At 40.6% G+C, this 72,089-nt stretch overlaps 1 long non-coding RNA gene across 1 annotated transcript; it reads left to right on the top strand.

The window, feature by feature from the left end:
* The first annotated feature begins 39,096 nt into the window (after nucleotides 1–39,096).
* On the top strand, nucleotides 39,097–62,863 carry LOC122464692. The gene is made up of 3 exons (XR_006288966.1): nucleotides 39,097–39,199; nucleotides 55,488–55,567; nucleotides 62,627–62,863. It is a non-coding gene; the product is annotated as an uncharacterized LOC122464692 (long non-coding RNA).
* The last annotated feature ends 9,226 nt before the right edge of the window (nucleotides 62,864–72,089 follow it).

Below are 72,089 nucleotides of genomic sequence, written 5' to 3'. Positions count from 1 at the left end.
TAAAGTCATTGTTGCTTCACATTCATGCATTCTTTATTAATTCATCACACAAATAAGGAGAAAACTGCCAAGGTAGCCCGGGAGGGGTGGTGGAGGAGAGAAGCACCGGCAGGGGTGGTGGAGGAGGGAAGGACAAGGCCACACAGCACTTTAAAAGTTTAAAAGTTTAAAACTTATTGAATGCCAGCCTTCTGTTGCTTGGGCAATCCTCTGGGGTGGAGTGGCTGGGTGGCTGGAGGCCCCCCCCACCGTGTTCTTGGGCGTCTGGGTGAGGAGGCTATGGAACTTGGGGAGGAGGGCGGTTGGTTACACAGGGGCTGTAGTGGCGGTCTGTGCTCCAGCTGCCTTTCCTGCAGCTCAATCAAACGCTGGAGTGTATTAGTTTGATCCTCCAGCAGCCTCAGCATTGAATCCTGCCTCCTCTCATCACGCTGCCGCCACATTTGAGCTTCAGCCCCCTCTTCAGCCCGCCACTTACTCTCCTCAGCCCACCACCCCTCCTCCCGGTCATTTTGTGCTTTCCTGCACTCTGACATTGTCTGCCTCCACACATTCGTCTGTGCTCTGTCAGTGTGGGAGGACAGCATGAGTTCAGAGAACATTTCATCACAAGTGCGTTTTTTTCACCTTCTAATCTTCACTAGCCTCTGGGAAGGAGAAGATCCTATGATCCTTGAAACACATGCAGCTGGTGGAGAAAAAAAAGGGACAGTGGTATTTAAAACGACACATTTTCTAGAACAATGGCTACATTCTTTCACGGTAAACCTTGCTGTTAACATTACATACATAGCACATGTGCTTTCGTTCCAAGGTCACATTTTGCCTCCCCCCACCACGTGGCTAGCCCCTCCCCGCTCTCCATGGCTAACAGCGGGGAACATTTCTGTTCAGCCATAGGCAAACAGCCCAGCAGGAACGGGCACCTCTGAATGTCCCCTTAAGGAAAGTACCCTATTTCAACCAGGTGACCATGAATGATATCACTCTCCTGAGGATAACACAGAGAGATAAAGAACGGATGTTGTTTGAATGCCAGCAAACATACACTGCAATGCTTTGTTCTACAGTGATTCCCGAGTATGTGCTACTGGCCTGGTGTGGTAAAGTGTCCTACCATGGTGGGTGGAATAAGGCTGCCCTCCCCAGAAACCTTTTGCAAAGGCTTTGGGAGTACATCCAGGAGAGCCACAAATGCCAGGGCAAATGAATCATTAAACATGCTTGCTTTTAAACCATGTATAGTATTTTAAAAGGTACACTCACCAGAGGTCCCTTCTCCGCCTGGCGGGTCTGGGAGGCAGCCTTGGGTGGGTTTGGGGGGTACTGGCTCCAGGTCCAGGGTGAGAAACAATTCCTGGCTGTCGGGAAAACCAGTTTCTCCGCTTGCTTGCTGTGAGCTATCTACAACTTCTTCATCATCATCTTCCTCATCCCCAAAACCTGATTCCGTGTTGCCTCCATCTCCATTGAAGGAGTCAAACAACACGGCTGGGGTAGTGGTGGCTGAACCCCCTAGAATGGCATGCAGCTCATCATAGAAGCGACATGTTTGGGGCTCTGACTCGGAGCAGCCGTTTGCCTCTCTGGTTTTCTGATAGGCCTGCCTCAGCTCCTTAAGTTTCACGCGGCACTGCTTTGGGTCCCTGTTATAGCCTGTGTCCTTCATGCCCTGGGAGATTTTGACAAATGTTTTGGCATTTCAAAAACTGGAACGGAGTTCTGATAGCATGGATTCCTCTCCCCATACAGTGATCAGATCCCGTACCTCCCGTTTGGTCCATTCTGGAGCTCTTTTGTGATTCTGGGACTCCATCATGGTCACCTCTGCTGATGAGCTCTGCATGGTCACCTCTGCTGATGAGCTCTGCACTCACCTGCAGCTTGCCACGCTGACCAAACAGGAAATTGAAATTCAAAAGTTCGCGGGCCTTTTCCTGTCTACCTGGCCTGTGCATCTGAGTTGAGAGTGCTGTCCAGAGCGGTCACAATGGAGCACTCTGGGATAGCTCCCGGAGGCCAATACAGTCTAACTGCATCCACAGTACCCCAAATTCGACCCAGCAAGGCCGATTTCAGCGCTATTCCCCTTGTCGGGGGTGGAGTAAGGAAATCGATTTTAAGAGCCCTTTAAGTTGAAAAAAAGGGCTTCGTCGTGTGGACAGGTGCAGGGTTAAATCGATTTAATGCTGCTAAATTCGACCTCAACTCCTAGTGTAGACCAGGGCTATGTTTACATACTCAGGAGGCTCTTGGATACTAGAATGATGAAGGCTATATGGACAGATAGCAAATGATGGACATGGAATCAAAGTGGGGCAGGTTGTAATAAAAATCTGAATGAATCTAATAAAAGAAAGGAAAAGCAAGGTGACTGTTAAAAAAAGTAACTATAAATAGCACTAAAGTACCCAATCAACACATAACTACAGTATCAATACTCAACTCCACCAGCCCTTACCAACTGGATACTGTTGCTACTTAGAATGAAAAATAATCATCTTGAGAGACAGCTCCACTGGTTCATGTGGTGAACTAACTTGGACTGGGACCCTTGGAATGAAAATGTTACTTTATGTCAAGAGAAATGCTAACTCCCCATTGCAGCACAGAGGGGATTAGAGGTCAGTAACAGAAAGTAGATGGAAAGGTATGGCTCGGAATCTATTGTACCTCACTCTTCTTCGCTCTTCCCAATTTTCATGCACCTGGTTGCTCCTCCACTGCAGTGAGGAGCTAAGTAGTGCTGTTGCTACAGCAGATGCATACTCTCTCCATGGCTAGTATGGCAGCTGGTTTGAGCAACCAACCTCTGTCTTCCTCTTCTCTCCACTACACTCCTGAATCTGTTGTGGCTATTCAGTTCCTAGAAGTAGGGCAGGGTGGTGGAGTTCTGATTTTTATCATTTCTCAATATAGTGATCCCCAAAAATGATAGGTGATTTACATAACAGTATGGATCCCTGCCCCAAGGACTCCCCTCAGCATCCAAGAGACATGTCTTCCCCTTACAGCCCCAAGTCCAGGTGATCAAAGTCAACAAAGTGCGTTAAAATACTTTGGTTATAATGGCTACCTAAGTAGATAGATAAAAAGAGAGACAGAAGACAAACACTGGGTCTTTGCTGGGGGTGCCCCGCCCACACTTTCCCTTGCCCCTTGGTAGCCCCTTTAGCCCTATCTCCTGCAAATTTTTTGTTCTCTTGCAGCCAGCACTTAGACAAGTCATCAGAGGAAGTAGGTGGAGTTCTATTTCCATGTAAATGTGGTAAAGAGTCCTGTGGCACCTGAGAGACTAACAGACATATTGGAGCATAAGCTTTCATGGGTGAATACCCGCTTCGTCAGATGCATGTAGTGGAAATTTCCAGAGGCAGGTATAAATATGCAAGCAAGAATGTTGTTCCAGGTGAGCCTCAGATCTTGTCCACTCATGCCCCTTCTCTACCTGCTCTACATTGATGACATCTTCATCATCTGGACCCATCGGAAGGAAACCCTGGAAGAATTCCACCATGATTTCAACAGCTTCCACTCCACCATCAACCTCAGCCTGGACCAATCTACACTGGAGGTCCACTTCCTAGACACCACAGTGCAAATAAGTGATGGTCACGTTAACACCACCCTATACCGAAAACCCACCGACCGCTATGCCTACCTTCATGCCTCCAGCTTCCATCCTGGACACACCACACGATCCATTGTCTACAGCCAAGCACTGAGGTACAACCGCATTTGCTCCAATCCCTCAGACAGAGACCAACATCTACAAGATCTTCACCAAACATTCTCAAAACTACGATACCTGCATGAGGAAATAAGGAAACAGATCAACAGAGCCAGACATGTACCCAGAAGCCTCCTTCTGCGAGACAAGCCCAAGAAAGAAACCAACAGAATTCCACTGGCCATCACATGCAGTCCTCAGCTAAAACCTCTCCAATGCATCATCAGTGATCTATAATCCATCCTGGACAACGATCCCTCACTTTCACTGGCCTTGGGAGGCAGGCCAGTCCTCGCCCACAGACAACCCCCCAACCTGAAGCATATTCTCACCAGCAACTACACACCGCACCATAGTAACTCTAACTCAGGAACCAATCCATGCAACAAACCTCGATGCCAACTCTGCCCACATATCTACACCAGACACACCATGACAGGACCTAACCAGATCAGCACCACCATCACTGGTTCATTCACCTGCACGTCCACGAATGTAATATATGCCATCATATGCCAGCAATGCCCCTCTGCTATGTACATCGGCCAAACTGGACAGTCCCTACGTAAAAGGATAAATGGACAGAAATCAGATATTAGGAATGGCAATATACAAAAACCTATAGGAGAACACTTCAATCTCCCTGGACACACAATAGCAGATTTAAAGGTAGCCATCCTGCAACAAAAAAACTTCAGGACAAGACTTCAAAGAGAAACTGCTGAGCTTCAGTTCATTTGGGAATTTGACACCATCAGCTCAGGATTAAACAAAGACTGTGAATGGCTAGCCAACTACAAAAGCAGTTTCTCCTCCCTTAGTGTTCACACCTCAACTGCTAGAAGAGGGCCTCATCGTCCCTGATTGAACTAACCTCGTTATCGCTAGCCTGATTCTTGCTTGCATATTTATACCTGCCTCTGGAAATTTCCACTACATGCATCTGACGAAGTGGGTATTCACCCACAAAAGCTTATGCTCCAATACGTCTGTTAGTCTATAAGGTGCCACAGGACTCTTTACCGCTTTTACAGATCCAGACTAACACTGCTACCCCTCTGATACTGTTTCCATGTAGTGAGAGTTAGGGAATCATTCCAGTCCTGCTGCTCCCCATGGCTGAGTTCCTGTCCAGCTAGGGGCTGTGGCATACCCAGACTTTCCTTTGCCCCCGGTAGCTCCTGCTTCTGACTGAGGTGCCTATCAGTCAGTGAACTGGGACAATCAGTCATTTCAGGGGCGAAAGTGCTTTCATTCTACATTCCAGCCAGGCAGAGGTCCCATTGTTGCTGAATACTGGACAGGAGTTCTAACAGCTCAATATCTGAGAAAGGCTACTCATATACATAGTATACGTTCAGTCTGCATCATACTTGCTTTTTATATAGTTTTAAGAGCATTATTGTCTGCCAAAATATAAACAGAAAATGCAAGGCAATTCTCTATGTACAAACTAATACAATAGGACAGCTGAATCCTCTAAAAGAGGTTATTATTGAAATACTAACTAGTCCATTGTACAAATATCAGACATAGTTATGATAACCTTTCAGCAGTTTTCTTCTGGGATTCTTTTAAAAGATAAAAGTGTTTTTGATTGTTTTGTAATGAATTGCTATCATAACAAAATTGGCAGGGGGAGGGGAAACAACCAATCTACCAAAAAAAAAAAAAAGTTAAATCCCTTGCTCCGTTTAACTTATTAAAGTCTGAGCCTCAATAACAAGTTAGAACTGGAACCACTTGACCAGTCAAATAGAGAGCTCAGACAGAATTTATTTTTCTTCCTTCAAAGAGATATTAATATTCCAAAGTGGTTAAGAATCGGGCAGAAGTAGACTCTGAATGAGAGATTCAAGCTCAGGTGAAGAAAACAAAATTATGAAGTTTAAAATACCTGGTTTGGTAAGGGGGTCACCATTAATGTCCTTGCAGTTTTGTCATTTGCTTAATTTATGCTACCACAGTACACTTAATATTGGAAGTGTATATTTATTATGGGGAACACCATAGCAACATTAATTTGTGCAAATATTAATGATGACCACCTATGTTTCATCTTGTTTACTACAGTCAGGCCTGCAATCTAATCCTTGCTGTGCAAACTAGCCAAACTATCTTATTTTTCTTGACTAGAACTAAGTGCCTTAATTATGAGTTTTTGTGCATTGTATTTTTATGTAGGAGCAGAGCCCCACTGTGTTTGACATTGTACAAAGTTGAAAGCCACATTCCCCTGCTCCTGTCTAGGGAGCTCACATTCTAAGGTCACTCAAAATCTGGAATCAGTGACATCATGAGATGTAATGTCATTAAGGGAAGTGCACTACTGTGGGAATACAGTGTTGCAAACTCCTGCACTATGAGTAAAGTGATTGTAACCCCTGCTGAAGCCAGTCTACTGGTGGTGGGAGAACCTCCAGTCCTCAGCCTGGGAGAGGGGGTTAATTCCTACAGCAGCAGGAGAAAAGGTGCACTGAGGGGCAAGGGGAAGATGTGTAGCTGGGAGCGGGATAAAGTTGAAGTGTAACTTGGGGGGAAGGCAAAACTGATATGGGGGCTGAGTGGGTGCATAACTAATTGCTGGTTCGGGTGGTGAATAGGTAGTTGTTGGTGGGGATGACACACAAGTAATTTGAATTTTAAGTTTCAGAGATAAGCTAGAAGCTCCATGCCATCTGGCAGAACTTTGTAATTAGATTTTAGTTGGGTCTTCCAGTGAGAATTCCTGTACCAGGAGCCATGATCACCTTACTCTGTGAATCTGGGAGAGACTGTAATAGCTACACATATTGGATATGGGCAGGGGGAGCTAAAAATCACAGAACAGGCCAAAAATCAAGAGATACTTTTAAAAGAAATACCATGGGTTTTGCATTACTCTCATGATTTTTGCAGTCTGATTCATGATATTTGAATATTTGGTGTTGGCAATACTGAGAATGTGATGAGCAAGAACAGTTAGGTGATGATGTCAAAAGTAATTAGGATTTTTAAAAAGTTTATAATGCCTAATAAAATCATAGGAGAGAAAAACAGGCATAAATAACCCCAAAACATACAACAGCAGGCTTTAGTTATAAAAATTCAGGATTTCTTACAACCAGATCTTTGGCCCTCACCGATTTATGTTTAGCTTTTCTTGCTATAAGTAACCAGAAGTGCTATCTCTTTATCTACCTCATCCCAGTTTGAGCTGAACTTTTTTTAAAGGAATCAATCTTTTTCACTACGTTCTATTGGTAGCTAGCCCTTTAAATCTGGGGAAGACACTCAGCTGTAACTGTAAGGTAGCCATTTTGCATCTGATTGCTGTAGGTTGCATCACCTTCCTTTTCAGCTAGTTAGACTTGCTGGTTTCTGTTTTGGTTTTGTTTGACTTTTCCTTCTCTTCTTTCTGAGGAGATGGCATATATTCACAAGCACCATAATGTTGCATCATCTTTGTGCTAATATCCCATGCTCTTAATTAGTGTAGGGACAACTAAAGGGATTGGAGGGAAAGCATGCTCAGATCTCATTATTTTCAGAGGAAAAATTTGGTAAAGGTTTTTGTTTGAGATGGATTTTTCAGTGAGTTCTATAAATGGTCAAGGAGAAAGAAGTTAAATATCTTTCCTTTTAGGTGCCCTGTTGTAATCATAATGGAAATTTTGTTTTCAGAGTACATGCTTCATATTTTATTTATAGTAAATCCTAATAACAGCAGAATGATGTCCCTTAGGGAGAGCCCCTGGTTTTACCATTACAGCTGAGCCAACTATGTTGTCTGTTGAAAATCAGGTTATTTATCTGGGTTTTATAGAGGCTCTCTCTTTATGTTAGGCATGTGAATGACAATGATTTCTATTTATAGAGGTAGTTCTTTGAAATAAGTGTTGGGCTGTGATATTAAATTAATTTAATTGAAATAATAATCCAAAGGGAAAGCCTATTTTTGGATCTCCTGTCAGAAAGGAAAACAAAAGGGAAAGTTTTTCTCCATAGTTTGAAAAGTCAACCCTAGCAGGGAAAGCCTAACCTTTTTGATTTGTACTCTCACTCTCACTAGATAGATTTCTGGTTATAAGTATCTTGAATTTGATAAAAGTGATCAGGTTTGATACTGAAGGGTTAAATGGGCACTGTGCAGTTTGGTAGGCTCAAAATATGACCTACCTACCATACAGAAAATATCATTGCAAAGTTTATAGTCAGAGAACACATGTGTGTGTATATATAATGTTTCTATAACTGTATTGTATATTTTATTACTGGCAAGAAGAAAACATATGTTGAAGTATTGGAATGTCACAGGGGATGGAAGTTCCATTTTTTTCAACCAGTTCTACTCTGAATTAATTGAATTGACCCTCAGAACATGCCCATGATGGAGGTAAATATTATTATCCTGTTTTTACTGATTGGGAAATTAAGCAGATTGACATTAAGAGGCTGTCAAAGGTCACACAGGAAATCCTAGCAGAGTTGCAAGTATAATGCAGGGGTGAAACCAACGCCTCATTGAAGTCAATGGCAAAGCTTACAATGATTTCAGTGGGGTCAGAGTTTCACCCCAGGTATCTTGTCTCCCAGGTCTGTGTTTTAGCTAAGAGACCTACAGAGTAAAGGAATGTGGAAGAAAAAACAGATTTCATTTTCAAGCTTTGTAGGCTATTATCAACAACAGTGAGTAAAAGTGATTACAAAAAATGAAGAAAAATACTTTGACTGTGTCATTTTAAAACATCTGCTAAGTGGCTTTGTACACATCTCACACATTGTGGATATCCAAGGTGGGTTTTTAGACGGTAATAAAAGAATTATTTTTCAAGATCTGAAAAGCATAAAAAGCAAGAATGAAAAGACAAGGAGCTGATTCTGATCTCCCACTACTTTTTATAGAATCATCAAATCATAGGACTGGAAGGGACCTCAAGAGGTCTTCTAGTCCAGTCCCCTGCACTCACGGAAGGACTAAGTATTATCTAGACCAGGTCTTAACCTTTACTGCGGCCTGCAACCCTTTTGTTCTCAAAATATCTTCTCGCACCCCTTACCAAAAATCAAAATATCTTCTCGCATCCCTTATCAAAAATCGTTGAAGGAGGTCAGTTCTTTAAACCTAGATATATTTTTTGTTTGTATATTACAGTAATCATTAAAAAAATGTATAATGTTAATGAACACATAGGTTTGATGAAACAAAGTAGTTGTACTTAAGTGCCTGTGCCTAATTTTTGTTTTCAATGATTTACCTTCTAAAAAAATCTGGCATGTCTCGCACCCCCAGAAAGGGAATCTCGCACCCCCAGGGGGTGCATGCGCCCCAGGTTAAGAACCACTGATCTAGACCATCCCTGACAGGTGTTTGTCTAACCTGCTCTTAAAAATCTCCAATGATGGAGATTCCACAACCTCCCTAGGCAATTTATTTCAGTGCTTAACTATCCTGACAGTTAGGCAGTTGTTCCTAATGTCCAACCTAAAGCTCCCTTGCTGCAATTTAAGCTCATTGCTTCTTTTCCGAGCTTCAGAGGTTAAGAAGAACAATTTTTCTCCATAACTAGAGTGCTACAGCTATCACCTCCATGCTGAAGACTCACAAATATCTTTCTCTCTTCAATCTCTTGTTCTCTGTCTGGTATCTCAGATATCTCCATTTAGGATGATGGACTATCATCACAAATTCAATCTGTCCAAAAATTAGTGTAACTTTTCTTCTAATCCTGCTTTACCAGCACCCATCTGAATAACAGCTGAGAACTCCACTATTCTTCCTCTGTCTTAAGCTTGTAACCTCTGCCATTTTTGATGGTAGTCTTATTTCCCAATATCCAGTCTTTAAGTCTTGGGGTATCTATCACTTTTGGTTCTACTCTATTTGTTAGAACTGCTTAAAAATTTTTCATTAAAACATTTCAATGAAAACGGACTTTCTGACACACAATTTTCATTTTTCAACAAAAAATGTTCAGTTTTTGACAACTGAAAAAAATATTAAAATTGTCTTACTCCTTTTTTAGCTGTGGAAGGGCAGGGAAGAAGGGAGAGAAAATGGAAAAACATAAAATGAAAATAATTTTTTTCATTTTATCTCATTGAAAAATTCTGTGAACATTTTTGAATGAAATGAAATTTTGAATGCAACAGCCATTAAGAGGTTGACAGACACTTATTACTGGCTCATTTTCTCCAGAGTATAGTATTTATGCATCACCTATATATGCTTGTAGTTGTACTGATATTTTATCAGAAGTTTATTTATGTCTATAAGATTACTATCTGTGTCTCTTCATGCACTGTAGATCATTTGACCCTCTCAGTGCTCTGGGTGTCCCTCACCAATCAATCTATGGTGCCATTTTTAAAAGGACTAGTCGTTGAAGTTCTGATGCTCTGTACACAGAGTCACCTTCTGGCATACAGGCTGAGCACACCTGGTTCTCCTTTCTACAAGGTGAAAATCCAGTTTCCTTTGAATTGCCTTAAACCATGAGTGAAGAAACCATAAGTGAAACACTAAGTAAGAATACAAGGATCTGCCCCTGTATATGTTAAATTGTGTGTAGTTGAGACAGCTTCCTTTTTATTTATGTAGCTTAGGTGATACTTGTTCATTGTTTGGCCCAACGAAGGGAGTTGTGTGACTGAGGGACTTGCATGGCTCTAAATGAAGATAATACTACGTGCCTTTATCATAAGTTTAAAACAAATAATTAATGTCTAGTATATTTTTAAAACAGTGTTTTGTATTGATCACTGCATAGAAATTATATTACCCATCTCTGTATAGTACTTTGAAATCTTTGGACAAAAGGTGCAATAGGTGCTGTTTATTATATTGATTTTATTTATTATTTACAGCTCACCTGCCTGCCTCAAAATGGAGGCTTTATTGTCCAAATCTTCCTTTGTGAAGCATTGCCTATGGAATCTCTCTTCACAAAACAATCTAAGCCGAGTGTGGCTTACTATTTCCATAACATCTGTCTTTTTCCACTATGGAACAGATTAACAATTATGCTTAAAAAAAAAAAAAGAAACAAAAATGTGCAGTTTAGACTGTAATAGCTTGCTGTGCTACATGTATGTCAGAGGAAAAGGTCTCTCCCACAGTGCAGCTGGTAGGGTTCACACTTTCCCATCTTATTGTACAAGAGAATACTATATTATTTCTATTACGAAATGATTGTCTGGAAAAAAAGACAGCAGATCAGCCCCCCTTCCCCCCAGCTTTCCACGCATGCAAAGCTTTTTTCAATTGTGTTAAGCAGTATAGCAGAAGGATTTTTTAAATTAGTGTTTTGTTTTGGCAATGGTTGCTGATGTGTACATGTAATACAGTTTTAATCAAATCCCAAATGCTGAAGACCTTTCAGCAGTATCTTAGGCAGAGCTGTGCAATGCTTACTCCACTTGAAGTGGCCACTAGGGAGGCACAATTAGCTGTTCCCATGGAGAAGTTTGTTATAGTAATAAATAATAAGTACTGTAGGTAGAGATGGAATCAATTAAAGATATTTTTGACCATCTAATGGTTTATGGGAATGCTGAATAATTGACAACAAGAAGTTTTTGACTGTGTTCAGAAGTATATTTTATTGTAACTAAACTGCGACCATAGAACTGGGGAGCCCTCTGTGTTTACAGAGTTATAAAGGTCAGCTTGTACTGTTTTCTTAAAACATCACTGCTCATAATATTACCGCTAAGAATGTATTGAAAATGGAAGCAGCCCTTCTATTAGCCTGTTTTAAACGGATTTAAAATATGGCCATGAATAAATATTTGCTTCAGACCGACAAAGCTCAAGAGCAATTTTATTAACATTTTCCAAACCGTCTATGTGCTATCAGTAATCCTAGCAATGTAAAGAACAATAGAAGTTTACTAGTGCATAGGGCTTTTTGTGTGCGTTTGCTTATGTAACTCAGAAACCATTTTGATATTTATATCTGTTTTGGCAAACGTATCTATAACATTGTCAAATCACTTTTATTTTTCGGAGAGGATAAATATTGACATAGGCTCAGACCAGAACCCCAGATCCCACAATCCCATAGGAAGAAGAACTGGTTGAATAGTATTTCCTGAAAGCAACATTAAGCAAATTTAAGGCCAGGTTCACCAGTCCTTTAAGTGTCACTCCAGTGGCACAAAGCAAAATTAAAGCTGGTAGCCAGCTACCTGAACTTCTCCCAGCATAAGGGAATTTCTCGGTGTCACTGTGCCACTCCCCTCCTCTCCTTCAGAGTAGTGGCTGTGGCTTGGGGAAAAAAGGTTATGGATGTGGAAGTTCAAAATCCCAAACCAGATCTAACTCCAGTTCTGAATTTTGCTGCTGCCTTATCCCCTTGAATTGTGTAGAGCTCAAAATCTGAATTGATATTTTGCAGTTTGGCTCCATCTGTACTAACAACAGACAAAATATTATGGTTTAGCAATAGCTGTCATGTATTCACATTAAAATTCAGGAAAAAAATCAGTTTTACATGATAGACCATAATGGCTCTTTCAGAAATGATTGAACGAATAATATGTGACTTCTGTGTTATCTGGGGTACCACATATCTGATGCCTGATGAATTGACACATCTACTAGCTAAAAACATTTTAAATCATAATAAATATTTTATTAGAAGGTTTTGCACACTATAATAGTGCTAAGAAAGGTTCAGTGTAATACAGTTAGAAGTAACAAAGGGAAATATTTTTAAATTTAAAAATTGTATTTATCTGATATGAAATAAATACCATAAATGTGTGCTACAACCTCAGACAGATAATATGCCCTTTTATAAAAATTTTCATATTCTTATCTTCATCAACCCACTGTTAATTGATGTGCTGATACTTTGCACATCACTTTCTAAGAGAGAAAGTTGAATATGAGGAGCAAAAAACTCAAAAAATTTCACAAATGCTAGTGCTTGAGTTTGATTTTTCCATATTCATACACTTCATTATTAATGAATTCGAGAAGCTTTAAAACTGGCCTGTCTTATTCTGTTAAAGATGCACACATTCTATATCAAATATATGTATTTGATTGTGAATATGCATTCAACATGGAATATGTGTGTTCAACCTGCTAATGATTTGGGTGACCACTTTTGAAGCTCCAGAACTGAATACTAACATCTGATACTTTGTGAATAATCCATGAATTGTTCTTTTTACTTATTTGTAATATTTACCAAAAACAGGGCTGGTGCTCAAAAACTGAAATTTGCTGAATTTTGTATTCAGTAAATACCATGTGACCGATTGTACTTCTTAAAGAAGGATGATTCTATGCCTTGTCATTGCCATTTGTTTTCATTATTAAAAAGAGAATGCTGTAAGGATATGAAATGTAAAAAAGGCCAAGGACATACACCTGTGGTAGCTGTCTTTTGTTTGTCTGCATGTCATCTACTTTGGCTGGCTGTCATCTAAATCATCTTTGGATATGGTCCATCACATTATTTTACTTCAGAGGCTATCCAAAGATTTTTCCTTTTTGATTATCCTGTCATGAGTTATAAGACAGCAGAGGCTGGGATAGCCCTTATTTATGTTCCATTGTTGATGTTATGGTACCTCAAAGAGACATTTATCCAGGTCAGAGAGAAAGAAAGTGAATCCATCTCTTGTATTTTCAGAAGTTTTTAGATATTCTGGAGAAGCTGTCAACTCCCACAATGAGGTTCTGTCCAAAATAATGTTCTGTTGGTCACTACAGAAATTTACTACATGAATCTCTGATGCTTTTGGATGTATGGTTACAACTGACATCCAAAGGTAGGTTATTACTGGGCTTTACTGCTATGCAGCATTAACTGAAACAGCTAAACCTTGATCCTTAAAACTTGGCATGCAAATAGTCTTCATTGAGTAGATCTCAGCCTCACTAGATTTGAAATAAATTAGCCGGCTATTAATGAAAAAATAGCTGGACAATTAGTATTGTGGGTATTGTGCCCATGTACTGCATTTTTGGGGGTTAAATCTGAATGTTTGCTCTCACAGCGAGGTGCACTGTGCCTGAATGCATTCTATCAAAAATGTGCACTACGGGCCTGATTCACTACTGCATTACTACAGCTTTAATTCCATTATTAAACAGAAAACTACAGTAAAAGAACATTATTAAGGTTGCAAAGTCAAGCACTCAAAAGTTAGGACATGCCAGAATTAAGATTGCCTATGCAACCTTAATTTGCCCCCCAGGCATATGCATTATGAGGCAGTCCTTAATTATGTGATCACATACTATTTGTTCCAGAGAACCGCTCCCTCATTCAGTGCCCAGGATGGGCCTGGCTTAGGGGATGAATAAGAGCTGTGCAGTGAAGGAGGCTGTTGTCTGTAGGACTCTTGCTTCATTTGTTGTAGAAGTTGGAATGCGTGTAGTGAATGATGCAGGGTATTGCAGGAAGAGAAAGGACAGTGTCATGGTTAAGGTAGTTGAATGCTCCTCTAAGGAACTGGATTGTATCCCTGTCTCTGCCACTGAGAGCCTGTGCAGTACTAGGCAAGTCACTTAAATCAAACTTTTCTCATGTGGTCACTAATTTTGTTGCTTATTTTCTGGGTACCTGACTTGAGATCCTGATGTCTTTGCAGAAGTCCTGAGCAGTCACAGCTGCAATGAATCATCACTCTGGCATGCTGCAATGTCTCAGCAGCTCTGACTTAGCCTTCCTACAGAGCCTGCAGTGACTCAGCTTTCAGGCATGTGGGAGCAACCTATCCCTGAGCAGAGTCTGGGTCAGATGACTCCCAGGCTCAGGTATTTTCCCAACCACAGCAGAACTGCAAATCTGTGTGTGCAAGAGCACTACCTGCCCAAGAACACTCCTGCTGCCTCACAGTGTATCAGACTGTACCCTCCCAGCCTGCTCCTGATCCAGTTCTTGTTCTTGCCTCAGCCCTGTCAAAGCCCTGTTCCCGTCTTGTCCTTGTCTTACACACCTTGCTGCAGCCCTGTGACTGACCCTCTCCAGTCTTGCCTCTGCCTCCTGACCTCCCTGGATCCTTGGACTCTGGCCACCTGGCTTTGACTTTTTGGCCTGTATCTGGACTCTGGCTATAGTACTGGTTTGGTTTGTCCATGCACGCTGACTGCCTGGCTTCAACTTTTGGCCTACACCTGGACTTTGGCTACAGTACTGATTTTGGCTTTTCTGTGAACTCTGATCTCAGTTCTGATCTCAACCCAGACCTTGATTCTAGCATTACCCTCACTCCAGTTCCATCCTTACATCTGGCTTTGATCTCTGCTCCAACCACTAACCCTGACTACCAGGCGGCAATGCCTGAGAGCTGTGCTGGAACATATAAAATGCTATATAATACTAAGTACTCAAAAAATCTGTTCCTAGATGCCTCAAATTAAGCATCCTAAATTAGTGAATACTTTTGACCTTAATTTCCCTGTGCCTCAGATCTTCATCTGTAAAATGGGGATAATACCACCATCCCACCGCACAAAGGGTGCTGTGAAAATTAATGTGAAGCACTCAGACACCATAGCAGTGAGCACCATGGAAAAACCAATGAAGGAATTATTAATTCTATCTTCAAAGCAGGATTTGAACAGTCTGGTATGTAAGGCATGAGGCCATACATAGAACAATGGGGGGAAAAAACAATACTGCATAGCTGCTCATTAAATGAGCACTGAACATTTTGTGCGCTTAATGATTCAGGGGTCTTGTGAGGGAAAAATATGATAATGCATTGCCACAAGGGGGGCTAATTATTGTTACCCAAACAACCCTTAATTCTGGCATTTCTTAACATCTGAGTGCTTGACTTTCAACCTTGATGATGTTCCTTTAATGTCGTTTTTTGTTTGTAATTTTCTAGGTTTTTAAAAAAATCAAACTGAAAATTTTTTTTATCATATGGCATCATGTTAACATCCACATGGTTCATCAAGTTAGAACATTTAAATCCATCACACAGACATCTGCTACTTGAGTTAACAGAGTAACTGAAAACAATAGTAGATTGTCATCCTCTATTTGGACCACAGTATTAAAAGATGGGACAAATATTTTGCCAGTGGGTTTCATAGATATTTGCTGACAGCAGAGGAATGGTGAAGTTCTGGAATCTTGGGTACCATTCTAGGCTCTTAGGGGGAATGTGCTGAAGTGGGCACAGACCCTTCAAACCTGCCCCTGTCCCAGTCCTGTCTCCTCTGCTCCCCTAGCTCTTTGTCCCACTCCCTGTCTCCACTCCTCAGGCTTCTTATCTCATTCCTAGTTTCCTTACTCCCAGCTTCAGTGCCCATCCCCATTTCTCTTCCTGTTTCACAATCTGTCTCCTTGCGCAGCTAGTCTTAGTTTCCCTAAATCCCCAACTCTCAACAAGTCCTAGTCTCCCCCTCCACACTCCCTGTCCCAGTACCAGTCATCCCACCACCACTCTCAGTCCACTCTCATTGACCACCTAGTCCCAGTTTCTGCTTCTTCCAGCTCCTCATCCGATCTGTCTCTCTTTCTCCACTCATCCCCCATTCCCATGTTTCCTGTCCCCACTGGCTCCCAGTGCCAGTTTCTCTCCCTGGTCTCCTCATCCTTCACAGGAGAAGCTCCCTGCTCTCAGTTCTAGTGGTTGAACCCAGCATGACTTGGAGCAGTTGGAAACTGCAATTGTAGGAAAAGTCCTGCTCAGCTCTCCCTGGAGCATGCTCAGTGCGGATGCAGTCTTTGGGGGAATTAAGCTGTGAAGCGCTACAAGACTGTACTGAGGATGTGCACATTGAGATTTTTCAATGGTTTATAATTTGGCCAGATTTGAGCAGATTTTCAGAGATACCACAAAAGGCATATCTCTAACATAAAGGTCGCAGCCTACCAAATTCAAAAACCTGCTCCAAAGCATGGGGGTGCTAGAGCTCAATGGAAAGGTCACCTGAATCTTTTAACATGAGCAAAACAATGTATTTTCTCCCCTAAATTCATTCGCAGAAATGGCTGAACCATTTTGAATGAAATTGTCCAAAGAAAAAAATAGTAATAATCAGGCCAAATGGTTAAAGTGTGACAAAGTTTATATGCAACAGAAAATGGTGTCTTATAATGAGAAGTACTGAACCTTAAAAATAGGTGGTGCTATCAGCCCGTAAAACTGGAGTAATGCAGTGGTGAATCGAGCACTAAGCAATGTATATCAAAAGAGCCGTAGGTGCTAATTCCACTTTCAGGACCTTTTAAGAATAATCCACTATAATGTGCTTTCCCATGAAATAAAAGCTCCAGAAAACTCTAGGTTATTTACATTGCTGAGTGTCCTCTGAGTACTCCCTTTGGGGAGGAAGGAGATTGGGTGTCGGTTTCTAAGCATGCAGAATCAGGGGATCCACAGGGAACTCAGCTCTTAACCTTATAGATCCTAAAGCTTCTGAATTGAGGGCCCAGTTTTCTGTTATGCCTACTTCTCCTACACCTACCTGGCAGCATGACTCCTAGAATGGCTGTGCTGCTGTTGACTGCATTCCACTGTCCCCACCCATGGCTGCGCAGTACACTCTATGAGGGTACTCTGTGAAAATTAGATGTGCTTTGGAGCAACATTAACTCCCATGTGGCCATTTGTAAGCTATCCACCCCAGCTGGAGGAAACACTGTGGACTGTGTGATGCTCTCTGGCTCCCTCCCCTCCCCATCTCGCCAAACAGGCCTCCTCCTGACCAGAGCTCTGAAGTGTGCCAGATTTAGCAGGATATTACCCTTTTCAGCTGCCTCAAGCTCCCTGTTTCTCTTCACTGCAACATAAATTAATGTTCCAGGGAAGAAAGAGAAAGCTTGCACTGCAAAATATCCTCTAGCCTGTGGGAAGGTGAGCTGAGCTGGATGTCTTGACACTAGAGTTCTGATCTTAGTTCTAGTGAGTGCTATTTGTATTGTTGCCTTTTGTTCAAATGGTGATTAATCTCAGGGCTTTGGTTTTCTGTTATGGGAGGGAAATTGATGTCATGGAATCAAGTCTGGTGCAATTTATTTCCTTTATGTGTATAAGTCCTGCTTTTCTTAAACTAAGATAGACCCATCTGTACACAGACAACTCTAAGGCCCAGTTCAGTAACCCTAAGCAGCTGTCCTCATTATTGTCCCCCCAGACCTCCATCCATCTTTCTACCTGCCACAGACCTTTCTCTTCCAGGCTTAGCTGTCACTTTCCGATCAGAAGAGCAGAAGCAGTAGATTCATCACACTGCCTTCAGCTGAGCTATTATTGCTCAGCAGATTCATCCCAACATTTCTCTTCACTTCAAAGTCATTATTTAGCAAGGCCTCATACCTTACCCTAGAAAGCAGTCAAATATAATTCCCCACACTTTTACAAATAAATTAATTGAGCATTTGCATAAGGCAGCTGATGGCTGAGCTGGGAATAGAACCAACCCTCTGATATAGCAGGCACAAGTCTCAGGCACTCAATCACACTGCTCTTCAGAATGCATGGGCCAAATAGCTCTTTGGCTAGCCGATTTCTAATGACTAGACTACATTCCCAGAAGCAGGGAGAGAATCCAGAGCTCCTGCTCTCCAATTTTATACTGTTGCCTGGCAAATAATTGTGTAATCCATTGGTAAAATATACATTGTGTCCCTGTTTAGTAGCTGGTCCATAGAGAGGCTATTCAACTTCTTTCTTGGTAAAAGTCTGTGTGGGGGATCTGAAGCTTCAAGGTTGATACCTTGCTGAGGACTCATGCTGGGGGTCTTTATGATTGCACATGATGTAAGTTTTGTTTTTATATTTTTATATATATATAAAACTGGTTTATGTAATCCATATAATGGAAAAAAAAAACATTATTTAAAACTTCCTCTTCAGTCAGTTTTCAGTGAATGTTCAAATGATTGAGTTTATAGTCAGGAATGATTTTGGAAAGTAACCTATTTTAAGACAATATTAAAGAATAATCAGGGAAAGCAATTTTGAACTACTATATTAGGTTTGGGATGAGAAAAAACTCCCTACTTAAAAGTTACATCTATTCATCCTGGAAACAGAAACAAAACAATGTGACTGATGTGTCCAATAAAGCAAACAAACGAACAAAAACAGGAGAGACTGAGTTTTTAATACTAACACTGAATGGCTCATGAGCAATCTACGGGTCAAGAACTGTGCCTGGACTTATTTGGAAATTAATTTTGACTAACCAATACATTTAAGAAAATGATAAGCTGCTTTTGGACAATTCATTCACAGAAAAAGAAGCTAAATTTGTCAAAAAATTCACTAGGAACTATTCTCCCAGTTCAGCTTTAAACAGCAGCAAAGAAAATACAAAGATAGCTGCCAAATTATGTTAAAAAAAATAAAAAGGCCACCAAGTGAATCAATGATATAGAAAAAGAATAGCAAGTGTAATTCAAGTAGCATGTCAGAATAAAAACAAAATAAAACTTGGAGCTGAATGGGACAGGGCTAACCTGTCTAATGCATTAGAGACAAAGAAACAACTAGTGAAGCAAAAGGTAGATTTTACCTGTATTTATATTTCATCTTCCAAGAAGTATACTGTGTCTCCATCTGCTGGTCAGCGGTATAACCCTGTTATCTGCTAGTGAGCAGGGGGAACATAAGCCAAACCAAAGGTTGCTTTTGTTATGTCCGTTATCATCTATGGACGTTGCATTTGGAAAATCTGCTTCCCCGTACAAAAAGGACGTTGAAAATACAGCATCCAAAGGGCCCCAACTAAGAGTTTACAACAGAAAAATATCCTTTTATCCTGCACTTTTAAAGTCTGATTCATCAGCATCACACTTTTGGTTTTTAACAATGAATCACTTTTATCCCATTTGAAAAAGAAAACTAAGGGCACTGAAGCATTAAAACTCACAGGGAGCTGCAACTAGCCTTAGATTTCATTAAAGCCATTAAGAAGTGAGAAGCTTGTTTGATCTAAAAATACACTTGGTAATCAACTGTACTGAAAGAATAAAGATTAACCTCTACAAGTCTCCATTTAATATGTGATTGTTTCATTAAAATAGATTATTTGCACAGATGAATGTAACATTAAGTTGGGCTGGTAGTTGTTTTACCTGTGACCCTTATTTTGTGCTGAAAAATCTTCTACTATTTTTACATTAAACTAAATTCATTAGTGTATTTTTCAGGTCCATGGTAAAAGATCATATAGAAGTAATTGATTTAATTTATCAAAATTCAAACATTGCAGAAAGATGTGAAAAGACTTTTAAAATCATCATATAAATATAATCATGCTGCCAATGTAATAAGGCTTGAAATATTGTTTTAGATTTAATAGGAAAGCAGAGGGGTTGTGCAATTCGGCTTTGGAATTAATTTTTTGTTATTTTAATCTCTGCTACAGGGCATTTGAAGTATTCATAATAAATAGCAAAAGTACTCCAAGATCATGCTTTTTGCATTTTGTTGTAAACCTTTAAATGGAGCCCATTTCTATAGAATAGGTAAATCTTTCAAGTAAAAATAGGGCCATTTGTGCATGAAGATGCACATCAAAACATATGGAAGCTCCCATTTTTAATGTTTCTGATGTGAAAATAGCTATTTCATAAAAATGTCACACTTAGAACCTTGCCATTGTAGGCATCTCTGTTTCACCAAACTGTCATCCTTGATAGCCTGTCTTCCTTTAGCTATTGTGGTATGGTTTTCTTCTACTTACATCTTTGATTGCTCCTTCCTTGTCTCTTGCCGTTGCCCCTTCCACATCTCCTTCTACACCCTATCATTGTAAGCCCATATCTTCTAGCATGTCTGTGATGATGACTCACATCTGTCTCACTGTCCCTACTCTGTCTGTCCCACATTCCAACCTGCCTCTCTGATATCTCTTCATGGCTGTCTGTTGCCCTCATTCCCTTTCTCTTTATGGTTTAATCTCTTTATGGCCCCATCCTCTGACGGTGCTGCTACTACCTTTCTGCCAGAGATTGGATAGAACTTTCACAGGCATCCATCACTCCTATTCCCTAACAGCAACAAGCAGCAGCTTACAAATATTGTCTCATTGTTTCCTTGTGCTCCTTAGCATATCTGTATCCATCTGTTGTTTCATATCATATCCTTCGATTATGAACCCTTTGGGGCAGGGACCATCTTTGTTTCCTGTTTGCACACAACCTTGTACAATGGGGTCCTAGTCCAGGACTGAGACTCCGAGGCCCTGCAACAATGTAAATAGTCAATGAGGGTCTCTGTCGTGAGATGCAAAATACTCACTCCTCCCACAATGGCACATGCTGCTTTTATGCTGCAGCCAGCTGCTGCTGACACAGAGCAAGAGACCAAGCAGTCTAAATTTTTAAAGACACTTTCCCTCCTGTGTGAGCTTGGTACCACTGGAGCAGGGCAGTCCAAAGATTGTATGGCCATGCATGAGACTCCTCGTGTGTCACAGTCAGAAAAGGGCTTGTAAAGAATTACTGAGACATGTTCATGGGTAAAAGAAACTTTTCAGAGGTAGAAAGAATATTACATTTAATATACCCTCTCTACATCTGAAAAGGTATTTTATGAATATGTTCCAGTAGCTCTTTTCTGACTGTTAACTTTAAAGACTTACAGCCCAATTCTACTCCTGTTATAGTGAATAGTAAGGCTTCGGTTGGGTTCATTGGGAATTAGATCAGGGCCCTAGATCAAAATACTCCTCTCCAATGGTTACTGCAGGTTTCCATTGTATAATATGGATTTGTGCCAATGATATCAATAGCATTTTATGAGCCAGATCTTCAGTTGGTATAAAGGTGTGTATCTCCACACTGAACCTACACCACTTTGCACAACAGTGCACCTGGCCCTAAAAGGATATTGCATGCAGAATATGCACTACAGATCTCCATTCTGGATAAGAAATCTGCAGTGCAGATTATAAAGGAGAATTCTACCCTTAAAATATAAATCTCTGAGTAATAGTACCCATGTCTTGGATCAAATGGTAATGCTGTGGCTTGATGTATCATAGCTAAACGTTTTATCTGCTTCCCTCCTTATCTCTTCTCGGAACATGAAGTTTCTTTACAGATATTTTTAAGATGTTATATCTAGATGATGTTGAAAATCAGATTTTTATAAAATGTATTCACTGCAATAAAATTATTATAGCAGGAATATATTAAAAATCAAAAGTTCTGAATAATTTTGAATGTAAAGCTTTGCATGATTTTTTTTTTCTAAAAAGACTTTACAGCTGCTTTGCTTTTAAACAATACAAACTATAGCAGCATTTCACAGTGCTGAGACTATGGTATATTGTGGATGCATCAAAAACATAATGACATTGATGATGCTGATTTAAATCTACAGTTTCCCTGCATTTTAACTCTGGCACAAGAGTGTGAATCTGGAAAAAATGGATTTTTTGCTTATTAAAAAAGTAGGCTACCTAAAGTAAAATTAAAATTAGCCTGACCAAACTGTAATTTATAATTTTGGTTTTTTTATATTAAATCTGTAATTGCAGTGCTTTATATACTTTTTAGGACTGCAGTGAAAATGCAGTTGGAATGGACGTCTCAAGACTGTTAAACTGCCTCTTATTAACATTGAAACTATATTTGCAACATATTATCTTAGGCTATTTTTTTTTGTATAAGGGAATTGCCATTAAAGCATAGTTAATCTGAACTGAGTTAGATTATAATTGGAATCCTTATGAATGGGGATTTAAAATTATTCTGTATTGTTGTAGAGTAACAATACATTATTGGGATATTAAAAGTATTTGGCAGTAGTATCATAAGGGTACATTTCATATTATCGCTTGGTGTAAAGTTAAGTCTCCATTTGTTTTCTGCATATCACTACAATAGTTTCACTCAGTAACAGATTGTGGAAATTTTGAGGCATTTTTCAACTTTAAAAAAAATTACAGTGTAAGATATACCTCAAAAAAGGTCTGTTCAAAAGCCCATTGATATCAATGGAAAGGCTTTCCGCCTTTGGATCAGGCCCATAGTGCACTTGTTTCAAAGTAACAGCTGTGCAGGCCTTTGTTTACAAGAGAATCAGAAGTCTTAAATGTGGCTGTTAGAATGCAGTGAAGTGCAAAAAACAAGAAAGACGGAGGCAAAATAATACATGACATTTTTAAAAATTAAAATGAATTCTGTTTTTCTCAACTTTGTAATGCATCATAAGGCTTCAGCGTTGCATTGTTCTACTCTAAACATTTTGATTTAAAACATCTGAAGAGGTCAGACTTCTTCTATGAAATTTGACAATGGTCTATGAATATCATGCTGCAAGTGAAGTGGGGTGATATCTGTACATCTCTTTGATATAGAAATTAATAAGGATGGCAGCTTCCATTCATTTTCTAACACATATATTTGAGATTGTTTCCCTCTACTCTCTCCTTACATAACACCAACAGAAAGTACCATTGGATCAGAGTAGTTTCTCTGTAAGTAAAGTGCCAGCGTTTTTTTCATATCACAGTGTGCTGGATAACCTTTAGATATAGTTAACACAGCAAACATTGACATAATGCAGTCAACTCAGTGCATAGTGAATAAAAATAAATATGAGAAGTCCACATTATATGATTAAAAATTTATATTCTTTTAAATGTCTAACTAGGTATGCAGGTTGACAGGCTCCAACTGTCCTCTGTAATCTTATGGATGTAAAAAATTGAAAGACATTATAAGTATAGTAGGGTTGACTTCCTCTTGATGAGGGTGTAGTTATACTATTTCCTGAATTAGAAGATCTTTTAATAAATAGAAAAGTAATGTGTTTGTTTTAACACAACTTTTGTTAACATAAATTGAGTGTATTCCCCATCTCTGTCTTGCTATAAAATCTAAGTGAATGCTGCTAAGAGGCAGTGGTAAGGTCAGCTCTTCCACTTGATATTTAGGCTATTGGTACCCATATCAGTTGATAGCTATGTTAGTGATAGATCTGGGGAAGTGGGGCAGTTGCCCCACCCCACAATTGGGTTCATCAGCATATGCAGAAACTAAGCTTTAAAAAAAAGTTCCTAGACCTTATGGTTATGAAGAGAATCTTCCAAATGTGAACTGACTACAAACCAATGCAGTACTGAGTCTGCTGCCAACAGCTGCAAGAGAGGTGTGAGCTACCACATCCTTTCTCCATTCATGTTGACTCTGGTGGCTATCTCTGGAGGACAATTTAAATGTCCATGTAGGCTCATGTAAGATACATTGTTGCCTACATTGTCAAATCCCAAGAGACATGAGAAAAGGAAATTTATGGGGTTTGCAGAGTCCCTGAGGCCTTGTCTACTTTAGCAATTTTAGAAGAAAATTCCCATTGCTACTATCTCTGTTTCAGCTGAACAAGAGTTAACGCAGTTGGGAAGCCTGATGTTGATAAGGTGCTAGCAGCTTCAGGCTTCTTTACTACCATGTCAACTAAACCTGCTGAAAAACTCACTGCTGGTGCTTGTGTCTTGTCCTTTGGCTGAAGTAGTTGAGGTTCTCAGGTCTATCCGTGCGCTTCTAAGTATTCTTGAGGAGGATTATGCCAAAGACTTGGCATTTACTCTGGTCCCAATTAATCATATCAAATCTTTTCTGGTTGTAGAAATGGAGGACATATGGTAGCTTTCAGTGTCTTCTTTTTTAATGAGATGTTTAATGAGATTTTTTTAAAGATTGTTTTAACTATCAGTTTTTCATTTCCCCCCTGTCTTAGGTTGTATAAAACATATGACTAAAGCAAAGAATGTGTTAAGAATTGTATTTGTTTCAGATTACAAATACCTTGCTGTGAGTAGGTCTTGCAATGTTTTTCTTCTGAGTTTTTTTCATCTTTCTTATCACTGTCTGTATAATTCTGAATAACTTGTCTGAAGTTAAAATACTTGAAATACAGAGTTTCTTAGCTGATCAAATCTGGACAAAAAGCATCTGAAATTCCATTGTGAATATTGCACTTGAAAAAAAGTCCGGGCTCCCTATAACTTAATGGCTGTACCAGGCTTTGTCTTAATGTTTAAAAGTCTCTGAAGGAAACTTTATTTTTACTTGAAGCTATTCTTTTCGTTTCCCTGATAAAAGTTCAATAGAGAATTTGCATGTTTTGGATCAGGCACATCTATGTATTTTTCACCTCATATTATATACTAACAGAATCACTTTTATTTTAAAAAAACTTTTCATACGGGGCTAGGGAGGAGGTGGGGCAGGAGAAAGCACCTAGTCCCTTTGAGGCAGGCTTTTGAAATGTAATATTACTTGACAATGGTTAAGTTCAGTGCATATGCTTTTCAGGTAAGGTATATAAGTTTAATGGGCCTTAAGAGTGTATATAAAGTAGCACATGCTTAAGTGCTTTGCTGAATAGGGATGGACTTAGATATGTGCTTAAAAGCTTTGCAGTATTGGGGTCTTATTGGTCCTGCCAAAGCTAACAGCCTAACTGTATTTAGTTTTAAGAATAACTTTGTACCACAGAACTCAACAGTTAGCCATTCACATATGAACATGCAGCAGAAGCTACAAATATGGGGAATCATGCACAATATGGCAACTGCAGTGCAGATGATATAGTGGGTTCAAACAATAGATGGTATGCACTGGGATGGTTTACTCTCATATGTCTCTTTTCTCTTTTGAGAATGTGATGGAAACATACAAAAATGTAGCCCCTGGTTTTGTGCCATTATTATAGTTTATTCAGTTATCTCCTTTTCCTCATCCAGAAGCCTTGTGGTGCTCGTCTTTATATGCAACCCATCCTTCTATCAATATTGCCCATAGTATTTGGGTGCCTCTCAAGCATCTTGGTTACATCTATTCAACTGTTGTAAACATATTGAACAGGAACAGTCAAATTAGGCCACATGTAGAGCTTTGGGGTTTGTTTGCCTCTCAAATGGATTTATGTGAGAACTGTTTGGAGTATGGTGAGAAATGAAGATGCATTTTTTGGCATTGATGCAGAGGATTGAAGAGGATTGCTGGTGACTAAGACAAAGTGGTACAGATATAGAGACATTGAGGTAGAGGAGGTTGGAGTTTCAGTGGCGAAGCAGAAGATTGGTATTGTGCTGAGCAGCTTTGGTCATCAAAGAGGAGGTTGGATGTTTGGATGGTAAGACAGGAGTTTGGGGGCTTGGTCTTTCATGTGAGAAGCAGTGTTTTAAAGGAAAGCTTGGATCCTTTTTGTGAGGATAGAAAGTGTAAGACTATTTGCTTCTGTTTGCTTAGCTACACAGGATCAATTTCGAACAGACGGTATTTTCCGTTTTTCTTAGCTAATGCGTCTGTACAGTACTTTCAGGGTTCATTTCTATAGTGTCTAACTAGAGAGGTTACATTTGAAAGAGATTAGAAAGGACTGGGTTTTGCACATAGGAAGTTAAATAAAATATAATAATATGAAAATGTTTACATGGTGATTACAGAGAAGTAGCACTTAAAATTCAAGGCAGATATTACCCATTCACAGCCCAAATGAAGAAAGGACAAATGCAAGAAGTGAGGAAAGGAGGAATTGCCAGCTACCACACTAGAGAAAAAATACATACTCACCAGCAACCACACACTACACAACAAAAACACTAACCCAGGAACCTATCCTTGCAACAAAGCCTGTTGCCAACTGTGTCCACATATCTATTCGGGGACACCATCATAGGGCCTAATCATATCAGCCACACTATCAGAGGCTCATTCACCTGTGCATCTACCAATGTGATAAATGCCATCATGTGCCAGCAATGTCCCTCTGCCATGTACATTGGCCAAACTGGACAATCTCTACATAAAAGAATAAATGGACACAAATCAGACATCAAGAATTATAACATTCAAAAACCAGTCAGAGAGCACTTCAATCTCTTTGGTCACTTGATTACAGACTTAAAAGTGGCAATTCTTCAACAAAAAAACTTCAAAAACAGACTCCAATGAGAGACTGCTGAATTGGAATTAATTTGCAAACTGGATACAATTAACTTAAGCGTGAATAAAGACTGGGAGTGGATGTGTCATTACACAAAGTAAAACTATTTCCCCTTGTTTATTTCCCCTCCTACTGTCCTTGTCAACTGCTGGAAATGGCCCACCTTGATTATCACTACAAAAGGTTTCCCACCCCCACTCTCCTGCTGGTAATAGCTCACCTTTCCTGATCACTCTTGTTACAGTCTGTATGGTAACACCCATTGTTTCATGTTCTCTGTGTATATAAAATCTCCCCACTATATTTTCCACTGTATGCATCCGATGAAGTGAGCTGTAGCTCACGAAAGCTTATGCTCAAATAAATTTATTAGTCTCTAAGGTGCCACAAGTACTCCTTTTCTTTTTACGGACACAGACTAACATGGCTGCTACTCTGTAACATTTCCTTTCTGGTATCTCTATATACAATAGACACTTCAGAAGAGAATTTCTTTTATACCATCTAGTTAGTAGAATCACTTTTAATTTCCATGTTATATATGCATATGTTGCTTCCCTAAGATAAGACATTAAACTCTTTTTTTCTATATTACACTCATTTTATATTGTAAACACTCCTGTCTTCTGTTCTGAACTTCATGCTTGGACATACATTCTATAGATGGCTGAACCAAAACCCTAAATTTGAACACACTGGCAGTTTGGGATGACTTGAAATCCAGATACAAATTTGGCAGTTCAGAGCCATCTCTGTGTAAAGCTTCTATAAAGCCACTACAGGATGAGCAGGCTAATGGAATATGTACTCTAGAGAGGTACTGTACATCTCAGTGTTTTGGTAACAATGTCTATATTAGAGAAGTCTTTAGATTAGGGGTTACGAACACTGATAGACATAAGTCTTTTTAAACCTCCAAACAAAGTTTGCCTACCAGCAAATCCAAATGCGTCTCTGAGGGAATGGAATGTTCACTAGCTTTCTAAACAGAGTGCTAAGTGCTGAAAACCTAATATCTTTATCAAAGAGATAGTGATCACGTAGTGGAAAAACTCAGTGGATAAAGGATTAATAGGAATAATTGTATTTATTCCAACACTTCGAGAGAGACCCCCTGAATCAGTTAAACAATTCAGTTTTATATTTTGTACATATCCCACTTTCTGAATTCTGGACTGAATTAACAACATATTTTAATTCATGTTTGGGCTTTATTTTCATTCCAAATCTCACACTTAAGTCTTTTCTTTAGAGTTTATCATCAGTAGTTCTGTCATCTTAACAGTACTTCGTCAAATGTCTAAATGCTCCTGTCATAAATATAAAGGGAAGGGTAAACACCTTTAAAATCCCTCCTGGCCAGAGGAAAAATCCTTTCACCTGTAAAGGGTTAAGAAGCTAGGATAACCTCGCTGGCACCTGACCAAAATGACCAATGAGGAGACAAGATACTTTCAAAGCTGGATGGGGGGAGAAACAAAGGCTCTCTCTGTCTGTGTGATGCTTTTGCCGGGAACAGAAAAGGAATGGAATCTTAGAACTTAGCCCTGGTCTACACTAGGAGTTTAGGTCGAATTTAGCAGCATTAAATTGATGTAAACCCGTCCACACGACGAAATCCTTTTTTTCGGCTTAAAGGGCTCTTAAAATCAATTTCCTTAATCTACCTCTGACAAGTGGATTAGCACTTAAATTGGCCTTGCTCAGTCGAATTTGGGGTACTGTGGACGCAATTAGACGGTATTGGCCTCCAGGAGCTATCCCAGAGTGCTCTATTGTGACCACTCTGGACAGCACTCTCAACTCAGATGCACTGGCCAGGTAGATAGGAAAAGGCCCGCAAACTTTTGAATTTCAGTTTCGTGTTTGCATGATCACCTGCAGCTTGCCACGCTGGCCAGAGCTCATCAGCAGAGGTGACCATGCAGAGCTCATCAGCAGAGGTGACCATGATGGAGTCCCAGAATTGCAAAAGACTCCAGCATGGACCGAACGGGAGGTACGGGATCTGATCGCTGTATGGAGAGAGGAATCCATGCTATCAGAACTCCGTTCCAGTTTTCAAAATGCCAAAACATTTGTCAAAATCTCCCAGGGCATGAAGGACAGAGGCCATAACAGGGACCCAAAGCAATGCCGCATGAAACTTAAGGAGCTGAGGCAAGCCTACCTCAGAAAGAAAACCAGAGAGGCAAATGGCCGCTACGGGTCAGAGCCCCAAACATGGTGCTTCTATGATGAGCTGCATGCCATTTTAGGGGGTTCAGCCACCACTACCCCAGCCGTGTTGTTTGACTCCTTCAATGGAGATGGAGTCAACACAGAAGCAGGTTTTGGGGATGAGGAAGATGATAATGAAGAAGTTGTAGATGGCTCATAGCAAGCAAGCGGAGAAACTGGTTTTCCCGACAGCCAGGAACTGTTTCTCACCCTGGATCTGGAGCCAGTACCCCCCAAATCCACCCAAGGCTGCCTCCGGGACCCACCAGGTGGAGAAGGGACCTCTGGTGAGTGTACCTTTTAAAATACTATACATGGTTTAAAAGCAAGCATGTTTAATGATTCATTTGCCCTGGCATTTGTGGCTCTCCTGGATGTACTCCCAAAGCCTTTGCAAAAGGTTTCTGGGGAGGGCAGCCTTATTCCACCTGCCACAGAATCATAGAATATCAGGGTTGGAAGGGACCTCAGGAGGTCATCTAGTCCAACCCCCTGCTCAAAGCAGGATCAATCCCCTATTAAATCATCCCAGCCAGGGCTTTGTCACCATGGTAGGACACTTTACCACACCAGGCCAGTAGCACGTACTCGGGAATCATTGTAGAACAAAGCATTGCAGTGTATGTTTGCTGGCATTCAAACAACATCCGTTCTTTATCTCTCTGTGTTATCCTCAGGAGAGTGATATCATTCATGGTCACCTGGTTGAAATAGGGTGCTTTCCTTAAGGGGACATTCAGAGGTGCCCGTTCCTGCTGGGCTGTTTGCCTGTGGCTGAACAGAAATGTTCCCCGCTGTTAGCCATGGAGAGCGGGGAGGGGCTAGCCACGTGGTGGGGGGAGGCAAAATGTGACCTTGGAACGAAAGCACATGTGCCATGTATGTAATGTTAACAGCAAGGTTTACCGTGAAAGAGCGTAGCCATTGTTCTAGAAAATGTGTCGTTTTAAATACCGCTGTCCCTTTTTTTTCTCCACCAGCTGCATGTGTTTCAAGGATCATAGGATCTTCTCCTTCCCAGAGGCTAGTGAAGATTAGAAGGTGAAAAAAACGCACTTGTGATGAAATGTTCTCTGAACTCATGCTGTCCTCCCACACTGACAGAGCACAGACGAATGTGTGGAGGCAGACAATGTCAGAGTGCAGGAAAGCACAAAATGACCGGGAGGAGGGGTGGTGGGCTGAGGAGAGTAAGTGGCGGGCTGAAGAGGGGGCTGAAGCTCAAATGTGGCGGCAGCGTGATGAGAGGAGGCAGGATTCAATGCTGAGGCTGCTGGAGGATCAAACCAATATGCTCCAGTGTATGATTGAGCTGCAGGAAAGGCAGCAGGAGCACAGACCGCCGCTACAGCCCCTGTGTAACCAACCGCCCTCCTCCCCAAGTTCTATAGCCTCCTCATCCAGACGCCCAAGAATGCGGTGGGGGGGCCTCTGGCCACCCAGCCACTCCACCCCAGAGGATTGCCCAAGCAACAGAAGGCTGGCATTCAATAAGTTTTAAACTTTTAAACTTTTAAAGTGCTGTGTGGCCTTGTCCTTCCCTCCTCCACCACCCTTCCTGGTGCTTCTCTCCTCCGCCACCTCTCCTGGGCTACCTTGGTAGTTATCCCCCTATTTGTGTGATGAATGAATAAAGAATGCATGAATGTGAAGCAACAATGACTTTATTGCCTCTGCAAGCGGTGATCAAAGGGAGGAGGGAAGGGTGGTTAGCTTACAGGGAAGTAGAGTGACCCAAGGGGCAGTGGGTTTCATCAAGGAGAAACAAACAGAACCTTCACACCGTAGCCTGTCCAGTCATGAAATTGGTTTTCAAAGCTTCTCTGATGCGCACCGCGCCCTCCTGTGCTCTTCTAACCGCCCTGGTGTCTGGCTGTGCGAAACCAGCAGCCAGGCGATTTGCCTCAACCTCCCACCCTGCCATAATCGTCTCGCCCTTACTCTCACAGATATTGTGGAGCACACAGCAAGCAGTAATAACAGTGGGAATATTGGTTTCGCTGAGGTCTAACCGAGTCAATAAACTGCGCCAGCGCGCTTTTAAATGTCCAAATGTACATTCTACCACCATTCTGCTCTTGCTCAGCCTGTAGTTGAACAGCTCCTGACTACTGTCCAGGTTGCCTGTGTATGGCTTCATGAGCCATGGCATTAAGGGGTAGGCTGGGTCCCCAAGGATAACTATAGGCATTTCAACGTCCCCAATGGTTATTTTCTGGTCTGGGAATAAAGTCCCTTCCTGCAGCTTTTGAAACAGACTGACGACATGGCTTATAGGGTTGGCTTACCGGGAATTAAAATCAACATAGGGGGTGGCTTTGTGAGAAACTGAATGGCACCCTCAAGGACAGAACTCAAAACTGGGTTTAGCAGGCCATTGATTTCATGGAGGGAAGGAAGGAGGGAGGAGAAAATGAATACAAAACAAATCTGGTCTATTTCTTGTTTTAAGCCACTTCATACACTTCTTTATACATCTTGCTGGCAGCAGACTGTGCAGTACAACTGCTAGTCGTCATCATCTCCTGGGTGCTCGGCAGAAGACGGTGCAGTATGATGACCAGCCATCATCTTCTGCTGGCTGGAGGTTAAAAGACAGTGCACTGCCGGTAGGACTGAATTGCCATGAGATGAAACAAGGGAAATGACCCGGCTGAGTCACTCCCATGTTTTCCCAGGCGCCCGATTAAAGAGCACCCAGGACTACGTCGATGACGGCTACCAGTCATACTGCACTGTCTGCTGCGAAAAGGCAATTAACTGCTGCTGTTTAGCAATGCAGTACCACGTCCGCCAGCACCCAGGAGACATACGGTGACAGTTAGCTGAGCGGGCTCCATGCTTGCCGTGGTATGGTGTCTGCACAAGTAACTCAAGAAAAAAGGCGCAAAACGATTGTCTGCCCTTGCTTTCACGGAGGGAGGGAGGGAATGGGAATGGGAACATATGTACCCAGAACCACCCGCAACAAGGTTTTAGCCCCATCAGGCACTGGGATTTCTACCCAGAATTCAAATGGGTGGTGGAGACTGCGGGAACTGTGGGATAGCCACCCACAGTGCAACGTTCCGGAAGTCGACGGTTGCCTCGGTACTGTGGACACACTCCGCCGACTACATGCACTTAGAGCACTTGTGTGGGGACACACACAATCAACTGTATAAAACCGCTTTCTACAAAACCGACTTCTATAAATTCGACCTAATTTCGTAGTGTAGAAATACCCTTAGTAAGTAATCTAGTTAGATATGCGTTAGATTCTGTTTTGTTTCAATGGCTGATAAAGTAAGCTGTGCTGAATGGAATGTATATCCTGTTTTTGTGTCTTTTGTAACTTAAGGTTTTGCCTAGAGGGATTCTCTAGGTTTTGAATCTGATTACCCTGTAAGGTGTTTATCATCCTGATTTTACAGAGGTGATTCCTTTACTTTTTCTTCAATTAAGATTCTTCTTTTAAGAACCTGATTGCTTTTTCATTGTTCTTAAGATCCAAGGGTTTGGGTCTGTGTTCACCTATGCAAATTGGTGAGGATTTTTATCAAGCCTTCCCCAGGAAAGGGGGTGTAGGGTTTGGGAGTATTTGGGGGGGAAAGACGTTTCCAAGCGGGCTCTTTCCCTATTATATATTTGTTAGACGCTTGGTGGTGACAGCAATAAAGTCCAAGTGCAAAAGGTAAAATAGTTTGTACCTTGGGGAAGTTTTAACCTAAGCTGGTAAAAATAAGCTTGGGGGGTTTTTCATGCAGGTCCCCACATCTGTACCCTAGAGTTCAGAGTGGGGAAGGAACCTTGACAGCTCCTATTATCTAAACTGAATGCCTAAAGTTTGGCATCTGAAGCTATATTTAGACTAAGATTTTTAAAAATTACAGCCCTAAAGTTAGGTTTCTAAAAGCCATATTTAAGCTTATAAGGTTAGATCCACAAAGGGGAAGGAGACTCATCATTGCAATGGCTAACTTCTAGGTGCACAGATCCTAATGGAATCCACAGCCCTGAGTTAGCTGCCTAAACAGTGGATGGGGAGAGTGTGATGCCTAAAAATGTGATCCACAAAAGCCAGCACACTGGCAAGCTTAGGTGGCTCCCTGCTCAATGGGAAGCGCTGAGGAGAGGGGTGTGGCCTAAACCACAGCCCTCAAAAGGTTTAAGCACCCAAGTCCAGTTTGTCAGGGGCGGTAAAAATAGGAGTAGAAGAGCAGGGGAGGTTTCACTACACCAGCCAAGGAAGAAGGGTAGCAGGCAGCAGGAGAAATAGAACCAGGTGAAATGTTTGGAAATTATATACCTTTCTGAATTTTTCTAATGAAAAATTAAAATTTAGCAATACTCTAACATTTTTTAAATTCATGTTGATTTCACTGAATTGTTTTGGTTGGGGGAACAAAAAACAGAGAGAAAAAATTCTGAAAGAATGGAATTGTTCTGTTTCCACATTTTTGAAACAAATTGTTCTGATTTTTTTTATTGAAAATTAGGTTTTCTTTCAGAAATTTCCTTTAATTTTATTTTTTAAAAAAATTAAAGAGGTTAATTCTTGAACCTGAAATGAAATGTTTTGGTTTAGGCTGAATAAAATTTTTTTCAACAGGAGATGAATTTTGTTTAATTTTTTTTCCAGAAATGCCAGCAGACTGAAAAATTCTGTTATTTGCCCAGCTCTAGTGGGGAAGTGCTGCTTTCCCAAGCAAGGGAGAATTTAAAGCATTCCCTCTACTTTTTCAAAGGAGGGCAGATTGTGCTCCCTCTTGCTTTAATCCCCTCACTGTGCTAACTGCTTGGCAAATGCTGACTTTTTCATCATGCCCCCTTGTAATTCTACTGATTAAAAAATTCTCTTTATATGCTGGCTCCCTCGAATGTAATTTATGTTTAATAGAGGCGTCCTGCTACAAAATACTTAATCAGACCAACAAGTTGTTTGCTTAAACAGATTCTTCTACGGTATTTCCCTTATCTTGCTATATTGTCTGAAAACATAGATAAATGCTACAGTAGATCAGAAAGTTAGGCACCATTTTATAGAAATTTCAGGAAGAAATCAAACGAAAATTTAAGTGTATTGATTGGTACACTTTGCTGAGAACAAAGATGCTAAAGACCATTTTGACCTACTGACATCTGAATTGGAAAATGGTGACTGTAACTACATAGAGAGAGGAATGTTAAACTACACACATGGGCTACAACACTACATAAATAACTGTAGGGGACTTGCAACTGTTTTTTACATTATACACTTTGTCAAGTCTGATGATTTTAAGATGATCCCTTGATACAGAAGCAGGTTGTGTTTTGATCAGTGCTGCAATCAGGCGGCTGGAACATTTGAGTGACTATATACTAATTATCCCCCTTAGTGTCCTTGGGTAACTGTTCCTGAGCTGGTGACTCCATTCCTCTCTCTCTCCTGTGCTCGCTCTCTTTTATTTATTTATTTATGCACCTCCTTCTTCTATATTTTTTTTTCTTTTGAGGAGGTATTGGAGGGAAGGGAAGCATTTGTTTCCCCTTTACTGGCCCCTATTTAAGCAGGATTTTTCTGAACAGTAAGAAAAGTGGACAAAATACATGTTACTGGCATCAATAGTCACAATTAATGAGTAGAGGGGGCAAATTTTTTCAGTCAAAACTTTTTTTTGATGAAAAATGCTCATTTTGGACTGACTGAAACATTTTGCAAATTTGTGTCACTTTGGGCAGATTATTTCAGTAAGGTTAAAAATGACAAAAAAACTGGAAATGGCAAAATGATTCATTTCAGCATTTCTGTAATGAAACATTTTGATGTTTTGAGCTAGATTCACAATAGGTGCTATTCATAAGGAGTAGGAGGTGGTGTTGGTCCCTTATATGCAATAGCTTGGGAGTTAGGGCATTCATGTGAAGTGTGGGAGACCCAGCTTCAAATTTCAGCTAGCCAAAACTCACAATTCTTAGTTTGCAAAATATGTCAGCATTTTGACATTTGGTTTCATTCTGAATCATTCCTATTTGGACTGCCCAACTCCTGAGCAGGCAATTCAGTAAGCCAGCTAGTTCAGGAATCTGGCATCTCTGCTGCTGAGGCAGTCTGAAGAGTGGGGCTACCCTGGAGTTCTAGACATTTTGGGTCCCACAGGAATTGGTTCTTGGCCATAATCTATTTAACTTTTTTATGAGTGACCTGGAAGAAAACACAAAATCATCACTGGTAAAGTTTCCAGATGACACAAAAATTGGGAGAGTGACAAATAATGAAGAGGACAGAGCAATCTGGATTGCTTGGTAAACTGGGCACAAGCTAACAATATGCAGTTTAATACGGCGAAATGTTTGATGATGGGCTCTTCAGTCTAGTCGAGAAAGGTATAACATGATTCAATGGCTGAAAGTTGAAGCTAAACAAATTCAGACTGGAAATAAGGCATAAACTTTTGACAGTGAGGGTATTTAACCATTGGAACAATTTACCCAGGGTCATGGTGGATTCTCCACCACTGTCATTTTTAAATTGAGATTGGATGTTTTTCTAAAAGATATGGTCTAGGAATTATTTTGGGGAAGTTCTGTGGCCTAAGTTATACAGGAGGTCAGGCTAGATGAGTACAGTGGTCCCTTCTGGCCTTAAAAATCCGTGACTATAAGGCAATCTGTCCCAGGACCTGCAGGCTCCCAGTGAATCACACTTAGATCCATTTGTGAATCTAGCCATTCAATTCCAAATTTTCTTTGCTCTTATTAAAAAAAAAATCATTTAAAGATGTCCACAATCAAAGCAAACTTTTTCCTGATATTTTGATTTGCCAGATATTCAGATTGACCTGAAATGACTTTTAAAAAATTGTTGGGAATTGCCAGTAAACCAAAAAATAAGTTATTCAAACAACTCTATTAATGAGCTCTTACCAAACAGAAAACAAAACAGTTGTCATAACTGGGTTCAGTATCTTCTATGGAAAAGTCCTATGAAATTTAATAGGGGTGGATCAGCTAAAGAAATTACTCTAAAATTATAGGATTTAGTAGAGCATAGTATATTTTTCAAAGGTTTCTTGAACTCTCCTATAGAATTCTAGCGCAGGTTTATAATTTCCTGTTCAAATGTATAAGTTGATCAGAAATATGTAGACAACTTAATGGGTCTTATTCTGTACCCAGCCTCAAGGGCTATGTCTACACTGCACTGTAGACCAGGATGTGTGGGATCTGGGCTCGTGGACTCAGTGTTCCAAAGCCCGTGCGTGAGTAGGGCTTTGGGGAGAGGGATAGCTCAGTGGTTTGAGCTTTGGCCTGCTAAACCCAGGGTAGTGAGTTCAATCCTTGAGGGGGCCATTTAGGGATCTGGGGCAAAAACTGGGGATTGGTCCTGCTTTGAGTAGAGGGTTGAACTAGATGACCTCCTTAGGTCCCTTCCAACTCTGATATTCTATGATTCTATGTCCACACTGCGTTGTAAATCTGGGTTTAGAATCTCTGGACCCATAATAAATAGATTATGGCCAAGAACCAGTTCCTGTGGGACCCCATCTCACAGCCATGTTAACGCTTCCATACTGCACTACACAGACCTTCTGACTCACTCTGCAGCTAGAGCTGCATCCACACTGCAAAATGACAGGGTTTGGACTGAACTCACATCAGGACTCAGGCACTAACCCACTCCTGAGTGCTTCCTGACCCAAGTCAGATTGATTTGTGTGTGGACGGAAGAGGGGCTTGGGCTCTAACTTAAGTTAGAGCCTGGGTTTAGTGTGCAGCACAGACACACCCTAGGAGGTGCAGAGCAAAAGGAGGGGAAAAGGTGGCTTTACATCACCTGTGCATCCTCCAGATTCTGGGGTGCTTGGACTCTGAAGGCTGCTCTAATTTATGACAGCCAGTCCTGAACCACCTAAGGTATGTGGTGCAGCCCAGAATCCCTGTAGCATCGTGAGCTATGGAACCTCTCTCTCCTATCCTAACCCTGATCCTCTCCCCAGTCCACCCCTTATTTCAGGTTTTGTAAGGGGGACAGCATAGAGTCTCTTACAGTGACACTATGCCTGCATCAGGGAATTCTCATTACCAATGATAGGCACTAAAGTGGTGTGTAGGGGCCTGATCATGTCAGAGACAGGATCCATCCCAAAATTTTCTATTGAATTCTGTAGAACTCTTCTGTAATTTCAACCAAGTAATCCTACTAGTTAAACTGCTCATCAATCTCATTAGAGTATCCACTGTACTCCTCTGAGATCCTGTTCAGACATGCTTTGCAATTCATTCAGTCAAGGGGCAGATATGTAGAGTTGGTTGGACATGGTAGGGATTTTCCATGAAAATTTTAAAACAATAAATGTTTTTTTCTGTGTTTTTTTATAAAATAATTTTTCAGACATTTTTGTGTTTTGTCTATGTGAAAGCAGAACATTTTAAAATTTAAAAAAAAAGCCCATAAAAAAGTAAAGCTATTTTCATCACAAAAGTTTGATGGAAGATTTTCTACCATCTCTACAGATAAAAGTAATATTTCAGGATTCACTATCCCATTTCCTATTCTGATCAGGGAGCTGAATGTGTAGTTTATCTACAGACTCTGGTTATTCCTGCCGTATAAAGTTCCTTACTTGAAATTAGCCTATCCACGTGCACTTCTTTGTGTGTGTGCTTTGAACTGTGTGATTGGCAGTGGGTTCAGCTAGCGCTGTCTGTCTACATTGAAGCTAAAAATTTTTTAAGATAGATAGCCTAAGCTTCCTTGCACAAAAACATGTCAATGACTTTTAAACCACGTTACTATCCCTAAAATGACTGAAAACCTGTGGTACAGAAAAGTTGTTGGGTTGAGGTACCAAAGCTGGGGATATGTCCTCCTGTATGTTTGCGGAACATTGAAATTAGAGTCCAGGCTGCAAACCTATTGAGCGCTCAGATACTGGCAGAATAACTGTAATTAATAGTGACGGGCAAAAATGTTTCATATGCTTGTATTTTTTTTGCTCCTTTGTGATGGTACTTACTGTTTGGAGCAGTGGGCTACTAATTACACACTGACTTTGGTAGGCTCCTGCACACTCTCCAATGATTCATGTGTTTGCATTGATTTTTACATAAAACCAAAATGAAGCTGCACTATTTAGCACTTGAACTTGGTCATCAATGAACTGCTTTGGGCTTAATAGGTTTAATAACATTTGACAGCCCAATATTGTGTTTTTATAATTATTACTTGGATTAAATGATATCTCTCTCTGTATATATATGTATATACATGGACTGATCATGTCATACTGCTTATACATGAGTATTAATAAATGGGTTATTTTCTGCTTGGTTATATAAACACCGAGGCACTAATTCAGCTAAAAGAAAAAGGAGTACTTGTGGCACCTTAGAGACTAACCAATTTATTTGAGCATAAGCTTTCGTGAGCTACAGCATCCAATGAAGTGAGCTGTAGCTCACGAAAGCTTATGCTCAAATAAATTGGTTAGTCTCTAAGGTGCCACAAGTACTCCTTTTCTTTTTGCAAATACAGACTAACACAGCTGTTACTCTGAAACCTGTCGTAATTCAGCTAAGGTTCTTAAGTATATGCCTAACTTTATTCACAAAAATAGTTCCATGTTAAAGTTAGGCAGCTCCTTAAGTACCTTGCTGAACTGGGTGTCTAATATGCAAATAGTTATTATGCACAGGATCTATCTGTGTGTTTCAACAGCATTCACCCATTGCTAGGGACAGATTCAATCTAGTGATCCCAGTTTGGTAATAAACCTAGGCTCCCAAATCCACTCACTGGGGGTGAGAAATTCTGGAAAAAAACCTACATGAGAGAAGACCTCCCTTCAAAGCACCTTAATCCTACCTTAATCTGCCACTGTCACCTTGTCTTTTGAGTATTCAGGAGATTTAATTTTCACACAGTTTCCCCTTCTGGATTATATTTTACATTGCAGCAATCTGCATCCCCCTTTCCCCCACCCCCAGGAAGTAGTGTTTTTGAATTTAGGTATTTTCCAATGGACTCAAACCCTTTGGGGGTGAAAATGAAAGCATGCAGGTTTGTCTCTCAGCTAATGGAAGCTTTGAAGCAAAATGCTGAAACTCTAGTGAATCCAGGTTTAGTTTTCAGTGGTAAAAGACTATTTCTGTCTTCCCAGTAACTGATACAGAACCTGCACTAACCCAGAACAGTAACAATTAACCACAGGCAGCAAACTGCAAGAATTACTAATGTAGACAGGTGGAATTGGGCTAATTATCATACAGGGTTACACAAGGAAAAAAGGCCTGAGGTCTCTCTAAGAGAATTACATGTCTGTGATGGCCCCCTCCCTCTTCTGCAATTATTTCCAAGTCACACCTGCCAAGCTGTAGGGAAGCATTCCCATTGTTTGTGGGTGAGAACACAGTCAGGTAAACTGTTGTTTTAGTTGGATTTTAAAAAACAACACCCTTCACTTCTTTTAAATAATATTTTACAGTGCTTATTTCTTGCATTGAAGGGACCCTGTGAGGTTAAAAATCACATTTTTAAAAAACAAAAAACAATTCTTATTTCTGTTACTGAGTGCACCATAGATGATGGAAACTTTTTTTAAAAAAATTGATTCAATTTTTTACCATTTATACTAATTGTTACCTTTAAGCTGAGCAAAATGCTTGGGTAGTGAGGCTAAACTGGTCAAATTTTAGGCAGGTTTGCCTTCTGGTATTATATCAGCATAAATATGCAGCATTTGGATTGAAAATGTTTCAGGGGAGTTTTTAGATTAAGAATACTTTTTCTATTGATATTTGTTTTAAATGTAATGAAAGTCATTCTACTAATTTAGCGTTTGCAAAACTTTCGTATTTACCTTTGCATAATCTAAATTTGGGGCTTAAATGATTCCACAATATTCCTTTTACTTTATTAAAAAGGAATTTGTATGTATTGTGAGAGATAATAGGTACATCCTTTCTGTGGAAAACGTGAATACATTTGTTAAATGCTTTACTAATATTTGTGTAGCACGAGCATTTATAAGTTTGTTATGGAAAATCATGACTCAATAATTGTTATTGTGTATTCAGTGTGTTAAAAATTGTTTTATCTAATTTTGGAGTGAAATCATATTTGACCCCAATCTGGCAAACATCTGTGCACATAAGTAACTCATGGGACTACTCACATAAAGTTACAGAAACATAGCTCTTAGCCTGTCAATAATCAAATGTGAAAGAAAATCTGAAACAACCTCCCCCTCCCAAACATAGGAGTGGGAGACTGGGAAGGGGAGAGGGAAGAGAAGGAAATTAGACATGGAAACGTGAAATAATGTGATTCTGACTTCCACTGTATGAGGCAGCAAGCGCTTCAGATGTAAATAATTTACAATGATACCATTGGATAATAAGGGGGAGCTGATGGTGATACCTCTATTTAGTTTTTTGGAAGCCTTGTTATAAAAGTTTCTTGCAACATTTTTTTTTTTTTTTAGAAACTCTTAAAACCTCTATTGTATGCAGCAGGCCTTTGAATTTCATCAAGAAGAAAGACCTTGGGCTACAGAAATGGCCTTTTTCCTTATGTACACAGGAGCGGGTTGGTTTTTTTTTGGGGTGGGGGGTATAACCTAAAGTTGTGAATTTATACTGATATATTTATACCAGATAAACTCCCAGGCAGACATTATTCTGGTATAAGAGTGTTTTTATTCATGTAGGCATATGTGGATTGGGAAAGGGTTAAACTAAACTGAAAAAAACTACTTTTATACTGAAATAAGAGAGTTTACATGTGGGTTTATACCAATATCACTTTACCTATGTAACCCCAGTAATATCACTGCAGGTAAAACTTTTCCATGTAGACCAGACCTTTATCCCATGAAATTCCATTCAGGTTTATTGGAGTTTATGGACTGTTAAAATTAATTATTTCCCTTTTCTCACTTCTGTTGCACCTGAAAGATGTGTCAGCCTGCAAAAATAACAACTCAGTGTGAATGCTCTAAAGAGCAGAGCCCATGCTGCGGTAGCAACAGTGGCAGCCCAGACTACGCTGGGAATGCCTGAGAGCAGCTGTGGGATCCAAATCACCACTCCTATTCCCTCTTTTGCAACTGGAGGTGGCACAAAAAATTCCTTTTCTCCTTGTGAACCCATCTGCAGTACCTTCTGGGAAAGTGATGTGGAGGGGAGTATAGAGTGTTCAGTTTTTGCTCAGTCTCTATTCCCAACAAACTCCCACTGGTGTGGGCTAGATCCTTTCATTCTAGCTTGCACTATAATATATGATCTAGGTATCCACTGTGAGGGTATGTCTAGACTGGAGCTGAAGGGTGTAATTTCCTGCTTGAGTAAACATACCTGCATTATCTTCGATCTGGCTAATGTACTAACCATAGAAGTGTAGTCATGGTAGAGTAAGGGGCTAGCTGCCCCAAGTACAATCCTATCTGAGACCCTAGGTATATATTTGGGCAGCTAAGCCCTCCACCGTTTGCATCGTCATGGCTACACTTCTGTTTTTAGTGTGATCAGAGCTAACACAGTGTGGCTGTTCGAGCTGGAAAGTATATCTTCCAGTTCTAGTGTAGACACAAAGTAATAGAATCATAGAAATGTAGGGCTGGAAGGGATCTCAAGATGTCATTTAGTTCATCTCCCACCCTGAAGCAGAACCAAGTATACCTAGATTATCCCTGACAAGTGGTTTTCTAACATATTTGAAAACCTCCAGTAATGGGGATTCCATAACCTGCCTTGGAAGCCTATTCCAGAACTTAACTATCCTTATAGTTTTTCCTAATATCTAACCTAAATCTGCCTTGCTACAGATTAAGCCCATTACTTCTTGTCTTCCCTTCAGTGGACATGGAGAACAATTGATCACCATCCTTTTTATAATAGCCCTTAACGTATTTCAAGACTAAACATGCCCAGTTTTTTTGAACCTCATAAGTCAGGTTTTCTAAACCTTTTATCAATTTTGTTGCTGTTCCCTGGACTCTCTCCAATTTGTCCATCTTTCTTGAAGTGTGTGGCTTCCAGAACAGTACTCCAACAGAGGCCTCGCCTGTGCCAAGGAGAGCAGTACAATTACCTCCCATGTCTTTCATATGACACTCCCGTTAATAAACTCCAGAATGATAGTAACCTTTTCTCTAACTGCATCACATTGTTGGCTTATATTCAATTTATGATCTGCTATAACCTCCTGATCCTTTTACCCAGTGAGAGAGTAAAAGACAGGATGCCAAGATGAAGAACATTGAAGTTTGACAGGTTTCAGAGTAGCAGCCATGTTAGTCTGTATCTGCAAAAAGAATAGGAGTACTTGTGGCACCTTAGAGACTCACAAATTTATTTGAGCATAAGCTTTCGTGAGCTACAGCTCACTTCATCGGATTCATTGAGCTGTAGCTCACGAAAGCTTATGCTGAAATAAATTTGTTAGTCTCTAAGGTGCCACAAGTACTCCTGTTCTTTTTATTGAACTTTGAGTAGCTCTTGAAGAAAAATATAGAGATTAAACCTGTGTTATTTTTAGTAAAATAGCAAGAACTACTTTCATTGTAATACAATTATGATTTAGTTGGGGTTGGTCTTGCTTTGAGCAGGGGGCTGGATTAGATGATCTCCTGAGGTCTCTTCCAACCCTAATCTTGTATGATTCTATGATTCTATATACATCATAGCATTTTATTTTAGAGTGACATTATATATACTGTACTATTCATACAGTGTCAAGATAACCTAAATATAAACCTTTGTGTTAATTGAATCCCTAGTGACAGCAGATTTTAGAATCAATCTTATTTTTTACGTGATCTAATTATCTCTGTTGTATTGACTGGTATTTAAAAGTTGGATTGATTCTACCATTAAGCTGCTATTGGAAAGGACTTCAGACAAACAGTTGTTTAGCTTTCATATTGCCAAAGATAGTTCAAATTAAAAAGCATGTCTAGAGTACAATATAGCTAGATCTTCTAAACTTATGAATTCCTAGGCCTTGATTCTGCAATCAGCTCTTTGTAGGTAAACGCCCGTGCCCGGAGTCTTGATTAAATCAATGGGGTTCCATATGGTACAAGTGTACTGTACAGACAACATTGCAGGATTCAGATGAAACCTGGAACTAGGGCTGGCTGGATTTGTTTTTAAATTAATGAAAAAATTTTCCTGCCAGAGAATGAGATTTCACTGAAAATGAAATTTTTGACAGGAAATTTGTAAACAGAATGAAGTTTCCAATTAAGTTTAAAATTTAAATTTTTGAGGGTTTTTTTGTTGTTGGAAATGTGGATTTTCCCCCCTTTCTCCCCTTTGCCACTGAATACAGTTGAACATAGGGATTTTTTTTTCATTTTTTTCAGTCTTGCCCTTTTTTCCATTCTCACTTTTCATAACTTGCTCAATTTTTGAAAAGGAAAAAATGAAACTCAGTAATTTTGCCTCTACAACTTTTCCAAAGATGAGTCTGTTTTGAAAAGTTAAAGTGTAACAATAAGCAGGGGGAAATGAAGGGGGCAAATAAACTACAAAACTTTGGATACTGTTAACTTTATTGCATCCAGTGCCCAAAAAAGGGGAGAGGGATTAAAATTCAAGATTTAAAAGACTTGAAAATTTTCAAAAAGTAGACATTTTTTAAAAAGATTGACAAAACATGTTGAAAACCACATTGCTCTATTTCAAGCTCTGTGAAACGGCAATTGCTTCAAAAAAATTTTTTTTTCTTTTTTCCTGCCTCTCTCCCCTCCATTTTCGGACCAGCCCTACCTGGAGCTCTGTTTGTTTCTCTGAAACCAAATGAAAATCTGGGTTCAGAAGACCTGCAAAAAGTTGTACCTCTCATTTTAGAGCTAAGCCTTTGTTCCCCCTACTGAGCTACTACCCAGCTTGCACACCTTAGGCACAGCATTCCCTAACATGGCACCAGGATCAGTACTTTCTGCAGTACAACTAGTATCGACGAGGGTCCCGCAAGGGTCAGCAATGACTACAAAAGGAGGGCACCCTGGCTGAGCCCCCACCCGGCTCTGTGTCTTTCTTTAATGAGTTCGGTATGCTTTAACTTTATTGAATAGAGAGGCTTTGTAAAGAGACAGTACTGCTGTTTATCCTGTTTAGCCATTTAGCCTCAATAACCTTTTATGCTCAGCAAATTATGGGCATTAATACATGCTCTTGACTGTTGGATTGTTTTGAGTTTTCAGTAGAGGTTCAGGTCAGTTCTTACTTTATCTCTCCCATCTAATCCTAACTGGCCACATCACAGGGTTTTTCCATAGGGATATCAGGGACAAGCCCTCCTCCACCAGGCAATTGGCAGACTCTGTAGCAGCTTCTCTGTATTAGCTCTGGCTATTGTAGCCCTTCTTTATAAGGGGGAAACATCCTGGTGTGTCCGTGTAGCTGAGAGCCACAGGGGATGCCAACTCTTTGTGCCTATCCAAATCCTGCCCAACACCCTCTTCCCTTCCTCTTCCATCAAAGACAACCATATTTTCTGCGTGAATCTGCGTCTTTTGTCTACTTTTGCAATTCTGTACATTGGCCTTATTCTTTACCTGCAGTCTACCAAGGTGTTTGAACTCCTGCCTCCTCTTGCGTCAGCTTTCACACAAAAATTCTTTCCATCTATTCCTTTCAAAGATTGGAGTTTTCATGTCAGAGATGTTGGAACTTGTCAGAATAACCCATAGCTGTATTGCTTCTTTGTGTGATTAGAGTCTACTTGATATATGCCATTTGAAATATATGTCTCTAGACTTATGGAAAAATTAATAAAACAGAAATTAAAACTGACAGCTCTGAAATGATATGCTACCCTTAGCATATGGACTACCTCACATGAACATTTTACAGAGTTTGTATCGGGATTATAGACAGTTATCCAATTGGGAATAACTTCTAGATATATTCCTAAATCTCACCTGACAGGTTTTGGATGCTGTACGATCCCTATAGTATTATAGCATCATACCAGTGATGCAATAATTTTTGTTAAGATGGTACTTTCAGTCTCAGCTCTGATTTTGCCTGCTGACTGCTTTTGTATTGAAATTCATTTCCTATGCTTTTTCTCAGCACAGAAAGTAGTTTTTTTTATTTTTAAGATTTTGTTATCCACCAAGAAGTGTGTGTTGAAAATCCAGTTAACTTCAAGATGGTTATCTGAATATGGGGAAAATAATTCAGCTTTTTATGCTCTGATAATTTAAATACAGTTATGATTTAAAAGTTCAAACTTGGCATCTCCATTAAAATTGGTTAAGAGATAAAGTTGTGAAAATAACATTGATTTATCCGACACTGTATGCTAATTTACTACCAATGTAATTGCACAACAAGAGCCCTGTCTGAGTGCAGGATTGAGCCCAAGCTGGGATATCTATGTAAACGAGGGACAGATCTCTAAGGTTACAAACTTCTCTACTCCCTGAAAAGATATCCTGCCCTGAATACTCTTCATCTTTTAAGAAATCTATCCAAGGGATTCAGGTATTGCTTGAAGGCTCTCTGCTAGGTCCTATGGCTACAGAAGTGGTTAACGGGGCTTGTCTGCACACACAAATTGTACCAGTTCAACTGAAATCAGTTTTAAAAATATTTTAGTTCAACTGCTACAAACCCCTGTCTTATAGTGGTTTAAACATGGCATGTATCATTTTATAATTGCTTTGTAATTAAGGCCTTGTCTTCACATAAATATGCACTGGTTTAATTAAATCAGTTTAGTTAAACCGGTGTAAACCCCTTGTGTGGATGTTTAAACTTATTTCAGTTTAAAAGGGGCTTATTTCAGTTTAACTGAAATCTGTTCCTACACACAAAGTTACACCTGTTTTACTCTACCATGTCTACTATAAACTGTGACTGATGCAAGTTACGTCAGTGTACAGCCACCAAAGATTGTAAATAGCTCACGCGTGCGCATACATGGCTGCTTGCGTCACTGCTGTGCGAACTCACCAGGAGTGCTTGTGTCGATGTCAAGTGCATTGCACCCTGAATAGGTATCCCAGTGTGCTATGTGCTGCTATTAGGTGCAATGCCTTCTGGGAAATTTTCACAATATGTTGTGGAATAGAAATGACTTACCCAGACATCTCTGGAAGTGAGGGGTTAAGTTCCCAGAATGCAACTTTCTCCATCCCATAATGCCATCCTTATCCCATAATTTTCACACCTTTTAAAAATAATCCCACAAACCCACATGGCACTTTTTGGTGTTTGCCATCTGTGACAGAAGCATGGAGTCTGCAGGACTCTGCATTATTCTCATGAACATGGTAAATACAGGACACATGATTCTCCTGTATTTGCTGATTCATAAAAAGTACCACAACAATGGGGGTCTTAAGGATTTCATTGAGGACAGTTTGCATAGTGAAAAATAATCCAAGGTTGTTGGTGGCATTCACAGAGCAGCTGCAGACAGAGGAGCACCACTTCCGAGCCCAAGAAATGAACACTGATTGGTGAGACTGTATCGTAATGCAGGTTTGGGGCAACAAGCAATGGCTGCAGAACTTTCATGCGGGAAAAGCCATATTCCTGGGTCTGTGTGGCAAGCTCACCACAGCCTGCCTGCCTGTGAAGGGGCACCAGAGTGAGAGCTGCATGATGGTAGAGAAGCAAGTGGGGATCACACTTTGGAAGCTTGAGACACAGGATTGCTACTGGTCAGTGGGAAATCATTTTGGAGTTGGGAAATCCACAGTGGTGGCTGTGGTCATGCAAATGTGTAAGGCCATTAATTGTCTCCTGCTACTTTTCTATGGTTATGGATTGCTGGAGATGCTTCATCGATATCATTGTGGGCTGGTCAGGGAAGATGCATGATGTTCACGTCTTTAAGAACACAGGACTGTTCAGAAAGTTGCAAATGGAGACATTTTTCTCCTGACCTATGGATTACCATTGGCAATACTGAAATGCTAATAGTGTTTCTGGGGGACCCAGCCCACCCTTGCTTCCCTGGCTCGTGAATCCGTATGCTGGCCAACTCCACAGTACTAAGGAAATATTCATCCACTGGCTCAGCAAGTACAGAATGACAGTTGAATGTGGTTTTGGTAGACTGAAGGGACGCTGTCAGTGTTTATTCATTGGATTGGATCTCGGTGAGAAAAATATCTCAATGGTTATAGCTGCCTGCTGTGTCCTGTATATTTGTGAGGCAAAGCTGCCATCAGGGTGGAAGGCAAAGGTTTAGCAGCTGTCTGCTGATTTTTGAACAGTGAGACACAAGGGCTACTGAAACAATCCAACATGGAGTCATGCGGTTGAAGGAGGCTTCGAAAGAGCACTTTAATGTCAGCACAGGAGTGTTCTGAGGTGGCGTGTTCTCTGGGCCTGGAGCTTTGAGTGCTGCTAAGAATTGTGTAGTGCTTGCTGTACATTCATAAATAGGACTGGGTATTTTCCTGAAGCTATGAATTCTGTGGTGCATGGTGTGCATTTAAAAGAAGTTGTTGCTCTGATTGCCACTATGTACTCCGTAGCATTTGTTGTGAACTAATAAAGATTATCCAAAAATAGAACTTCACTGAGTGGGGGGGGGAACAATGCAGAAAACCAATGTGCAAAAAACACCAGGGGCAATGTTATACACATTTTTGACATAACTTAATGGAGTGATAATTTAAAATTAGAAAGGAAGTAAATGTGTGCATTTGAGTACACAAATGTGGTCCATTGTGGCTACCCACGTGCTGACCATGGTTCTCACAGGTTTTCAGTGTATGTGAAGCTGCGGTTTCCCTTGTTGCCCCGGCATGGAATGGTACAGGTTCTGATGAGCCCCATGATGCCACATGGTATGGCGGGCAGTGTAGGGAGCGGCAACTATGGAGTTCTCCAAGGACTGCAAAGTGTGGAGAGTCTGGGATTTTTGTACCTGTAGGTCAACCACGGTCTGCAGCATTTGAATTTGCTGCCTGAGAAGACCCATTATGTCCTGGTGCATTTCCTGCTTCTTGTCTTGCTGGGTCTTCTGGGCCTTTTTCCTGTTCTTTCTGTCTTTCTCCATACCATCAGTCATATTGGCCCTCCAAGACCTTTGTTCACAGTCTGATGCAGCACTGATCTCACAAAACATACCCTTCCTAGGTGTCATCTCTTTCCTCCTCATCATGGTCAGGCATTATGCAGGTATATAGGGGGCACCTGTCAAGGTCACCTTACCAGAAGCTGCTGATTAAAAACTGTATCGTTGAATTTACAGGCACAACGGAAAGAGGAAGATTCATTTAAAAGTCCCTTCCCTTAGTCCCATAAACACTTTTAATAAGAAATTCTTACTGACATGTTGGCTTCGCAGTGCCTCAATACAGCAGCACTCTCCAGCCCCAGTCATGGTGAAAATAGCCCCCCAGGGAGAAGGGGGGGAAGCATTTTCTGTTGCATGAAGCTATCAAATTTTGGTCCCTATTTCATGGGTATGAATACAGAACAGTGGCATTGAAATGGGCACTATTTTCCACAGGCAGTGATGATTTTAGCTGATATCTCACTCCTGAGGATCACAAAAGCACAGAACACAGTTGCTACTGGTATCCCAAAGCCACCTGAGCCGATATACTGCTAGCCTATTTGCTGCAATGGTGCCAGCCAAACTCATTGCAGAGTGGGGTCCTACCACAGAGGAAGAAATAAGGCAGCCATCCCTAGAAATTTTTTGGGAGAGGATTGTAGAGTATCTCCATGAAAATTTCATTGAGATCTCTCGGGAGAATAAAAGGGACATCCCTAAATACATAAACAAAGTGCTCCTCCTCCCACACCCCTCTGCCTAACCCAACAGGAGAACGAAAAGCAGATTCCAACTCTGCCTCAGTTTGTTGTACCTCTACCTCTTTTCGTATAAAGAAAACTGTAAGCTGATACCTGTGTATCTCGGGGATGGGCCAGACACTGCATTTAAACTTAAGCATTGTAAAGAAAAATGCATGCTTATCTGAGATCCCTTCCCCTTCATCAGGTTCATTTGCACTCATATGACAGGGCTGGCTACACTGCAGTGAAGTGTCATACAGGTCCTGGCTCATGGCCTGGCTGGAGTCATTGTCCTTTTCCTCCTCACCATTCATGGCAGAGGTCTCTGTCTTGGACTTCTCTGAGGTACCCACAGTGGTCTGCAGGGTGCTGGTGGAGTCTCCATCAAGTATGGCATGCAGTTCCTTGTAGGAACAGCAGGTCTGTGATGTTGCACCAGATCTATTGTTGCATTCCCTGGCCTTGTGGAATTCCTGGTAAAGTGCCTTTGCTTTCACATGGCAGTGCAGATGACCCCTGTCATACCCCTTTGCCCGCATCCCCCTTGCAATCTGCTTATAGATGTCTATGTGTCTCTGGCTCGTCTGTAGTGGTGCTTGCATAGTCTCTTCTCCGCACGCACCCAGGAGATCCAATACTTCCTGTCTATTCCAAACAGGAGTGCATCTAGTGAGTGGAGTTGGGATGGTTAGCTGGGCAGTTGCACACAACAAGGGTGAGCTGCTAGGTGTGCTTGCAGGTTTAGGCAGTCAGAGAAAGGCATTTCTAGGGGGACTGAAAGGAGGTGGTGGGGTGGCTTCCGGTCCCTGTGACCACTGTGCAGTGAAGTTTAAAATTGTGACCAGAGCAGTCACTATTGCAGGGAATTGCAGCATGATGGGACAGCTGCTGAGGTTAGGGCTAACATAGATGATATAGTGTATACACTCTCTCACTGCCTCAACCTCAGTAGGTCAACCATGGCTCTAGGCCATTCCAGGAGGTGTTTTTACTGTGTCACTGTAACAGGGTCGTTATGTTGGACAGAGACAAATTTGAGTGTAGATACATGTGCACAGTAGTGAGTTGAGTTAATTGGTGAGGGCAGTGGCTGACAAACAAGCTCTTTTCTGTAAGAGGATGTTTCATTGGCACTTGAAAGTTCATTCATTGGTTGCTTCAGTTGGTTTTGCAAAAATACCATAGGTATCTGGGAGTAATGACTCTGACATCCAAGGACATGATTTTAGCTAGAGCTGGATAAATAATTCATAATTGTTCACTTAAATTATTCAAGTAGTTCTTGGTCTCCAGCTTGCTTGAGAGCAGTTGTGAAGATTCAAAATATGAAAGCTGAGCTATTTTGACTGGACACATAGGTGGTATGGTGTGGTGTCTGTTCATTGGCTGGATGTGCAGAACTCAGACTCACACTTCAGATGCAAGTACAAAACCAAAACTCAGGTTTTGTGAACATGCTAGATTAACATTAAAATTCATTGTTTTGGCAAACCGGCCTCCCAATAAATTCATTACTAGAATATTCATATGAAGTGATGACAAAAAAGGGTGTGGACACAAAGTGGATTTGTTTAATATTTGAACTGATGTAAAAAATGTTTGGAGTATTTGGCCAGCTCCACTTCTGACAAAGGACTTTGTTGTGTGATCTGGGGAAGGAGTTTGGACAACCACAGCAGTGGATGTGCCCTGGGAGCAGCAGCCCTCACGGGCCTGTTTGGGAACTTGAACGCAGAATTGTTTTGCTGGGATTTTGGGTAGTTATATTTGTGAATTATAAGCTGTTCTTTGATTTTGCCATTGAATGCCCCTATTCAAAAGTGTACATGCTTATGATTGTTAAAGTATACTAGAAATACAGAATTCTGTCTTTGTGTCTGCTCGTTGATTGCCACCCTTTGAAAGCAATCAGGTATCCTTTCTGACTTCTTGGAAACCAAAACAATATTAAATAATACACAAGTAACATAAAATCAATTGAAATACTATACACTTGTATTTAGATTTATAAAATTACACCTGTCCTTCCCTCTAGATGTAATAGCTATATGGTTAGTAAGACAAAACATATTGTAGAATTCCAGTTGCGGTGGATACCATAATTTTGTCTTCCCTAATTCTGGTGTGTTTGAAATCCCAGTCCTAATGCTGCACTAAAGGCCAAATATACCATCCACCATACAGCTCAAGTAATGGGCTAGTTGTTGAGGAGAAGGGAAAACAACCCCGCACCAATCACATGGAATAGGTGTGGTGCTGTTCCCTGGAGGGTGTTTGAGCTCAATGGCTGAAATAGCCATGTGGGGGAAGGATCCACCTAGCAATGGATTCTTCAGCACTATCCCCATTCTCACCTTCCTGCTGTGAGCTACTGCACAAGGATGCCCAATGAAGCTGGGTTCCCTGCTGCGCAGGGCATATGTATCCCATAAAAAGGTCTCTGACCATGGAATACTGTGGAGTTCATCTCATCCTTTATAAAACATATGCTGCCTGTACTGTTGTTGTGCCTGCTTTTTCATATATGTGTCTCAGGGCAATACTGAATTGTGCCACATAAAGGGTTAAGGGAATCATGATGCACAAAAACAGCAATGCCAGCACAATCCCCCAAAGAGTAAACAAAAGTCTTAACTATTGCAAACAATAAATTGTCCATACCTTGTAGAAGCAATGGATAATTAAAAGTTATAATGCCTATAGTTAGTACCCTCTTTAAAAGAATTTACACAGTATATGAAATTAAATTCTGTTCACAGTTCTCTTAATTTGTCCTTAATTAAACAATACTCCATAAATGGTGCATTCAGTGACCAAATGTTCAGAGACAGCAAAATTGTGGGTCCCAAGCCATTAGGAATGAAATAAAGTCGGTCCCCTGAGAGCCTGCTAGAATCTGGTCTATGTAAGTGACAACTGATGGTTTAGGAAAGATAATTAACTTTGCAATTACAAACCCCAGCTTTCACCAATGCTATTTCTTCCAGTATCATCTTGTAAATGTTCTAGTATTTTTATAAAATGAGATAAAATGTTCATGGGGGGAGGAAGGGAGAAATGCTGAGTTCATAGGGGATTAATTCTTCATGGATAAATGTACTGGGAATATTATTTTAAAAATATTTCATAAATATTTGATGTGCAGTGGTTTTGTAGATTATAAATGAATGAAATATTCAATTTTTTGTTTACTGCCAAGATTTTATTTTGTACCGTGTAAGATAAAAGGGAGAATATTGGAGTACATGTTGTATCAAAGAAACGTGATTTTTTCTTTTTTGCAACAAACGCATGGAAGTTAAACGAGGTTTATTCTGTAGCTCTGCAGACTGAGGTTCTCCATCTCTAGTAGAAAGTGCAGCATAGGGGACATCAGTGTTAGCTCCCCAATTCCACACTGTTAACGTGCCTTAATACTCATCTAGAAGATCCACCTCTGAGGGTATGGCTACACTTGAAGTTCTGGGTGTGATTCCCAGCTCACGTAGATGTACTCGTGCTAGCTGAACTAGTGCGCTGGAAATAATAGTGTAGCTGTGGTAACATGTGCAGTGGCAACGGCAGCATGTACTAGCCACCGTAAATACATGCCCGTGGGATTCAGTCGGGTTTATACTCGGGGCTGCTAGCGTGGCAGCATGGTGCCATAGCTACCACAACTACACTGCTATTTTTAGTATGCTAGCTCAAATGAGAGCTAGTATGAGTGTGTCTATCTGAGCTGGAAATCACACCCCTAGCTTGTAGTGCAGAGATACTCTATGGGGGATCGGTAGGGCAATTTTATATGCCCATCCAGCCCTAGCTATCTATGCCAAAACATAGATACAAGGTTGCTAATTAGTTCCTTTTCATAGTCGCCTTCATATTAGTGAATTATAAATATTGCAACATGCTCTTGTTTACATTCACAGATACCAATGTCTAGATACACTCTAGTTAAATAACTGTGAAGGAACCTTAGCTTAGTGTGTATGATGATACATTTAGGGCTTGTCTACGCAGCCCTGCAGTTCAGACCATTGGGTGTGTAAATGGCAGCACGCACCAAAGTGCTGCTTTGTAACTGACCCATGTGGACGCCGCTGGTGTGAACCAGAAGGCGTCTAGTTTGCATTAATGTGGTCCTGTTAGAAGAGGACTACATTAACACAAAGTAGGTACCTTTTAGTTCATGCCAGTAGCACCCACATGAGGCAGCCACAGTGCAGCACTTTGGTCTGCACTATGGTGCAGTGTAGACATAAACTTCCTTACAGTATGTTACTCAGCCTCTAGATGTCTTTGTGTACTCTCTGATAATTGGAGCAGGTAAAGGCTGAATTCAAGCTGCATGGAAGCCTGTTTGTGAGTCTGTAGTTATAACTGTTTTCTCTAATAAATGCCTCCTGTGATTTCATATATGGTGAATCTGAATTCATTTCCCAGCTCTGAGAATTTGGAGAGCGGATTCTGTTTCTGGTTTTGCCCTAACTTGATGGGCCACTTTATGCTTAACTGAGCTCAGTTTCCTCATCTGAAAATGTGGATAATAAAGTTTATATAGCTTTGTAATGTTTTTTTGAGATCTACAGATAGAAAGTGCTGTATACTTTTTATGAACTGCGGGATGCATGTATAAGAATGAATTTTGTTGCTGGTGTAAAAACAGGTCACATGACCACTCCCTGAATGATGCAAAAGTAAGATTCCTTTTGTAGCACTGATCTAAAATAGCAGTAGAATGGTGTCACAAGAACTAATTTGCATGTGACCTCAATCTATATGCCCATTGTTACTTCAGTCTCATAACTACCATCTTTTGCATTTTGTTCCTTTAAAAAAAGCAAAGCAAAACTAAATCTTTGTCAAGCAAAAAAAAAAAAAAAAGAAAAGAAAAAATAGAGAAACAAATGAGCAGCAAACAAAATATTTATACTTACGCATTTATATGGCCTTCCAGCTAAATCACTGACTCCAGTTCTGGAATTAGTTCTTGGCTCTGCCATGGACTTGCTGTGAAACCAGATAACCTATCTGCCTCAATTCCCCATCTGTAGAATGGTGATAGTAATACTGCCTTTCACCCATGTTTTGTCTGTCTTTTAAATGTAAATTTTTTGGGAGCATGGAATGTCTCTTATCAGTCATATGTACAGAAACTAGCACAATGAGCCCTGATCTCAGCTGAAGTTTCTGGATGATCCTGTAGTACAAATAATAAATAAAAACATCTCTATATTGTTATTATGGTAGGAATGAATTATTTTTAAAATAGGTATTTTTCATTGATGAAGTTAACTTTTTGTGGGTTGGGCTATGTATCTGAGATTACAGTGGTCACCACGGTAAAACTTCACATTTTCCATTTGTATGTAATTAGCATTACCATAGTAGTCCCTTACACATAACATAGGGAATGCTGTGGTAAGAGTTCAATATTTAGTTACAGTACTTTGCAAGAGTCTGTTTTAAAGAACATAATGACTGTCACTGCATACCAGCATGTAAATTTGTAAATGGTCAGGAGGAGGGATATTACTCCAGATAACTTATATATTCTGTTTTCCTAACTGATGTCCCTTCATGAACATACTTTTTAAAATATTCAGCTGCTTTATATGCCATTTTTTTCTAACTTTACTGCTTGTAAAGCAATACTCACATATGCTGCATCACAGATAATGGTCCCATCATATGAAGGGGCTTAGAGTTTTAATGTAATATATGAAATTCACATGGAAGGAAGTGTTGCCTCAAATGGGCAAGTATTGAGTTTGTGGGTACTTGCGTGGACCTGTGGTTATTGTGGTGATATTCATGTATAGTATGTGCCAGCCCTCTGTGATTTGACATAGTTCCCCAGAGTACCAGTTCTAGTGGGGATTTTAAAACTCCACCAAATCAGCATCACAGATGCTGTGCTATTCTCAGTATATCATCTTCCAATTTTGATTTGTCTGGGGAAAATACACTGGTGGGGAAAAGACAAGGATATCAAAATACATGAGTCAGCAAGGATCCCCTTGTTTGAAGGTAACTGATGTCTATATTTCTGCTTTAGTTCCTCATAAGTTGTATATAATTACTACCAATTGATATGAATGATTTCATATTTAAGAGCTACTTGCAGGATAAAGTGTATGGGCCAAATTCATCCTTGGTATAAATTTAAACTAATTAGAGTTATACCAAGGGTAAATATGGCTCGGTGAATCTGGGCTCTTGTACATAGTAAGAGGAAAATCAATGGTAATGTATAAGGAAACCACTTGTGCTCTTGGCTGTCTTTCTGCAAACACTTTCTAATGGGTTACAATAGATGGTTTTATTTTTATTATAAATCTTTTTTCAGACTAATGCTCCACCTGGCTTTTTAAAAAACAAAGTTAAAGAGATGGATTTATGCTTTAAAAAACATCAAGCAATTTGGAAAGGAAGGAAAGGAGGCAACATGGTGTTAACCAACATGGTTAACCAACTTGCTGGAGTTTGTTATTGTGGGAACTCCTCTTCCTGGCACCCAATACTGAATTTCTTCAGGGAGGAAGACTTCTATCAATACCAGCTGTCTCCACCCTTCACTAGGATGTGCAATATTAGATGCCACTCATTGAGAGTGGAATACAGTTACATTCATTAATATGTCTAAAATAGAAAATCTTGTTGTCAATACACACTTATTAGTACTAAGCTGCAAATTAACTGTATTCTTATTAATTAGGTGGCAGACTAGAAAACAGCTCTGCTTCTGTTCCACCAGATGGAGGGACACTGGGGGTGATGACCTATGTTGGGCCTTTCCGAGTGGATTTCTTTGGTGAATCTATGTGGTGGCATAGATCCTGCTCCAATTTTCCATTTAAAATAATCATTCTCAAACTTACACAAGTGAGCACTCAATTTAAATTCTTTTAAAAATGTGGTAGTTTTGTTTTGTTTTTTACAGTCAGCTATGCATCGCACTCGTAAAACTCCAGAGGGACTGGGGCACACAGATGTAAGCTGAACAGATCTCTCTAGGAAGAGGTAAGCTAGACTGCTTTTTTTGCTATATTATCCAAAAGTACTCTGCCACATAGTTCATTCAGGTGAAAGGTGTTGGATTACAAACTTTAAATTGCCATTTACTGATGTTGCCTTTGTCAGCTGCTGAGAACTATAAGAATTCTAAGATGGGTAGGGTATTCTTTTGTTCTTCATTTGGTGTTGCTCAGCCTATGTGAAAAGTCCCTTCTTCTCCAGGAGCTCTGGCCTCTTAGGGTATGTCTACACCACAGTTAAACACCCAGGGCTGGCCTTGTCAAGTGACTCGGGCTTGCAGGGTTTGGGCTATAACTGCTGAATCTTGCAAGTGGAGAGGGTCCCAAAGCCCAGGCTCCAGTCTGAGTCTGAACATCTACACCACAATTAAACAGCTCCGTAGCCCAATTCAGCTGACATGGGCCATCTGATGTCAGTGTGGACATACCCTTATTGTTTTAATGCGTCTGTACACTCTTAAGAGCCATATTCAGCTGTGCTTATTCCACCTTATGCTCTGCAATATAGATATCAACATTTGCATAGCTAGACTGTGGCCTCAGTTCAGCAAGATACTTAAGTCTGTACATTGCTTTAAGCACATGAGTACTCCCATTGAAATAAATGAGATTACTAATCTGCTAAAGGTTCACATGAATTTAAGGACCTTTCTGAATCATGGTCTATGTAATGACATGTGTGGCACCATTGCATTGAGAAACACTCCCACTTCTTTTTTTAAGGTTATCCATGATTGCCTCAGCTCTGTCAGGCTACAGAAATAATTATTTGTTTATTAGTAATTCGTCTGCAGGGAATAAACTGTTGAGAAAAATATTCTATGATAGTGAGTTGGGGAACATATTTACAGATGTGCTGTATACCAGAAGAGGTCATACATAACTGAACTGATGTAGTTTCTTGCACCTGCTTTAGTCAGAAGAGAACGCTGTTATGATATTGTAAATGATTTTTTCCCATAAGTGTTCTGTTTTATGTAAGCAAACAATGGAGGTTGGTGCCCAAAATAAATGGTGGCACTAAAATGCCAGGAAACCCATCATCTCATAGCCTCTGCAAAGTGAAAAACTAGTGAAATAAGGAAGCCTTAACGGGCCACTGTGTTAGTTACTGTACGTACATATAATACGAGTTAGTACCTGACCCAAAATGCTTGCAGTCTAAGTAAAAAGTTACAATTCTCGCAGTCTACTGATCCAAAATAATTGGCAGAATAAATTTGAGAATAATTTCATATAACTAATAAGCTTAAGAATTTTTTTACTAGAAACTAAAAGTAATATTTGTTCAATAAATTGTTGAATAAATGAATCCTAGTAGATTATTCACTTAGCTTTAAGTAAAGGCAACTTTTCAATGGAAAGTGGTAATGGTACTCAATAGTTTGTGGATCTGAAATCATGTATAAAGGACATGCAGTAGCTACACTATGATACAAGTACTTATAGGGGAGCGGAACTCTGAAAAAGTGACTAAAAATGCATTGTGTGCATTACATGTTTACTGTTGATTAATAATTCCCATATCCTCAGTCAGCAAGCGAAAAGATGATTTTCTAACTGCCAGTACAACATACTTCCCTGGTGTTGAGATAGTCAAGATTATTATCTATGAAAGCAATTTGATTTAGGACAGCACTTAATACTTACGCACGCTTTCCTAGTTGAGTGCCCTGATTTGGGGCCCAAACTGGGTTCTTACCTCTTTGTGCCTCACCAGTAATAAAAGTTCTGAAGACTAAATTAGGCTCTTAGGACCAGATTTTTAAAGGTATTTAGGCTTTGTGGCACACAGCGTTGCAAAGTCTAACTGATTTAGGAGCCTAAATCTAAATTTTCAAATGACAGCCAATGAGATTTAGGCTCTTGATTACCTAAAATACATTTAAAAATCTGGGCCTTACTGTCATTTAGGCTAACCTACTGTCTTCCAGTTGTCCAGTGTTATTGATGATAGGAGAGTTGCCCAGGTGTGACTGGTTGAAACTCTGTAAACAATTTTGCTGATAATGCACAAAACTGAATCAAATTTTGTTTGTTCTCTTAGCAGTTTTATCTCTGTGTTGTTAACGTGACTAAAAAGCAGTAAAAATTTTTTTTATTTCAATTGCAAAAGTAAGCAAATCTGATTCTGAATACAGAAAAGAAGCAGATGAGAAGTAAGGAGAAGTCATTTTTTCATAGTCCCGTTTCAAAGAAGAACTGCACTTTAAGCATTTTTACAGACATGACTAAATAAGTGCCTGCCTAAGGCCAGCCATATCAACTTTGAAATCATCTAAAAGCTGGGGAGAGAAAGATTGGATACTAGTCATTGGTCACTTTCAGAATAATGTAAAAGGGCATGACTCCCATGAGATCCATTTTTCAGATCCCTACATAATAGGTCATTTTTTCAAGCTAACCCTTCTATCGGGCAGAAACACTGAAAGTACAGGGCCGTCATCTATCATGTCTGCCCATGAAGTTCAAAGAAGGATAAAATAAATTTCGCTCTCACTTTCTCTTTGTTAAAGCTCCTCCCCCCCCCTTTTATTCTTTTACTTCTCTTTAAAACATCATGGAAAATACACGTGATGAATGGTTAAAGGTCAGTGAATATTGATCTTTTTAGTGCTCTCTGTATATGTGTTTTGTATGTCTATCTTTTTGTCGAGTTTCCTTATGAAAAAAATATACTCCTGAACCACTGAAAATCTAGTGCTGTTTTTTACCCACCTCTGAATGATTTTCCAATATTTTTTAAATACTCATCAGTAAAAGATTTCTATGAGGGTCTTAAGTCCTTCACAGTGTATTGAAGGACCACTTTACCAGGATCCAAGAAAATGCATTAATAAATTCTGCGACGTGAAGTAGGTTCAAAATAATATGTACACTGTAGATAATGGAAACATGTTGACATTCTTAAGGTTATAAAAACACTTGAAGTTATCATAATCATAACATTGAGCAAGATTGAAGATTATGAAGTACAATGTCCCTGAAAATCCTAGAGCAGCATCTTTCCCATTTTACTAATTGCTGAGACACTTGAGATCTCAGTGTGATTTTTTTCTCTCAGCACAAATGAACAAGTGGAGGCCACAGCACCTCTTTAAAAAGGCAGATGTGCTAAATAATTAATTTATAAAGAATCTCAGGGTGGGTACTAGAACCAGGATACTGTGACTTTCCAGATGGATTCTCGGGCAGTTCAACTAAAGAAGAAACTTTGTTAGTGCGAACAAACACTTGGATACATCTCCTGTTTCTTCTTTGAGTACATGTCAGTGTGGATCCCACTATAGGAGTGCACATGCCTTGTGTATGAGATCACATTTATTTTGAATAGCAGTGTGTTTGGGATTGTGCATGCAACCTGTGCTGCCCCATGCTCTGGCATGGGGGCCATAAAGGGCCGGGTAGCAACAACCCTTCCTCAGTTCCCTCATATCACTCATGGCAGTGAGATGGAACCCAGTGAGTGTCCAACCCCCTACTTTCTTAGAAGCCCTAAGCTGGTTCATTTTCAACCCTTCAGATCACCCTCCCTCATGCCTACAAAGAGGAAATACCTCTCCCTAGTGGCTTTGCCACACTGGAACTGGACATGGGCCCACAAAAGTGGAAAATGCTAGAGGGACAATAACAATGATTTCCATATCCACTCAAGGAATCCTCCTCATTGGTGGACAAGACAGTGACAGGACCTTCCATGCCAGCGATCGATGTCTTCAGAGCCTTTCCAGGACTTCCTGTGGAGAATTGTGACGATCCTAGACATTGAGACTATGTTGATACAGGAAAAGTATCACAAGGTCTTTGACATTATGAGTGTGACAACACTGGCTAGGATTGCCATCCCCATTAATGAGGGGAGCCTGAAAGAGCTAAAGATCTATGGCATACCCCAGTCATCCTACTTCCCATCTCCAAGACCATGGAAAAATGGATCAGGTGCCCCCAAAAGGCTGCGAGCACTTCTATACCCAGCCACACCCTTCTTCATCTCCGTAGTTCAAGGAAAATAAAAATCCTCTAAAGGCACTCTGATGGCCAAGGACCCTAAGAAGTTAGATCTGTTTGGGCACAAGGCCTATTCATAAGGTGCTTCCAGTGATTAACTACTAGACATTGTCTGCCATATGTAATTACCCCATGGAAGAGAGGTCATCCTTTTCTGTCAAAAATCCTGCAGGAATGTAGGTCTGAAATGAAAGAGCATCAATGAGGGGCTATTAGAACATTGCTGCAGATGGCCAGGGACATCTCTGATACAGTGGCTAGGTCAATGGCTACAGCCATCACAGTGAGGCAGGCGTTGTGGCTCCGGGCATCATGCACAAAGCACAGGCTACAAATGAGGACCTGTGCTTTTGAGGGAAGAGAGCTCTTCAGCTAGAGGACAGATGAAGCGCTGCACTCTTTCAATGACTCAAAGTCTACACTGTGGGCCCTGGGAATTTACACACCGGCTCCATAGAGAAAGTCCTACAAGTATCAAGCCCAGCAAAGGCCTTTTTAGTCCTGGAGCTGAGATCCTGAATTTCAGCAAAGGAAGAAAGCTAGGTGCTCCAGGGGCACCCATGTCCTTATCTTACTAACCCAGCCTACTCCTAGAGGCAGCAGATTTGACAGGTGTGTTGGGAGCCACACTGGAGCGGATCTGAAGTCTACCACTACCTTTGAGAATCACCTTGCCCCATTCTGCCAGGCCTGGGCAGCGGTCATAGCCAACAGGTGGGCATTAGACCTCATTGTCAAGGTCTACCACATACAGCTCAATTCACTAACCCCACTCTTTCTCGTTCTTCTTCATAAGAGCCTGTTACAATCAGAAATGGTATCATTACATTGTCTAGGAGCCATAGAAAAGGTCCTGCAGGATAAGGGGGAAGAGGCTACTCAAGATATTTTCTTATCTTTAAAGAAAAGTGTTATTTGTCCTATCCTAGACCTAAGGATATCTGAGACAAATTCATACTCCACTCAGATTCAGGATGGTAATGTTTGCTTCCATCGTTCCATTCCTTCAGGTTCAGGATTGGTTTGTGGCTTGCGACTTACAGGATGCATACTTCCATGTAGCTATCCATCCGATGCACAGGAAGTGCCTAAGATTCACAGTGGGGCCCAATTATCACCAGTATAAGGTACTGCCATTTGGACTTTCCACATCACTGAGAGCCTTCCCAAAATGTCTAGTAATAATAGCACACTTCAGAAGGAAAGGCATTCATGTCTACCCTTACCTGGACAATTGGCTGATCAAAGGCAGATCCCAGCAGAAGGCGGGCAACCTTAAAATTCATCCTCCCCCTGTTCTTTCAGCTAGGCCTCCTAGTAAACTACAAAACATAGTCTCTCCTACCATTACAGATTGACTCCCGCTGACCTTCCCCAAAACAGGTTTCTGTTGATGCAGTTGCTTGTATGTGGGATAGTATGACACCAGTGGTGCAGCTGTGTATGGGGTTGCTTGGCTATGTCCATGTGTACATACATGATGCAGCTTGTCAGGCTTCATATGCTACCGCTCCAATTCTGGCTCAGGTCAGTCTATTCCCTGAAAAAACACTATATGAACAAGAAAGTTGTGGTTTTACCTCAGAAGAAACGCAGAAATGTGCATGGAGGCGTACCATTCTCTCCCCCCTCCCTGACAAAGACATTAGTCATGGGACAGAGATAGGTTGGAAAGCCCATCTGGACCATCACAATCCCACAGAGCATATCCTGATGGCCAACACCTCTGTGATACACTACATAAACAAGCAGAAAGGTGCACAATCATCTCCCTTCTGCCTGGAACAGTGGTGAGCTGGAGCCGGTTCGCACTGGTTTGCTGGAACCGGTTGTTTAATTTAGAAGCCACGGGACAACCGGTTCTAAAAGGGCTTCTATATTTAACAACCGGCCAAAAGCGGCACCTTAGGTGCCGACTCCATGGGTGCTCCGGGTCTGGAGCACCCACGGGGAAAATTTGGTGGGTGCAGAGCACCCACCAGCAGCTCCCCACCCCGCCCCGCGCCCGGCCCTAGCTCACCTCCACTCCGCCTCCTCCCCTGAACGCACCACCCCACTCTGCTTCTCCGCCCCTGGCTTCCTGCGAATCAGCTGTTCGCGTGGGAAGCCTGGGAGGGAAGCGAGCGGCAGGCCCAGGGAGGTGGAGGCGGAGCGGAGGTGAGCTGGGTTGGGGGGGTGCGAGGAGGGCTGCCCGCATCGCAGCAGGTAACCCGGGGGGCGCAGGGGAACCGCTCCCCGCCCCAGTTCGCCTCCCCCTCCACCTCCCTTTTGGCCGGTTGTTAAATTTAGAAGCCCTTTTAGAACCAGTACAGTACATTCCTCTTAATAGCAGCCCTTTGGTTGCCAGAAAAAAGTTGCTAATCAGAGGAAGGCAGGTTTGTAGAGCTAAAGCCAGGGAAGAAAGTGCTGGAATGTGCTTTCCCTGGCTATAGCCTTGCAAGCCTGCCTGTGGACAGGGCAGCAGCAGGGATGGGGCTTTTTACAGGGACCACAGGTGCTAGAGGCCCATGGACATGCACGGTACCTCTCCGTGCTCTCTCTGGGGGTTGGAGCTTAGCACATCCCAGAGCAGCTCAAGGAGAAGTATTGTGCCCTGCTGGCAGACTCCCCTCTCGGCCTGCAGCCCCTCCCTCCTGTGCCATGCCTGTGCACAGGCAAGCTTGTGGGGCTGCAGCCCCAGAAGGAAGTGCTGGGATCAGCTGAGCACTGGCTGCAGGCAGGTTCCTTCCCTGGCCGTAGCCCCGCATACCTGCCTATGGCCAGGGCTCGACAGGTGCACCATCCAGTGCGTCCTTCCCTGGCTGCAGCCTCTAAACCTGCTTACAGCCGGGGCCTTTCTTTGAAAACTACTGTTAGGAAGTGGCATGCTGTTGCCAGCATTTGAGTGGCATTAACAGTAAAGTGAACGGACTGGGATTCGTTCCCAGCACAATGTTGCTGTTAACGGGAAGGTGTTACTGTCCAGATTGCTGTTAAGTGGCTCTACTGTATCCTGCTAAGTCAAACTAAATTCTGTTTGCCTTTGTTTCTCACACAGGTGGTATCATTCTTCTGCAAGATGAATAGTGAAAAAGTTAATCTCAGGATTGAGGACAGTCTCCTAAAAGGGCCACTTAATAGACTGTTGTACTTTTAAAATGGCATTATCTTTGTTTTGTTTGCTTAAACTTATTAACACTAAGTTTAATAATAAACTCTCTGGGACCCTTAGAGTTGCTACCCTATAAAAATGCAAATGATTTTTACAAACAATAAGCCTTTCAAAACTTTTGTATGGTACGGTAGCTAAGTATCACAGCATCACCCTCGTTTTCCAGATGAGTAACCTCAGAGCGGGTAGATAACTCTCGTGAGGCCATACAGCAAGTCAGCTGCATAGTAGGACCCATAGTGCCGAGTGCTCTCTTCTAACAACTAGACTAAGCACCCTCTGTGTTTAATGTTAAAGTATTAACTTCTTCCCTGTCACACCATTCTCAAACTTGCAGGCATAATGAGATACACTCGTAACAGTCATGTCTACTGTAACATTGTCTGCTAGACCTGTTTTTGCTAGTCTTCTCTCCAACACTCATTGCAGTGCTTATTACTAAATCTGACACTAGGGATATAGGGCAACCAGCTTCCAGGTTCACTAGTTTGCATTAGTGGGGGGGAGCAGGGCTACTGGGTGGCAGCAAGTATGCAAACTCTTATTTCACATTAGTTCCCCCAGGTAGGAAATTCTTCCAAAGGAGATCATTGAATTTACCTGTTTCATATTTCAACCACCATTGTACAATGCCCAGTTGCACATAAAGCATCTGGTGTAAGCAAAACTAATTTGGATCTTCTTTTGTAAAATGTTAGCGGGATTAAAGGATCAGGTAGCCGGTTTCCTTACAAGAATCACTAGAGGGAACCATACTGAGGAAGAGATAAAATAATTAGGACAGCAGAAAACAGGCAGCACGCATCTCAACTGCAACTGTTCCTGTATAAACTCAGCCTATAAAATTATATTAGTTTGCTTATCAAGCAAGCTTCTTTCCAAATTTAATAGCTACCTATATTACACTGACTGTATTAACACCTGTGACTTTTATATTGTAGACAATTTCCAGATCTTCTGAGCTATAGTTCTTAGCACATTGCCAAAAAGATTAAAATACTAAGGCTAGCCCAGTGGATGAAGATATTTTAAAATAAGTGATATGTTATTTTTTTATTATATACATATATATATCATGCTTCATCAGATGCAGTATTTTACACATTTGTTGTGAATTTAGTAATACATACATAATTATAATACAATTTGCCAGATTTTGGATCCCATGACTAGAGTTCCTAAGTGCGACAGTAATATAAATAATAAAATACAATAATACATAAAATAGTTAAAATATTTTTCAATTTATTTAAAATATAGTGAGGCAGATATTCACTATAGGAGGTGTGCTCTAGTGAAGAGGCAGTGTCAGGGAGGGAACATGGACAGGATGTTCTGCACTCTGCTCTCCAGCAGTCAGCATGGGGGACATTTATATGTAGCTGTAAATTACAGTAGTCCCAAGGCTGCCCTAACTTGAATCAGAGGCTGGACTTTTCCCTAGGAGTGTAGGCATCTACCTTTTCCCAGGCCCCATTTTGTCCTACATGAAGACCATCTGTCCCAGCTGGACTCAAGGCTCAAGGGCAGTGTTATACCATAAATATGCAAAAATGTGAAAACTGGCCTCTTCAATGCTATTGCATGTGTGTGTATAATATATTTAAACTATCCCACCTTTAAATAAAAAATAAAGTTGGACATACTTAATATTTTCCCTTGTAAAAATATCTTCCATTTAGGGTTTGCTACCACTTCCCCTTTAGTAAAAATGATATAATGCATGCACAGCACCCACCCATATACCTAAATGAACCACCTTTTAAAAAATTATCAATTTGGACTCAGGAAAAAAAGAATATGGATACCTGAGCATTTCTCCTTTGCTATACTTATGTACATTACTCTATGTATTACATAAAATGTTTCAGATATTGAAGAAAGGTTGTTTGGATATCTAAGCAACAGGCAAGTTTTTAGTCATGGGCACCATGTAGAAATCAGTCAACCAGTAATGGCTAGGTAGCTGGTTACAAATTGTCCATAATAGTATTAAGGCTAGTCAACATTTTTCATAACAAAGTCATTTTCATCTAAAAATTGGCCTTTTCTTGAAATGAAAATTTTCATGAACACTGAATTATAGATAATTTGGGCTTTTTTGCATTTGTGCTGCTTTATGTGTTCAAATATTTTCAAATCAAAAACCTTATAGAAAGGTGGCAGTGGGGGGGGGGGGGTTGGTAAATGAATTTTTTTTTTGATAGCTAACATTTTTGATGTTTTAGATTTCAAAAATGGAGAGAAAAATCACCAAAACCAAACCAGTTTTTGTTTTTTTGAAAATTTTCAACATTTCCAGTGAAAAGCAATTGTGATTTTTTTTGTTTGTTTTTATAAGACTACTTTTGCATTTTTCAACCAGCTCTAATTATTATTTGTTACACAGGAGCATACACACACACACACAAAATGCTGTATAGAGTGATCCCATTCCCTTGAGCTTTAGATTGTACATTATTCATAGCAGGGAGGGAATTTTTCTGTGTTTTGGAACATGGCTTACACTTTTTGGGTGATACCTCATAATTTGCAGAATGAATCAAATAATTATGTAGGGAAAATATATTCTGCTACATGGGAAGGCCTAGTCCTTGGTCCCCTACAGTTAGAGCTAGCTCTATGTCACCCATAAAGATGTTACTCCTCACTACCCACTAGTCAACACAATTAGCAGTAATGGAGTGGTTTTTTGGGGGCTTTTTTGGTTTTGGCCTGTGATATCTTGGTATCTTGCACTGCTTGGTAGATCTGCAACAACTAGTCTCTAACATCGCTGTTCTCTTGTAAATACATTTTTTTCTCCCTACTCGCTAACCCGGTGGGATTTGTTGTAACTAATTCTGGAAAAAGAGCATGCAAACAGTATGGAATGTTCCATCCATCACACCATATTTGCAGCTGTCCAAGGAATACTCAACCTTTGCTTATTATATGATAAGGTACAATATTTTGCTTATATCACTGCAATATTATAATTAAAGTTTTGTATCATCGTTTCTATTATAACCCTTTATTTTCAGTAGTTTAGTGCTTAGTTATTAAAATTCACTCCAGGCTGCAAGACAACATAGTAAACATTTTTAATATAGTTTCTGTTTTTCTGAATGTGAAACTAAATTATTACTAGCAGAAACAAATGCTAACAAGATATTAAAATGGACAGTTAATCTTCCTGCCTGGTGTTCAGAGCTCCCTATGGGCTCACTCTGCACTACTGCACTGAACTTACATCCAGCTACAATGCTCACTTTCTCCTCTCCCCTCTTCCACCTTCAGTGAGGGAGAGACCCAACCTCTTATTTGTGCTGCTCCCTGTATTTGAAATTCTCCCACCTCCTCCCTTTGAGTGACAGAGTCACTTGCAGAGTCAGTTTTTAAACCTCCCTTTAAACTTCATGTTCAAATGAGCTTGTTGTGATTTCATGTTTGAAGTTATAATATCTAAGTATTCTCCAGAATTGAGAGGAAATGCCTAAAAAACTGTGAGAGAGGCCCTTCTGCTGTATTTCTAGCCTGACCGGAAATGAGTAGTAAAAATCTAGCAAGGAAGCCTGTGGTTTTGGGATTTGCAGCTTGTAATATTCCAATACTTTTATCTAGTAGAACTGACATATCTCTGGTCCCTGTATGCTAAATCTTCAGCCTTAGCTATTATGATAAAAGCACTATGCTTTTTGTATGAGGAAGGTACTTTCTTACCTTTCCGTTGATTTTTGCTCATGCTTGCTTCCTAACATTTGCCTATCTCACTGATATAGAAAGTACGTAAGAGCTAAAGTTGTGCAAATCTTTATTGGTTCCTAAATTTAAGAAGTCATTTAACAGGAGTCAGAACATGCTTTGAGGCTGAGCCCCTTAAGGCATAGGGAATACAAGAGAAATGTGGTGTAACTCTGAAATGTTGCAATAACCTCTATTTACCACAAGGTGGCACAAAATTGTGTCTAATGAATTAATGAACCCTTGTGAGTTTGGGATCCAGAGCTTCAGACTGGGGCTCAGCCTTATTTGTTTTCTGTATAGCAACTTCCTAATATCTGTGTGTTTGCTCAGCAAAATCAGTTAGCTCCTATACGCAGTCTACACACACTGCAAAAATAACGGGGTGCAGTATGGCAGGTTATTGTTGTGGTGAAGATATGGAAAAAATAGCTTTTCCCTGTATCTCTGTGAGAAGGTTCAGAAGCAGATCCCCTTGGGAGACCACTAGCAGCTAACAGTCTGGATCCAGTGTCCTGGCTGAGTTGTGCTTGGTACAGGGCTGGGAGCGGAGGCAAAGGTGGCTGTTTTTGTGCTTCCCCAACAATGAGAGCAATAAGGACTGAAAGACACAATTTAAAAGCCAAAGTCAGCTCAAGACAATCTGCCACCCTAGGCAAAGCTTGAGAATGCCATCCCCCTCCAAACGCCTAGAACAGAAGTTCTCAATTTGGCAGGGGGGAGGGTTGGCATTGCCTTAGCCTTCTGATGGTTCACACCGGCACTCACACAGGTTTGACGTGGCCAGCCCTCCATCATGGTAAAGGGGGAGGGAGACGGATGGCTGGGCCAAATTTAAGAGGGTGATATTGCGACCTGACATACAGCCAGGCAAATCTGCTGCTCTAGGAAGCTGCCTAGTTTGCCGATAGTTAGAGCAGCCTTGAGGCCATTTCAGCTGTCCATTCCCCCTGCACTGGGTGCTTAGGGTGGTTGGTGTAGAGATAGTATAGCCCTACACTACCTAGTGATTGTCTCCAGGTTGAGGGAATGATCAGTGTAATAATTAATCCAACTTCATGGCCTTTTTGCATTGCTAGAGCAAAGGTGCCAAGAATCTGGTCCAATGTCTTCTGCTTGAAAAGAAAAGTTATTCAAATGGTTTTCCTCTTATCGTGCAAAACAGCTGTAGATGGGTGAAAGGACACACCTGCATTGCCCCCGAGTGTTGGCCCCCTCCAGCTCTAGTATGCTTTTGACTGACACCTGGCTGGGCTAGTTATAATGTACTTTTGAGTGACAAGTGAACTCATGTTTGATTAAGGAGTTTGTGTGTTTGCAGTGGAGTTGAGAGATCGGGAGAAGTGAGAAGCAGCAGTCAGAGCAAAAGTTTGCTTGGGACTGGAATATGGAACTATATTTTGCTGGAGTCCTGAAATGAAGCTACCCATGTCAGCTTTGCTACTTTCGCTGTTAATCCATTCAGCTTTTTCTCTTAGTACCTAGGACACACTGAAAAATGGATTGCAAGCCCTATTCTTCAAAAATTATCATTAGATAGAGAGCTTTCTTGATTTATATATTTATTTGTACATGTGTCCAACATTTAATAGTGAAGTTGATAAATAGAAAAAAAATTGCAAAGGCAAGCAGGTAAAATGGTCATTCAGGACATACCAACAAATATAGTCCTACATTTTCATAAATGAATTGCAAATCTTAAATGATCAACATAATCACAAAATCTGCTAAAATGAGCCATAAATAATTAAATGAAAAATTGTGTACATTGGGTTGCAATGGCATTCACACTCCACAGCTTTTTGTAAACTTTTAAACAGATTACAGAACTGTTTTTCATACTAAAAAAAAAGGAAAAGAGTAACTATATGCAGATGAGTAGTGCTTCACAGGGGACAGTGACAAAGCATCAAGTATAAGCATAACATTTTAATATAGTGTTAAAAAATCTTTTTAGAGTAAAAAAGGTGTTTTTCTGTATACCCTTCTATGTATATTAGGTAATCTTCTCTTTTTATCCCGTAAATGCACCCCCATTTCTGGGTGCTGTGTGGTGCAGAATAACGGGTTACAAAATGTTCTTCTGCAAGGACAGAAACCTTTGTGATCTCAGCAAATAAACTGTGGACTAACAGAAAGTACATCATGAGCTACAGGGAAGACAAAGCAGTAACTGTCAAACATTCATGAAATGTCCTTTCGGCAAGATGTACTAAGGGCAAAAGTGTGAGGCAACAACTGTCACAGAAGTTTGCAATTTTCTTACAGGCCTAGTTTTAAAGAGAAAGAATAATATTTTTTGATGGTGAGTGTACTTAACCCATAGTTGCTTATACCTCTGGCTGTCCACCAAACAAATGGGCCAGTCTACCTCCACTCCCACTGCCAAATCCTTCCTCTACCACTTGGCAAACATCTCAGCCCCCAACAATAAGTTCCCTAACACCAAATACCAAAGCCATTCTTAGCACCATCACCAGGCATATGCCCTACCCAATTTGACATTTGACACTTTATATACTTACACACGTGCTCCATTCAACCGGCATGTTACCTCTGTTTTTCCAGACATGCATTCCTATTAACTCTTCCAATTCAACTTCCTTTCCCTGTCCAAAAGGGATTGGCCAACTTGGTCAGATACAATAAGGAAGACGAGGAAGAATGGCAATTGGTTAGGATGCTCACCTGGGTCTCAAAAGAGCTGAGTTCAGTGCCCTGCTTCACCACAGACTTCCTGTGTGACTGCAGACAAGTCACTTATTCTCTCTATCCCTCAGTTCCGCATCTGTAAAATGGGGATAATAGCGCCTTTGTCCTTCACAGGGTTGTTTTAAGGATAGATACGTTAAAGATTGTGAGGTGCTTAAATACTACTACTACTACTATGTAGCTGGGTCTAAATAAGTACCTGAGAGAGAGAATAAAAACTCTCCTGTAAATAGTATTCTTAGAGGCTGTTTTGCAGTATTTCCATCTTGAGTAGAAATGGAAAATACTGGAAATCTAGCAAGAAAACTTGTGCTCAGTACTACCAGTGTAATTTTGCAGACTTAAGAGGTTTGAGTAGTTCCACTTAGGTCTGAATAAGTACACAAGTGGCAATTTGTTTTAGTTCATTTAGTTGAGGTTTGCAATCCTTCCACTACCTCTTCATGTTACCACTGAAGCTTTCCCTTGACTTCCAGATGCACCTCTGCCATAGGACAGAATTTCTTGTCCCCATGTGCACATTTGATTTTTAACCCCTGCAACAGGAAGTATCCAGTGGGGTTACAATAACTGCTGCCTGATTAGTGAACAGGAGGAAGTGGTCTTCACTAGACTCCTTTGGTGCTTCTTCCGTATTGTTACCGAGACAGTAGTTACTTTCTTTTCTCTTCCCTACCTGGGGGTCTTGGCCCAACCACAAAACTGGGTTTCCATCTATGGACAGTCTCTCTTTTTATATGTCCTCCACATCCACATTGCAAATATACTGTGGCCTGAGCCCCTGACAGACTTCCTCAGGGCTCTTCCCTCTTCTTCTTGGTGCCCTGCAAACCCCTTCATAAATTTAACTGTGACATCCAGATGAACTGGCTGGTGCTGCCTCACCCATACTTGGGTATTCTCAGGGAGACTTTGAAGAAAGTGTTCCAGAATCACAGAGCCCATAATCATCCCCACAGTTCAAGGATCTGGCCTTACCCAGTGAGAGGTACAATCTGTTGATTTCTGTGCAAATGCATGGGGCCATATTCCTGCAGGCCATCTTACTGCTCTAAATTTCTGGCATTATATTTCTGGACAGGCCTGTCTGGTCCAGGATGGCTACCTTAACCACAACACTGGGGGCTAGGTCTATACTAGGGGTTAGGTCGGCTTAACTATGCCACTCAGGGATGTGGATTTTACACATTTCTGAGCAATGTAGTTAAGCCGACTTAATTTTCTAGTGTAGATCAGGCCTTCCTGAGCACTCCTTTCTGTGCCATTTTGTACAACACTTCCCCGTTAATGGGCTAATTGGCTCATTGACTCACTAGTCCCAATCTGTCCTAGTAATCAGTTACACCTCTGCCAATTAGGCCTTCTCCTTGGGAACCTAATTAATACTAACAATGACCTGAATGCTGGCTCAAGTGCTAGCCCTGAGCACTCTGTCACAGATTACAATATGAGTTGGATTTGGTATATTATTTTCTTTTTTGTATGTGATTTTTCAAATGCTCATAATTTGATGAAATCAAAATCAGTTCCTTCCAGAACAAGGCTATGCATTGCTTCTCTTTGGGGACTATTTCCATGCTAAATTGAAGCTTTCAAACCTTAGCCCTTTTGGCTATAGGACTGTTTGAAGAAGAATCACAAGAATTTTACTAAAATCAGAAAAGCATTTTTAGTCTCTTCTGAAAGGCTGAACTATTTTTACTAAAACTTTAGGCAGAAAATTGCACAAACAATTTCTGTCCAAAAGGTGAATCTTTCACAAAGTTCTGATGGTCTGTAAATAGGATTTTTTGTGAAATAGTTTCCATCTCAACTAACTACAGTGTTCGCTGCCACTGCTTTTCCACTATAATAATAGTCTTCAGTGAGTTTGTAGCCAATCTACTTCACCTTTATAATAGAGGTTACATCATAACAGACATACTTACAGTCAGCACACTATTGAGTAGTGCATTCTCTTCATATACAATGGGATTTTTTTTGCCTGGAAGATTTTCTTAACCACCTTTTGAAAAATTGCAAAGTTCACAAAAATGAGGTGCGCAATCTAGCTGCAGAAAATGAGTGTTGGAGAAGTTACAAAGCCATTTTGCTGCATTCCTTCTGCTACCTGCTTGTACATGTTTCTCTGAGAGTCTTATTTATCACCTCGTCTGTCTGCCTGGACCTAAATTTTAAGTCCATATATTGCTTTTGTTTTAAACTCAAATTTCAAATTATTTGTTTTGTTTTGTTTTCATTTCCTAAAAGTGCAATCCATTTTCAGGACATACTATTGCACACTTCCATTTTCTTCAGAACAAAGCACTCTTGGGTCTTTTTTTGTATCACAAACACACAGTAAAAATACCACAAATGAGGCAGCATTGGCTAGGTTTTACATTTTTTGTTGCCATTGTGAAAACAGTAAATTACTCAATGTCATCTTGGCCTTTTCCATAATGCTGACAACCTACAATTTCCTCTTCCCCTTTAAGTATCAAATTTTTTTTACAGTAGTCTATAAACTACCTCGTTAATCAGATAGTGTAAAATCCAATTAGAGACATTAGAATCCAGAAATACAGAAGTGTTAAGGAATTTATTTCTTGATTGACAAGAAAGCCAAATAGACTCATCTATTTAGAATCTTAGCAACAATTAGCTGCCTTAGTTTCATTTATTGTGACATAAAAAATCTGGTTTATTGAGAGCTCTATTGAATAAGATTTCTATGATATGCACCATGAGAAAATATCTTCAAACTAAAATGATTGTTTTGCTGTAATAAATTGAACCATATGTACACTATGTTATTCAATCTTTTTTCTTCAAGGCATAAATTGATATTAAAGAACATTTAAGTCATAACACATGGTTATCCAGGCATGAACGAGGCAATAACCCATATAAGTTGTCAAGGTGAAGCCAAAGC

This window comes from Chelonia mydas, chromosome 2 (genome assembly GCF_015237465.2).
Source record: "Chelonia mydas isolate rCheMyd1 chromosome 2, rCheMyd1.pri.v2, whole genome shotgun sequence".
In the NCBI taxonomy this organism is placed as follows: domain Eukaryota; kingdom Metazoa; phylum Chordata; order Testudines; family Cheloniidae; genus Chelonia; species Chelonia mydas.
Note: the sequence above shows the minus strand (reverse complement) of the source record. Positions and strands in the feature narration are given on the sequence as shown.